Source organism: Prunus mume, linkage group LG8 (genome assembly GCF_029339155.1).
Source record: "Prunus mume cultivar Tortuosa linkage group LG8, ASM2933915v1, whole genome shotgun sequence".
In the NCBI taxonomy this organism is placed as follows: domain Eukaryota; kingdom Viridiplantae; phylum Streptophyta; class Magnoliopsida; order Rosales; family Rosaceae; genus Prunus; species Prunus mume.
The window spans coordinates 21,968,214-22,040,302 of NC_142705.1; the positions used below are offsets into that span (position 1 = coordinate 21,968,214).

Here is a 72,089-nt window from a genome sequence, read left to right on the forward strand (position 1 = left end):
GACCATCCGAGACCCGTAACTTTTTGACCAAAAAATTATATTAAGCAAAAGCACTAATTATTATTTGTCCTTATTGTTCGATTTAGGCTCAAGTGGAAACAGAAGGACTGGAAGGGTCATTCAGTAATCTAACTAGTCCGACGTGAGGTAGGGTTTCCTAATTTCCTGATGATTGGGCTGTCACTTTTAATCTTGGTGCTTATATATAGTACTATAAATATGAATATTATTGTTGCTTTGCTTGGTAAATATTATTTGATGTTATGTGAATATTATTATTGATATTTCTTCGTGGATATTATTTGACATTGGGTCAATATTATTATTCATGTGATTAAATCTAAAATATTATTGTTATTATCTATGTTATTATTTAGCAGAGATAAATGATGTTTGCGTTGCATTACATATGCATCATATATAAATACAGTGGGGTTTGAGGTCTGTGTCGTTTGAGGTATATCTAAGGGGTGGGAGAAGGCTTTAGATATATCTGAGTAAAAAAAATGTGAAATATATTCAGGTGACGGGAACAGGGCTTGAATATATTGAGGTTATGGGAGCAGGGCCTCTAATGAAAAGTGAAAGTTGAGAAATTCGTAAACAAAATAAAACTGGGTTAAGGGACGGATGGGCGCTAGTTTATATTTTAGGGTATTTAGAGCCACAATGGTAAAACACATGGTATGAGACACGCAGGCTTATTGCCCTAAGGTATGAATTAGTGGGATTAGAAGGAAGTGAGTTCATGACATCACCACATATGCAAATTTATTTATCTGGTCTGATTGCATAATTTATATATCTTGTGTTGTTTGATGCATGACACTTTGATTAACTGTGATAGTTGACCTTGAGGGGTTTGACGGTACTCTACTGGGCATTACAATGCTCATCCCCTAATAGATTGTGCAGGATTCAATGCGAAGTTTGAGGGAGCAGGTTTCAACCAAGCTACTAGGCTTTTGTTGTTGATTTGTGTAATTAATATTTGTAAGTTGTCAACCGTTTGATAAATATCTTAGTGTGTATTTAACTACGAGTTATTGCGACTCTAATTTTGTGTTGTTAACTAAATCTGTATTAAATGTGGCACTATTTCTCATCATATCCTGGTTGTAGGATTTTATTCTTTTGACTATGGTATGACTCACACCATGATTCGGGAATATTCCTTATTTTCGAATCGGATCGTGACACATCTCCACTCCTTTCAGTTTGCCTTAAGGTGCAAAGGGTTCAGCGACGAAGGTTAGTTCTGCTATTTCCTATGCGCTTACGGAGCGGCGTTGAACTGTTCTCTAGAGTTGGAACCAGAATGGTAGATTCTTTTCGACGAGCTAAAACAGATCCTTCTCAACCATTTTATGATCCAAACGGGCGTCATGTACTTTGCCAACGACGTATACACCATTCCTAAAAAGAAGATGAGTCCCTACGAGAATACATCGTTGGCTTAGCCATGAATACTCGAGATGCCCAGAAGCAGATGATCGGGCAGCCTTCAGCGCCTTCAAGAGTGATCTTCGGTCCTCGTACTTTCGGTATTTAGTACACAGCAACAACTGGCACACCTATGACGAGTTAATGAAATAGGCTACAATCCATACGAAAGCCAGATACTTCAACTCAAAAACCGGGCCTTCGGCTCGGCAGGAAGAACTAGCACAAAGCAAAAGCTCTAGGCATAAAGGTCAAGGTATGGTTCGATTGACAAGATTTTCAGATACCAAGCTGGCCATTAACAAAAGGATACCGCCGGTTCTCGGCAAAAGCATTCTAGAAGAGCCAAAGGAAAATATAGCCGCGACGACCACCGAGCTCCCTTGTCGAATCATGACCGTGGGCAAAAGGTCTTTGCTCTGCACAACACTTCTTACGAAGCCATTCTAATGAACGAGCATGAGATTATATAGAAGCCGGCCAATCGGAAGCCTAATCGACAAGACAACCGAGACACTGGCAAATTCTACCGATACCACCAACATAACAGCCACAATACAAAAGAGTGCATAAGCTTGAGAAAAATTGTAGAGCGATTAATTCAAGAAGGCAAGTTGGATCAGTACATTGCCACACCACAGCAAGCAGGTGCTGCGAATACCAATCGGCAGATCAACATGATAAGCACCATTAGTGAGGGACCAACCCTGGCATGTATATCTAACCGATGAAGGAAGTAGTACGTTCGAGCAGCCCAATACCCTCAAGTCTTCAACATTGAAAGAAACTGGCATCACAAGCTTCCGAAGATTCGATAGGAACTCATCACCTTCTACGAGGAAGAAGAAGAAGGGATCCTCTACCCCCCATGATGATCCAATGATCATCCGAGCCAAAATTGCCGACTTTGACATAGGACGAGTCTTAATTGATACGGGCAGTTCGGTCAACATCATCTTGGCCAATATATTCGGGAAGTTGGGAATAAACGATAGCCACATCAATCAGCAGCTTACACCCCTCCTTACTTTCTCTGGAGACTTGGTTCATCAATCGACAGCGTACGGCTAACCGTTTCTTTGGAGTGGCCCCACGAAAAACAATGGTGTACGATCAGTTCCTCATTGTTGATTGCCCAAAGGCATACAATGTCATAATACGCCGAACAACACTCACCAGGATCAGCAGCTCTCAAGCCTCCCAGGGAGACCCTCACCGTTGCAGGAACACCAAACTGTAGGAAGCCTATAGATGACCCTAGAGACGAGACACGGATGTCGTAGGCGCAACCCATCGAAGACCTGGAATCAGTCGTCTTGAACGAAGTACCAACCAGACCAATGCATAAAAATCGGCATCGCACTCACTCTAGTCCTCCTATCGGAGTTCATTCAATTTCTACATCACCACTTTGAGGTATTTGCTTGGTCGTACCACGATGAGCCAGGCATTTCCCGAAATCATCAGCTACAAGCTCAACATTTCCTGCTTACTTACAAACATGTGCTTCAAAAGCATCGATCTTACGATGTCGAATAGTATAAAGCCATGAAGGCCCAAGTAGAGAGGCTTCGCACCATCGGCTTTATTCGAGAGGCTACATATTCTGTATGGCTAGCGAACTCTGTAATGGTTTGGAAAGCAAAAGGCGAATGACGAATGTGCCAAGACTATACCAATCTGAACAAAGCTTGTCTAAGGATAGCTTTTCATTACCATGAATCGACTAGCTCGTGGATGCCATTGCTGGTCATGAGTTGCTCAGCTTCATGGATGCATACTTAGGATATAATTAGATTTTTATGCATCTTGCCGATAGCAAACAAACGACATTCATTACAGACAAGGGACTATACTGCTATAATGTCTTATCGTTTGGTTTGAAGAATGCAAGGGCAACATACCAAAGGTTGGTCAACTGAATCTTCACCAAGCACATTAGTAGCACCATGGAGGTCTATGTCAACAATGTGCTGGTAAAAAGCAAAATAGCGGATGAACACCTTCACAACTTATCCCTCATGTTCAGCATCCATAAGGAATATCATATGAGACTTAACCCAACTAAGTGCGTCTTCAGTGTATCTTCTAGGAAGTTTCTCGTCTTCATGATAAGCCAGAGAGGAATCGAGGAGAATCCCAAAAAAATCAAAGCTCTAATTAATATGGAAAGGCCAAAGACACAGAAGGACATTCAAAGCCTTACCAGACGTGTTACAGCCTTAACACGATTCATTTCGAAGGCCACCGATAGATTTCCGCTGTTCTTCAAAGCCTTGAAAGGAGGCAAGCAGAATATCACATGGACGGCCAAATGCGACCGGACATTTCAAGACCTAAAGAACTAAATGAGCAAGGCACCACTATTGTCAAAACCTATTCTTGGAGAGATTCTGTTCCTATATCTCTCGGTATCCCAAAGTGCCGTAAGTTCTATATTGATATGGAAGCCATAGAATGCGGAATTGCCAATCTTTTACTTCAGCAAAGCATTACAGAGCGCAGAGCTTTAGTGCCCTCCCCTTGAGCAATTGGCCCTAGCTCTTATCACCTCGGCATGAAAACTCCGTCCTTATTTTCAATCTCATGCGATCACCATCTTAACTAACCAACCGCTTCGGCAAGTGTTCCAAAAGCCTGAAACATCCGGCCGATTGGTCAAGTGGGCAATCGAGCTAAGGGAGTTTGATGTACAATTCAAGCCCAGACCCGTAGAGAAAGGCCAAGCCGTTCGATTTCATTTTCGAATTAACACCTTCGGTAGCACCGGAAAGTTCGGATACAGGTACGGCTCAACCTAATATATTGAACACCAAGTGTTTCGATCCTTCAATCCCAGTTTGGGTCTTGCACGTTGACGGCTCGGCAAATCGGCAAGGATGCGGAGCCGGCTTAGTATTAACCACGCCAGATGGAGTCAAGATTGAATATGCCCTCCATTTTGGCTTTCGAACTTCCAACAACGAGGCCGAATACGAAACCCTCTTGGTCAGCCTTTAGTTAGCCAAGAGTATGGGCGCTAGACAGATCAGCATCCACAGTGACTCCCAACTCATAGTGAATCAAATAACTGTGATTTTGTTGCCAAAGATGTATTTATGTCAACCTACCTATTGGCAGCACATATGCAACTTCGGAAGTTCTGTGCTTACGAGATTCGCGATACCCGTAAGAGAGCAATCACAATAATGCCCTGGCAAGATTAGTTTCGGCAATCAACCACAAAATCGGCCGACAAGTTCCTGTGGAAATACTGACTCAACCAAGTACAATAGGGGCCAATTTTTGTGATGTACAGTATGAGAACACGTGGTTGTCCCCCATCTACTTGTATTTAACAAACGGTACCATTCTTGACCACAAAACTCAAGCAAGAAAGCTACGATACCGATCGGCAAGATACACGATCACCAATGATGTCCTCAAGTACATCACTGCTGAACAATGGGACTATGTCCTTCTGGAGATCCACGGAGGCGTCTGCGATGACTATTCAGGATCTCGATTACTAGCTCACAAAGCTTTCTAGCAAGGCTACTATTGGCCAACCATGCATCGGGATGCAATCGCGTTCGTAAAGAAGTGCGACAAATGCCAACGATTTGGCAATGTGCCCTAATTTCTTGCCGAACCCGAATTGTGAGTCCATGGCCTTATGCCCAGTAGGGGCTAGATCTAATTGTAGAGGCCGAAGCTCTGGCAACCGTAAGGCAGCATGAATAGAAGATTTTGTCTAGACCTACATCTATTGCCGATTCGGCATTCCCTATGCCATTATCACCAACAACGGCAAGCAATTCGATTCGGACCTATTTAGGTAGTTTTGCACTCGCCTCAAAATCAACCTATTCTTCGCCTCTCCAACTCAGCCCTAGTCGAACTGCCAAGTTAAAGCAATAAACAAAATTATCAAGAATCTGTTGAAATGACAACTGGACAACGCCAAAGGTGCCATTCGAATGTCCTTCCAAAGGTCCACAAGGGAGACCCCCTTCTCTCTTGCCTTCGGATCAGAGGCCATCGTCCCAGTGGAGATTGGTGAGCCATCTTACCGAACGGAAAATTTCGCACCCAAAACCAACGAGACAGCGCTCACACTGAACCTCGATTTGTTCAAAGAACGCCAAGCGCAAGCCAACCTTCGGAATGAGGCATACAAACAACGTGTTGCTCGGTTCTACGACTTAAGACTAAAACCCTGCTCTTTTAGAATCGAAGATTAGGTAATGCGCAAGGTTTCTCTGGCAACCAAAAACCCAAAAAAGGGAACCCTCGGACCTTCCTAGGAAAGACCGTATAAGATCATTGGCATACTTCGATCTGGAATGTACCGACTTCGAGATACAAATGGCAAGACCATGGAATGTCGAACATTTGAAACACTACTTCAAGTAGTCCCCTAGCCAACAGCGTTGTAAAATTGTAAAAAAAGACAAAATACAAATGTACCTCTGCCTTCGGCAATATTAAATGGAAAAGTCCATAAAGACAACTATTACGTTCACTTGCCTTCGGTAAATGTCAAACTTTAGGTGCCAAAGGCAACCAAGCCTGGCTACCGTAAGACTCAATACATTGTCTTTAGTTATCAATTCAACCTTCGGCGATTAAAATGATACGGTGGAGACCATCATCAAACAGTTACCGATGGTCAAATTACTTGGCAAAAAAATTCTTATCGAAAAATCTTATTTACCTTTGGTAAATCAAAAGTAAAATCTGTTAGATTACTGCCTGTTATTATTCTTTCAGCCTTCGGCGATTAAAAGGTCCTTACCGATGGACGGATGACTTGAGATTTTAATTTTTTACTTTAGCCCTCGGAAAATATTAAAAGATATTATCAGCCCTCAGCGATAAGAAACGGTACAAAGGAAAGCCTCGACAAAGTTTGTTAGCCATCGACAACACTTAAATTCCATTCATACATAACAAAGAAATAGAGATGCAAGTAAAAACAGTTAAAACTCAAAATACCGAATAGAATAATTTAAAATATGCCCAAAGGAGTTGCCTTATGGAGATAATAGTTATACATGAACAAAATTACAAACTGAAAATTAAACTGCAGCGTCTTCGGCGTTGTCCCGACCTCCAGCAACAACCTCGACCTCGGCACTCGATAGGGGAGGAGTGTCTTCACCCACGTAGTCTTCTATCATCTCCTCCAGTAAAACCTATGGCGAGGAGGAAGATCGGCAGCAAAATTTAAATTCAGCTTCTGCCGGGTTGAAGCGCTTGAAGCGATAAACCAGATTCGCCATCTCCAAAGCCCACCTCGTTGTCCAAAAGGACGGTGAACTCTTAAGAAGAACGATATTGTTTAATCGTTTCCCGAACAGCAGCCTGGATCTCATTGGCTTTGGATCATTCCATCTCTTCCCTACTTGAATCGCCCCTTTGGCCACCTCGACATCCCTGGCGGCTGTACGCGAGCATCCACGACCACCCTCATCTTAGCAAGTTTGGCTTCGGTAGCTTTGACTTGCCATTCGAGAGCCTCCTTTTCCTTGATGAGGTTGGCATGGTCTTGAAGAACCTTGCCAGCCTCGGCAACCTTGGCACGACCGTCGTCATATGCCCTTTCGCAAGTTCGCAGCCGTAATGGCCCGTTTCATGCAAAGCCACATGTCCATGGATCCCTGTAAAAAAAATACAAGCATTAGCAGGACTTCCGAGTAAAGCAAAAACCAAATCAAGTTAAGAGTGGGGCTTACCGAGGCCTAAAGCCGGAAGGCACAACTAGCTTCCTCTCGAATAAGTTTCTTCGATAGCTCCTTGATTTTTGACAACTCCATCTACAAACTAATTATTATATGGTTCGCAAATTGGACAGTCTTCGAAGGGCAAGCAAGGGTTATAGGACCTTCAGCCTGGTCACCTTCATCCTCACCGCAAAGACTACCTTAGGATTGTCGAAGATGCGAGACTTCTTGAGCGGAGTGCGTCCAGCTCGACAACAAAGCCACTTGTTAGCGGCCCAGCGATAAGCCTCCTCTCACTACAACCCTCAACCTACGGTTCTAGCTATCAAGTTGCCTCAGTCGTTCCGATATAGTTTGGTTTAAATCAGCCTCGGATAGCTGAGGAACATTGGCATTATGGGCCAAAGAGCCCGCCTGCTGCCGTTGCTTCTTCGCCTTCACCCCTATCAAGAGCGCTTCATGGACGACTTTGACATCTTTCTCGCTTTCGTCACTACACGCCGAAGATGATTTGGTGAGTCAAAATACAATACCGAAGGAACAAACGAAAATCATAATCACTTACTCTCTGATAGGCCGACAAGCCAAGCCTTTATGAGATTTGGGTAAAGAGGAAGTCAGGATAAATCCGATCTGCAGCTAGGATTTTTGCCCTTACCCTCTCGACCTTCTAAATATCAGCTCTGGAAGGGGTCGAATGCTTCAACTTGCTTGAAATGTAACAAAAATTGGTCAATGATGAGCAACGAAATACAAGAATAAAAAACCTACCAAACGGCAACCTATCTACCAAACGGGCCTGTCCGAAGGCAACTCCTAGTCACTCGAACAAAAGCACCGTCGATTCCTCCAAGATTTCTAGGAGGTCGGCAAGGCCCGTACAAAATGGCGACACTCGGAGGCTTGGAGGCCGTTAGCCTGGACCCATCCACCATGCCCTGCACATTTGGACTTTGTGACACTATATAAATACGAGAACTGCTCGTATGTCAGTTCACCCTCTTCTTGGGATCAAAGGCGGCGATAACCCCATCGAGCCACCCGGAAGATGGGGTTGTATGGCGGGCGTAGCCTAAGTGGGCTAAAATTCTGAACGGGAGGCTGCAATGCAACCAACCCCAAGCTTAAGGATATCTGTAAAAAGACGACCTCACCGTCCTTAGAATTACTTAAGGACTTGGTAGGCCCAATTCTCCACTGAGCAGTCTAGAATACACATTCGGTGTGGTACTTGATCAGCTCTGCCCCGGTGATCTTGTTTGGCTCCAAATAGTCAACGCTGAACAAAAGTGCCTTGGGTTGGCCTAGAGGTACCCCAAGGTTTCCTTGGCCAACTATAGTAACTATTGGTCGTGAAGATGATTCAGCAGAAACATCCCCACAGCCTGATGTGGACATCTCCAAATGGTAGCTAGCATGTTGATCGACACCGCTTGTCCTTCATTAAGAACTTATCTGGCTCATCTGGAGCATCCGACACCGCACGGCACCACTGCCATGATCGCCTCACCCATTGGCAGAACCTTCCTCCTGCTGAATGAAGGGACGGACCTAACCTTCTTGCCAATGACTTCGACTTCGGTATCTTCCCTACTAGCACTGTCGAAGCTCAGTGCCTCGCTACTTGTATCCCTCCGATTGTCCGATGACTCCCCATCGAATGTGTTAGGTTCACTATCATACCAAGACTCGCTATCGGACATCTACAAACTAAAAGAAAAGAAACTAAATGTTATGCAAGAGATTGAACTACTGATACCTATGGATATCACTACATACGGCAACCAGACTACCGAACGTTCTTCATGTTCATGCAAGTTCATAGTCTAGTTCATGCCAAGGAAGTGCATTTGATTGGAAAAAGAAATGAAAAAGCCAAAATACCTTGTTTCTATGGTGGTGGAAGTTCACCAGAAATCGCTCCGTCGTTTACTTTTTATCGAAAATAGCCTAAACTGCCGAAGACACTAGCTAGAAATCGCCTTTCTTCATAGCTCTCGAATCGCTCTCACAACACAAGTGACTCTTCCATCCGAAGTCACTCCTATTTATAGAGAGGAGAATCAACCGATACACCTTTAAAAACCAACCAATGTCGTAATGGCCCTGCCTCGCTTGCGCACTCAAACACGTGGCACCAATCACATACGAGGGAAGTCGCACGCTGGGCCCAAAAGACTAAGCGTCATCTCGTGCAGTAGATTCCACTTTCCAATGTGCACGCCAATTACAGAAGCTCAAGCAACGATCATACGGTCATAATGGATACACCAACAACCAGTTATGCCATTCGGAAGGAAAAGGCTGCCAAAATGCGCAACTAGACTTTGTGACCCTTGGGAACCCTGGAGGATGCCTCGTACGAAGAGACCATACCTTCCAATAGAGGCGTAGGCTCTTCGGCCCTCACAAGGTCACTGAACGGCACCATACGAACAAACGGAAAATCAATCATTCCTACAGCAACCCACAAGCACTGAAGATAAAAGCAAGTCCCCAACTAAGAAGCTCTCTCAATTGGGAACTTGGAGACTCTTGTTTATACTAGAATCAATAGACCAATAAGAGCACGACACATGGACAAAAGAGAGCATTGGCAAGGTAGCCTTCGGCACCCTAGGCTACCGATGGCAAGGTTAGGACGAATGCATCCCCTGACCATGTGGAGCACCCACAGCAAATGTCTACAGTCCTACATCGAAATTTTACACAACATGCACACCTCCCAAGACTTATAAAGAGGGGTACAAGTCCCAAAATTGACGCAATTGGAACTTTTGGCATACTAGGCCATTGCTATGTCTAGATTATTACTAAATCTGTACTTACTCAAGCATCGGAGAGCCTTCGGCTGATACCACACCGGTGCTCTAGGTCTTACCGAGCCTTTTCTCATTTTGCAGAGCAATCACTCTACTGAGGCCCGAGCATTCAAGGCTCGGACATCACTAAGTTGAGCCAAAAGGTGCCGAACCACTTTTTCGCATCAACAACCTCATTCCCTGTGGGTGACCAAACTGACAACAAGGGCATGTCTTCTTCTTCTTCTTTATGAAATTGAAGTGCCTAATTACCTTGAAGGGGTTGAGCTGTCCAAGTATTCTTGAAAGCTCTAAAGCATGCTTTTGATTCTATTTGCAGGAGTGTAGAGTTGTCAATATCCACTCTCCAGCTTAAGAAGTGAGTATCACTGAGATGGGCTGATTATTTGTTGTTCACACTGAATGGGTGTCTGTTAGGCATTTAGACTATATTACGATTGTCAGCTTAAATTAAGATCTAATTTGCAGAGCTGATTACCAAAGGAATTAATGTCAGAATACTCCTTTCATTTGAGTATGTACTATGCGATGATTTTCTTCCTTTCTAAAGTTTCTTGTTTTCTTTTTTACCTTTTACAACACTTAGCATGTTGTGTTTCCGGACTCCTAACTCATACCAGAAGTTGACAATCATGTGATAATAATTGGAAAGTGGAGTTCACACTGATTATGTTTCTTCCATTTGTGGGAGAGATAATTGCTGCAAATGGTTTACATCGTATGTATGCTACTGAGATGAACTGAGTGTAGTTTAGTTCTAGGTCTCATTTAGTTTTTCCTTCTTAGTTTCTCTTCTAGGTCTCACTCTAATTGGCAGTGTCCCTTGAATTTTTTTTTATGATATTTATGTACCTGTTCATCTTTTGCCTGTTCCATCCCACTCCGAGCCTGACACACGAAAGAGGTGACCCTTCCATGTATGCTTTGATAGAAGTACATATAGAGCCAGGGACGGACCCACAGTGGGGTCAATGGGGTCAAACGACCCTATGGACTCCAAGAAAGTAAGGTAGAAGGCTCCTTTGAAATGCTATGTGACCCCATGAAAATCTGGAGAAAAAGTTGCAGAGGTCTTGAGGAAGAAGAAGATGAACAGAATCATTCTTTTTTTCAAAGGAGCTGGCCAAACAGTCGTTTTGGCCTTCTATTTTTAAAACCGCTTACCAAAACAGCGTCGTTTTGGTAGCGAATTTTTTTAAAGCTACTTGGCCAAAACGCCGTCGTTTTGGGCCAGCTACCGAATTTTTTAAAGACTGCCAAAGCAGCGTCGTTTTGGTCCAGAAAAAAAAAAAGATCACTCTATATTGAGACAGACCTGCCCTCCCGATTTTTCAACTTCAAAACCCCCATTTTCTAAACCCTCAAACCTAAATCCCCAATCTCCACCTCCCACAAACCTTTAACCCTCTCCCCCACCAAGCCTTTAAGCCCCAACTCCTCCATTGCCTTCTAGCAGCGCCGCCGCTTCCAAAAGCTTTGCTTCGCTTCCACCACCTCACAATTCAAGGTAAATTCTAACTCTAAACCTAAATAAATTTGTTGTGGTTAATTAGTATAAATTTGTTGTGGTTAATTAGTATAAATTTGGTGTTCTCTTTAATTGAATTGAAATTGAATGTATGATTATATTATATTGTTTTGATATATTGGATGTTTTATTTATGAATTTGTTGTAGTTAATTGGTATAAATTTGGTGTTCTCTTTAATTGAATTGAAATTGAATTTATGATTATATTATATTGTTTTGATATATTGGATGTTTTATTTATGAATTTGTTGTGGTTAATTGGTATAAATTTGGTGTTCTCTTTAATTGAATTGAAATTGAATGTATGATTATATTATATTGTTTTGATATATTAGATGTTTTATTTATGAATTTGTTGTGGTTAATTGGTATAAATTTGGTGTTCTCTTTAATTGATTTTACTTATTATTTTGATTAATTTATGTAGAATTATGGAAAGATTTTTTAAGAGGAAGTCATCATTGGGTAGTTCGGATAGTGTGGGTAATTCAAGAACTTCAAGTTCAAGACAAAGTGAGTTAGATGGGGTTTTGGCTAATCTTCAGGCAGACCCGGGACTAAGAATTCGTATGATTGAGTATGATACTAATATTAGAGATGAGGTTCGAAGAGCATATCTACAAAAAGGACCTTGTCAACCTAGAGGTCATTCTTTCCCACAAAGTAATATCTCAGGAATTAATCGACGCTTCATTCCCCAATGGTTTGATGAATTTGATTGGTTGGAGTATAGTGTATCTAAAGATGCTGCATTTTGTCTTTATTGCTATCTCTTTAAATCCAATTTTGAGCAAGTGGGTAGTGAAGCCTTCACTGGAGCAGGGTTTAAGAATTGGAAGAAAGGGAGAGAAAGAATGAAGGTGCATGTTGGACCGGTTGGTAGTGTTCATAATAAAGCTAGAGAAGCTGCTACAAACTTGATGAATCAAAATACACATATTGAAACGGCTGTGAGCAAACACTCCGAACAAGCTCGTGTGTCATATCGAAGATGCTTAATTGCTTCAATCAAGTGCATTAAGTTTCTATTGAGACAAGGTCTTTCTTTCCGTGGAAATGATGAAAGTGCCACTTCAAGCAATAGGGGAAATTACTTGGAGCTATTGCAATTCCTTGCAGACAATGATGAGAAAGTTAAAGAAGTTGTGTTGGAAAATGCTCCGGGGAATCTCAAGTTAGTAGCTCCAAAGATTCAAAAAGATATTGTCAATGCATGTGCCGGGGAAACACTTGATGTTATCATGAGTGGTTTAAAAGATAGATTATTTTCTATATTGGTGGATGAAGCACGTGATATTTCTGTGAAGGAGCAAATGGCTATGGTGTTGCGTTATGTGGACGACAAAGGGCATGTAATTGAAAGGTTTGTGGGGGTTCAACATGTTACCGACACCACTTCAAGTTCACTAAAGGATGCCATTGACATATTCTTTTCTTCCAATGGTTTAAGCTTTTCTAAGTTACGAGGACAAGGTTATGATGGAGCTAGCAATATGAGAGGTGAGTTGAATGGCCTCAAAACAAAGATTTTGAGAGAACAACCTTGTGCATACTATGTTCATTGCTTTGCTCATCAACTTCAACTAGCACTTGTTGCCGTAGCAAAGAAGAATATTGATATTGCCTCTTTCTTCACAACCACTAATAGTGTGGTTAACCATGTTGGAGCGTCTTGTAAGCGGCGTGATGCACTTAGAGCACAACTTCAAGAAGAGCTTGTGATAGCTTTTGAAAATGATTGTCTTATAACGGGGCGAGGTTTGCATCAAGAAACAAGTCTCAAACGTGCGGTGACACACGATGGAGCTCACATTACGGTACCATTATTAGCATCATTTTATGTTTTCATCTGTGATTCATGTGCTTCAAATGATTATTGATGATAATCCCAATGATAGTGCCGGTGAAGCAAATAAGATTCAAAGGGAAATGCTTACTTTTCAGTTTGTGTTTCACCTATTCTTAATGAAAGCTATATTGGGACTCACAAATGATGTGTCACAAGCATTGCAAAAAGATCAAGAAATTGTGAATGCAATGGCTTTGGTGAAATCATGCAAGGAAAGGCTACATTGGATGAGGAATAATGGGTTTGATGCATTGGTTGAAGAGGTGTCTTCATTTTGTGACAAACATCATATTGATGTTCCTAACATGGATGATGCCTTCGTACTTCCAGGGAGGTCAAGGCGTAATGCTCCAATAAAGACAAATCGTCATCATTATCGTGTGGAGCTCTTTATTTATGTCATTGATGAGCAACTTACGGAGTTAGATGATCGTTTTAATGAGGTAAATACTGAGTTGCTTATTTGTTTGGCATGTTTGAGTCCGAATGATTCATTTGTAGCTTTTGATAAACAAAAGCTACTTCGTCTTGCTCAATTTTATCCTCAAGACTTTTCGGATGGGGATCTTTTGGCACTTGAAGATCAACTTGAACTTTATATTCACTATGTGTGTTCAAGTAGTGATTTCTTTGACTTGCAAGGGATTGGTGATCTTGCAAAAAAAATGGTGGAGACAAGGATGCATCGAGCATTCAATTATGTGTATTTGCTTATTACATTGGCTCTAGTTTTGCACCGGTTGCTCTGCTTCAGTTGAGAGGGCATTTTCCGTCATGAATATTATCAAAGGTCCACTTCGGAACAAAATGGGAGATCAATGGTTGAGTGATAGCTTACTTGTTTATGTTGAGAAGGATGTTTTTGATTGTATTGAAAATGAAGCTATAATGCTTCGTTTTCAAAATATGAAACCTCGTCGTGGCCAATTGTAATTTGTAATGTTGTTTTTTACATGAATTATGAATGAATGTACTGTAGTTTCATTTTCAATGTTATATTAATCTTAAAAAAAAAATTTGAACTTTTACACTATGACCCTACAACATCAAATTCCTGGGTCCGTCCCTGTATAGAGCTTTATATGCATAATCCTGCATGATTTCTTGTTTATTGGTATTTTTTAAAATTACCCTCAAATATGTCATTCATTATATTCGCTGAGGATTACAGGGACAGAGTCATGTGGACATGGAAGTGTCCTGCTTCAGATGCAGAACTTGTTATTGATGGGATGGATCAGGTTCGTGATATTGTTTGATTGGTACACACTCAAATTTATGGTGCCTAAGTGTATACTAACTTTTAGTTCCAAATGGCCAGATAAAATTCCAAGCTCACAGTGTGAACTATCCTCCAATTCTAATTGAGCAGCCAGAAGACTCAAAACCATTTGCCCCTACGGTGGTTACCGTAAGTTCATGCTTTAAACCTTATGATATGAGTCGTTGCATCTAGCTATAGCATCACTTGATCTCTAGTTCTCTACAATTCTCCAAAAGCAATGAACTATTGAAAAAATGCTGCTTTGTGAAACTTCTGTTCTTTTTAAAATATGCTATTCCTTTGTTCATATATAGTAACTCTAATTCCTTTGTTACATTATGTCAAATCTTTGTTCAAATTAAATGAGGGTTCTCTTTTGACAATGAATTCTATGAGCCTCCAATTAAGTTTCCTATTTCGCAGGGATCAATTGATTTTGATGGTTTGGACCCTGTTTTGTGGTGGGACGATGCAGAAGACAAGGATGAAGAACCTGAAGACCCTTAAGCTTACAGACCTTCAGAAAAGGGAACTACTTTGTTTCTCATGACTATGTTTGAAGTCATGGATACAATTTGGTTTGAGCTTGTAACTTTTTCATTTTTGACTATATATAAATTATTGTCGTTCAAATTAGCTTGATTGGAAGGTGGACAAACTTTAGCGGTCTAGAGCGGGTGATACACTATGAATTCCATGGTGAATCAGCTTAGCTTGAGCCTTGTGGGCTCATTGGTTTTGACTTGCTGTCTCATTTGCAATAATATTCTTGGGGAAACTGCTTCTTGCACATATCTAAATGTAGCATGCCCTTCCCTCATGGGGGGGAAGGGAACATTGTAGGTATTCGTTTTACTACGATTGCCTTGCTTCCATTCATACTCATAGTTACATAAGAATACTGGCCTGAATTTCTATTCTAGATTTTCCATTTGCTTTAGAATTGTGATAGCTCTTGATAGGATAAGTGAAAGTTTAAATTCCTTGGGGTTACCCAATACTGCTTACTTTTGTTGTTGAGGTGTTTTGGGTCAAATCTGTGTCCAGAAAACCTTCTTTTGAAACTGAGGTGTCTAGCTCAAGCTTCTTTGGAAATATGGTTTACTTATTTTGAATCAGTTTGAATAGATGTGATTGGATTATCAATAAGAGGAAGAAGAAAAAAGGATGGATTAGAATTGATGTTGAGGTGGAGAAGAAATTCATAATGATCTGGACAGTACTCAGATAAGACATCACCAATTGTAATTAAAAACATGCAAAACAGGCTAAAGAAAGATTCAGACCCAAAAAAACAAAAATGAAGATTTGATTCTCTTTTATTGCCATAATTTCACTCTCTTACCCTACATATATTAATTTGAGATCTTTTGCTTCATACAATTTTCTCAAAGAGCCATGGGAGCCATTGAAGTCGATGGTATAACATCCCAATCTTCCATCTAATTCAACACCTCTAAAGAACTATGAGGAACTACAAAGAGAGGTTTCTCACACACACCCTATCAATGTCATGTATACGAACTTGAGACCGCTTGATGCGCTTTTCCAGTAGGCTAGATCCCGTACATGGAATGAGTATTGGAACTATTCCCTTCAAATTTCTGACTTCCCCTGTACTTAGTAACATATAATGAATAAAAAATTATGTAGATTATACATTAAAATTCATAATTCAAATACAAAAAAAATTCAAAATTAAAAGTTAGAAAAATAGAAATAAACTAAGCCCAAGCCCATAGTATTTCAGTTGTGCACGCTAAATTCCTTGAGCTTTCGAGGACTTAGACTACATCCTCAACTCATTCGAAGCCCAAAGAACTCGATCAACAGAGCCCAAAGAACTCCATCAAAGTCGTTACACTGTTGACTGAAACTCTTTTTCAAAATTTACAAACACAAGTACTTTTGTTAGGTAAAGTTAGGAGGATACTTGTCGCCTCGCCTATATATATATTCATTCACGTGCAAAACATATAGCTATAGCCCACCACCAAGTGTTGTCGTTTAAATAAGATTTTTTTTATAAAGAAAACAAGAAAATTATATGACGGTGGAAGTTCAATTGAGAGTATTTTCGTGGTGTGCTAAATCCATTCCTTTGTAGAAAGGGCAATAGTCAAAGAAAGCAGTAAATGGTGATGCCCCAAAGCCGCTTTTTTTTCTTCAACAAAGGCTGCGTTTTGTGTCGCTTTTGGATACAGAAAAGTGACAAACCCCAACCAATCTCAAAAGGTGTCACCAACACTCACAAATACCACTGTCTTGTCAGTTGCTCCCTCTTGTTTTTTTTTTTTTTTTTTTTTTTTTTTTTTGAGTTGGGTTTAATTATTACACTTAGTGATTGAGAAGACAACTTGTTAGTTTCACAGAAATACTACTGCTCACTTCATGACTTTTTTCTCTTTTTCTTTTTTTTTTATTGGCACCTTAAAATCCGTTCTTTCTTTTTTGATGGACACTTTGTTTTTTGCACTTTAACATCTTTGTGCACAAGTTCAGTGTAAGGAGCGAGAATTTGGAGTCGGTGTTTTCATTTTTTTAATTTTTAATATAAGTGATAATCTAAATTGCTAAAATATGAAACTTATGAAATATTATAGTTTGTGAGAATTTTCGATGTATTTTTCTCCTCATATGAGGTTATTTTTATAATACAATAAATCCTTATAGGTCAAGAAAAGTAATAACTTCTAATTCTATTCACAGTAGGAAATCAGAAATTAAAGTAAATCAATTACATTGAATATAGGAATCCTTGGCGTATAAGGAAAGTTACGGTGGGTCCACAAGTCACACCAATACTCCCCCTCACATTAGTGCATAGATGTCACCAATGTCAACTAGTCCAGTGAATTGTGGAACGCTCTACTGAAAATTACATTTGTCAAAATATCTGCCAATTGATCCTCAGACTTTACAAACAAAAACTAAATCACTTTAGCTTCAAGATTCTCTTTGATATAGTGTCGATCCACCTCAACATGTTTGGCGCGATCATGTTGAACTGGATTCTGTGCAATAGCTATTGCAGCCTTGCTATCACAAAGAGATTCATTGCAGACATATGTCGATACCCAAGTTCAGTAAGCAACCTCTCTTAACCAAATGAGTTCGCAAATTCCTTTGGTCCTACCTCTAAACTCAACTTCTGCACTGGAGAAGATGGCCACCTTATGTTTCTTGCTCCTCCATGTAACCAAATTACCTCCCATGAATGTGAAGTAACCAGATGTGGATTTCCTATCCGTTATAATTCCTACCCAATCTGCATCTGTGTAACCATCAATATTCAGATGACCATGTTTTGAGAACATAAGTCCTTTTCTAGGTGCAGACTTCAAATATCTAAGTATTCGGAGAACTGCATTCATGTGGTCTTCACTTGGAAAATGCATAAATTGACTAACTATGCTCACCGCATAAGCGATGTCTGGTCGAGTATGTGACAAATAGATTAATCTTCCCACTAACCTTTGGTATTTTTCCTTGTTAGTTCGAACTTTATCCGGATATTCTCCAAGATGATAATTCTAAATAATAGGAGTGTCTACAGGTTTGCAATTTAGCATTCATTTGTCTGTCAACAAGTTAAAGACATATTTCCTTTGATATAGAAATATACTTTTTTTTTTTATCAAGCCACCTCAATCCCCAAGAAATACTTGAGTCCACCTAGATTCTTAATCTCAAATTTAATAGCTAAATAGTCTTGCATTCGAGATATTTCCCATTCATCATTCCTAGTAATAATCATATCATCAACATAGATTATTAAAGTTTATACCTTTCCTTTCTGATGTTTCAAGAACAGAGTATGATTTGAATTGCTCTACTTGAACCAATAATTCCTCATTGCCAAAGTGAATCGTCTGAATCATGCACGTGGTGACTATTTCAAAAAATATAGTGCTTTTCGCAACTTGCACACCATACTAATCTGAGTAGATTTGTATATCCTAGTGGAACGTCCATGTACACGTCTTTTGTGAGTTCACCATGTAAGAAAGCATTTTTTACATCAAATTGATAGAGAGGCCTATCCATGTTAGCTGCAAGAGATAATAGCACTCTGATTGTGTTAAGCTTTGCTACGGAAGCAAAGGTTTCTTCATAATCGATGTCGTAGGTCTGTGTGTACCCTTTTGCCATAAGTCTGGCCTTATATCATTCAACAAACCCATCAACATTGTGCTTGACAATAAACACCCTTTTGAATCCAACTGTCCTTTTTTTTCTAGGGGTAATATCTCTAATGTCCACGTTTGATTTTTCTCCAAAGCCTTCATTTCTTCCTTCATTGCTTGGGTCCACATCAGATCTTTCAATGCTTCAATCACCTTAGTGGGAATGACAATAGCAGATAGTTGATGCACAAATGTCTTCAGTGGTTCAAGCAATCTTTGAGTTGACACATGATTGACAATTGGGTACTTCGACTTCTTCACATATTATGAGAATACTGGTTTGGTGGTTTTCCACTGTTCTGCCAAAAAAGTAATTAGTATCAATAGAATTATCAACTATCTTGTTCAGGGCGATCAGTTGTTTTATCACGAGGCGAGCTATCTGGTTTTATTGTTTGAGGCGACCAGTCGTTAGAATCAAAACGACCAGTCGTTTTGTCCATAGAGCTTACTAGTTGAAGCGACGGGGCGTTATTGTCAGAATGACTGGTCATTTTCATCCATACTTCAAATTTTCCATCTTCTAAGGTGCTCCAAGTCTGTGCTTTACTCCGTGTCTCCCCCTGAAGCAGAGAATTAGATACTGGGTCATGAAAGAATGTCTCGAACTCCAAAAAAGTTACATCCATAGTGACATACGTGTGCTAGGAAGGAGGATGATAACACGGGTAGCCTTTCTGAAGAGTGGCATCCTAGTGATGGTGAGGAACATGAGCACCAATTAGAAGTGCTCTTGCTATTTCAAGATGATATCGATTCTTTCATTCAACAACACTATTTTGTTGTGGTGTCTGAGGGCAGGTTATCTCATGGATAATTTCTTGCTATTGGAAGTAAGTATCAGTCATGATTGACAAATTCTCTACTATTGTTGGAGTGAAGAATCTGAATTTGAGTATTGAACTGAGCTTGCATCTGCTTGTGGAAGAACTAAAACTGTGAAAACACATCGTTTTTACTCTTCATCAAATAAAGTCATGTCATCCATATACAATCATCAACGAATATGACAAACCATCGAACACCAAAAGGAACAATGATAGGCGATGGTCCCCAAACATCATAGTGAATTAATGTAAATGAAATAATACACTTGCTCGTACTCAACGGATAGGGCACACGGTGACTCTTAGCCAAAATAAAAGTGTCACATTTGAAGTAGGAGTCTTTGAAACTTGAGAATAAATCGAGTAGAATATGCTTCATATAGCTAAAGGATGGAAGTCCCAAACGATGGTGCCACAACCAGATTTGTCTTTGTAATGCGTCACACTGTTAGCCATGTCTGTACTGAAGTCATCTACATAACATAGCCCTCATCTTTTAGTACCACAACCAATATTCTCCTTAATGGATAGAGATGGAGTATTAGGCAATGAAAGAGAGGATGAGAGAGCAACAGTGTCAGCCCCTGTCATGGGATAGGTAACGTCATTGGTGTTAGCAATACTAATTCGTTTGAGTTGGGTGGTACTTAGAAAATCATCAAGATCAAACGTCATATGATTGGTTGCACTAGAGTCAATGATCCATCATGTGGAAGCACTCATATTCGAAGTATGGAACACATAACCAGAACAACTCATGGCAGCTTCACGTCGTCTTTGATCTTTGAGTTTATCCCACCAATTGGGGTAGCCATTCAATTTGAAACAAGTCTCATGAATGTGTCTCGAATCGCCACAGTATGTGCAATTTATTCCTTTTGTTTGGAGATCTGTTCGGAAGTCATAATATGTGTAGTGAAAAATTCATATGGTATAGGCTGGGTCGGTATCTAGGTTAGGATCTTGGTCTGAGTTTGATTTAGGGTCGGTGTCGGGATCTGAGTCTTGGTTAGTATATGGGTCTGCAGTATGAGTCGAAGTCTGGGTCTGGGTCTGGGTCTTTCTTGATAGCAATTCTTCTAAGATCGAGGTATGGTCGAGGTCGAGGCTTGGTTCGGTATCTTTAAAAATTGGGTCATCTAGGTCGTCGATTCTTCTAGTTTCTAAGTCTAGGTGGTAGAGAAATCGGTGATGCTATCTCCATGAGGGATGACCGTATTGATCCCCCATGGCAGCATTGGCATGTGGTTGGCTAGAGTTTAGCAGCAATCCTAAGATTACTGCTCTGATACCATGCTAAAATATAAAACTTATGAGAGAATAATGTTTGTGGAAATTTTCTGTGTATTCTTCTCCTCGTAGGAGGTTGTATTTATAATACAATAAACCCTTGTTGGTCAAGGAAAGTGATAACTCCTAATTCTTTTTATAGTAGGAAATCATGAATTAAAGTAAATTAATTACATTGAATATAGGAATCATTAGCTTGTAAGGAAAGTAACAGCGGGTCCACAAGTCACGTCAACATAAACTATAAGAGAAATGGGGATTTCTCACACACACGACCAAGGGATTATGGGGATTCAAACCTGAAACTACTAGTCTATAAGTCAAAACCCTTTTTCACTGAACTACACTCTATTCGCAAAATATTTAGGGGTCTTTCAATATAGGTCAGATTTTGAGTTTGCACTATGAATGCAGTCCACCTTTCTTTTGACGTAGAATTGGGTCCAGTGACTCAATAGGCCAGCCAAGTATGTAAAGACTTGGCCACTGTTTTTAAAACATTTGCACATATTGCCATTGTACAATCAATCCTCTAAATTTTATTAATGACTGCAATCAATAAATTAATATCACATTTCTACAATTAATCTCAATTTATCAAACGCTTTCAACTAGTGAATACCTTATGGTGAGATATATATGTCTTTGGATGGTTTGATTTATCTGCTTTGTAGGTTTGTGTATACCTCTTCATAGGTAATTTCATATCATATATCTCCTCCATAGGTAATTAACATTCATATGTATACCTCCTCCATAGGTAATTTACCTATCCATACTTAATTAACATTCATGCATATTCCTAGTCTATAAATAATTATACCTCCTCCATAGGATTGTAAAAGAAAGAAGAAGATGAACAAGATGAAGAAGAAAGGTTATAGGAATTTTTTTTTTTTTTTTTGTATCAGTGCATGTTTATGGGATATTCAAAATTAAAATGGATAGACAAGAAAATATTTTATAAATTCAAATCATAATTAACTAAAAAGGTCAAATATAAGTAATCATTGGCCTAAAATTAATTTCTTACCCGTTTATGAATTGCAATCAGAATCAATAGTTGTATTAATTAGCTAATTATTATGATAAAAGAAGTATGACATGGTAGATATACCAAAACTGGTTTTTCTGTTCTGTTGTGGGAAGGAGGGATTTTTCCCATATAATTTGAGCAGCTAAATGTTATCAGTTCACTGTGCACAAATAATTAAAACATTGTATGGTAGGATTAATTTAGAGCCCTAGCTAATGAAGGCCGAGCCCTTTGACAAACTATATGAAGCCTGTGTATGTACTCAGCCAGCCTGGTCCAGTACAATATTAACTTTGGTCCCACGGAACCTTGATTTATACGTGATTGCTTTCCTTATTGCAAACTTGCAACCCAATGTTTTGACCAAGAAGCGATATGCAACTTGGTATACATGTTCATTGAACTACGCGGAGATTTTTGTCCCAAAAAATGTCTTCATTCCACATCGATACAAATGCACATCATTCTCTGAAAATTTTCCAAAATATGATTAATTTCTGTAACCATATAGCGTTAACGACTTTTTCTTTTCTTTTTTCGCTTCATACAAACGTAATGGGAGGGCGAATTCGAACATAGGACACCGGTTGCAAATATAACTACTCTTAACCGCTTCAGCTACAAGCCCCTTACATAGTTTAGACAATCATTTATTTGTTGATCACGTAACAAAAATTTCATGTAAAATAAACAATTACATTAATTTTTTTATACAAAACAATAAGGATTAGGAAAATTCTGTTAAATAACGTAACAGAGAAATGAGAATGTTTGTTAATTGATTGATACCACCTCGGCCCCTCTGGGGGTCATCGAATTTGAATTTTTTATGTACTTATTTTGGACACATATCTGTAAGTAACAACCACGAAAACGACTGCAGTTTTGGTATAATGTTATTATATGTGGATGGAATATTAATTTTAGCCGACATTGTTGAGATAGAGGGATTATAAAATTGTATTTTGAAAGTAGATGACAAAGGTATTAGTTTTGTAACCATAAACTTTTGTATAGTAATATAAAATCAGACACTTAGTTTAGCTTTATAGGAATCTACGCAGACCTCGTGCTAAGTGTAGTCATGGCTTGTGGCAAATGTACAAAAATTTTAGCACTTCCTTGTCAACATCTCCTACCTAAATTTGAATTTGCTGTACATATATTGATTCTTTGGAATAATTTTTTTTTATATCAATTTAAAGGCTATATATTAAAGTTATTAGATTCTTGGAAATACAATCAAGGATATGATGTGAAGAACAAGAGTCAAGAAGTTGACACCTTGGTTGTTAGCTTGGCCCACCCATAATGTATGGGTATATAGGATTTTTTGTAATAGACGTCTCTGAATTTATACTTGAATTTTATTTTGGTCTCATTTGTTTTTTAGTTTATGTTGTCGTCCAACTCTTTTTTTTATTTTTGTCTGAAGTTGTCCTTCAACTCTATTTGAGAGGTAAAATTGTCAATTTGGATACAACTATCCTCTAGAACGACCTACCGAACTCTCTGCTACCCATTTTTCTCCGTATAAACAGTTATTTTCCCCCAATTGAAACCCTAATTCACCCAATTAGATGATATTTAACTAGAGATTTTCTATTTAAATCCCACACTTCTCTTAGTTCACCTCATGTTCTAAGTTCACCCCAACTTTTAACTTAAATTTTCAAAATTTCCAAGAAAACTCCACTATCTTCCCAACCTACCCTTAAATACACCCCAAACTGAAAAAATAAGAATTAAAAGAGATTTTCTATTTAAACCCCACAATTTTCTTTGTTCCCAACCAAAAAAAACACAAACAAATGAAACCCTAAATCCAAAATTTAATATCTGGAGGAAGAAAACAGCTTTACCTCTCTTCAAGGATTGTAACTGGAATTCTAACACTTGGATATTGTTGAGTTGAGAACTTGAGAGAGAGAGAGAGAGAGAGAGAGAGAGAGAGGAGAGTTTGTAAACAGGAAGTTGGAAGGAGGTTTCTAAAATTTAATATGAAGAGTGGTGGAGTGTGTGGGGTGTGTGTACTAGGGTTATTATTAAGTTCGATGACCTTTTTTGTCTTTTTACACAATAATAAAACTTACAACTTAATGATTTTAAGTATTGGGGTGAACAAAGAGAAGTACGGGGTTTAAATAGAAAATCTCTTTAACTATACGAGCATATGAGATAAAATAACTATATAAAAGTTTTCGTTATATACATTGATGATGTTTTAACTAAATGGCTTTAACTTTAATATATACGCGACAAAATTCGTTTGGAATGGATCGAATATGGGGCATGTGCCATTGTGAAAGCTTGAGACTATCGATATTTGCTATGCATAATATTTATTTAAATGCCACGGACACCCTATAACTCCAGTGCTTAAATACATGCTATTTGTTTTATCTAGAAAGGCTTACGTACTTATATTAAGTAACCACCTAGGTTTGTTAACCTTTAGACATCTTAGTCTGCTATTGAATCCAAGATTTTATCTGGTATTGTCGGCAAGTATCACACTAGGGATGACAATTTCAAGAAACATGGCCTGCAACTGGAAGCGAGTTTCTGAAAAATAATATTTAACAAAGCAAGGGGTACGTTCATTCATTAATCACCACATAAAGTGTATGCAACTTAGACATGTTAGACATATAGGGGTCATTTGGTACGGTGGACTATTACGGACTGGACTAAATCCTAAAATTGTTTGGCTTGGTCTAAGCTAGATGTACTAACCTACATTTGGGATGTATCGAACTAAGAAGCTGGATAACGAAAATAGTACTATCTTGTGTTTGGTTTATGCTCAGACTGGGACAAAAAAATTTAAAATTTTCTTGAAGTGATAATATTTTAATTATCAACTATTTTTACTATAATTCCAAGGCCGAAAATTGGTATTATGAAAATTTGCCTATATTTTAAGAACATTTCCCGAATGTGAAAGCTCAACTTCCCTAATGCAAATTGTCAAACCGTCACTAAGTAAATTGCAAACACAGCATGCAATTGCAATCACAGTTTGCAAAAACAAAATGTTTGTTTTTCAATTGCCGAACCATTAGCCACACGACCTTTACCTTTTATTCTTCCTTTCTTCGTTCAAACATGGTGGTGAGACAAGCTCCAAACCATCCCAACATCATATAAAGCAAAAGTCATATAATATTTATAGATGCAAAAGTTAGATATTTATATATATATATATGCAGAAGTCATCCACATGGCTTGAAATTACAAATTCAAGTTCACATATTACTTTCTTCAAGCGCACAGACTAACAATAATAATAATTAACCAAAAACCCACTAAATAACATATATAAATAAACATCCACAATTCCAAACTGAGACTAATAAAGCAACAAAAACAAAAGCAACAGCAACTACTTGTGGTGTTTCTAAGGTGGGAGATGCACTTGTTGTGTTTCCGATATATCATATGTTGCCTCCTTCAAGCATTTTCATTGAGCAATTGCTCAACAAAGGATTTTTTGATATCAGCATCAAGTGACTTGAACAGAGATATTGTTTGTGGCTTATCCAAAATGATTTTTAATGCTTTAATTTGATCCATAGCAAAAAAACCCATTTCCTTGACTTCTTTGGCAATATCATATCGATCTTCATTACCTTTTAAGAAAGCGTCAATCACCATTTGCATCCTTTTTCCAGATACTTCAAACAATTTTTCACGTGCAGTCACAATTCTGTCTTCATCACTTGAGCCTCTTTTCCTCTTGTTTTGACTAACCACAGATTGGTTGCCCTCCTTGATTATTGACATGGGAGATGTATCATTGTCATCACTAGCATCAACTTCATTATTCCCTTGCTTTTCCATCATCTCACTAGGGACTTTAGCCCCTTTTCCATTAGCATGATCCTTTCCAAAAAAATTAGCAAGTCTATCAAATAATAGGAATGATTTGTTCCTCCATTCAACTGCATTCTTGTGGTGCTACAATATAATAAGACACCACTTAGTTTATGTTAACTATATGTAACAAAAACAAATCTTTGTAATGAAATATAGGCAAGTAGTACCTGCACACAAGTCTCCCAAGCTTCATTACTGTCAACTTCAATGCATTTTTTCACATCATTCCATGCAAATCCACTTGTATTTATGATGTCATAAATTATACTATATTGTATTTTCCACCACTTTAACTTTGATTCAATATGTGGACTTGCCTTTAGCTCATCACAAGGACATAGAATATTCAAAACTTTCTCCATTTGGAGCAAAGTACCGTATTTGAAATTACCAGTCTCACATCGATGGCCTCTAGCCACAAAATCTTCAAGCACTGTCAGCAATTGCTCTTCCTCAAATTTAGACCATGACTGCCTAGTTTGTTTCCTCCTTGCTCAAAGTCTTGATTGGCATCAATACTTTCAATTCCTATTATGACTCCACACATATAAAGCAAAGTATATATCATCATTGAACTAAAGAAAAACCAACAACAAACGAAATATATAACATTGACAAACAATAGATAACAACAACAAGGTTATCAAAATTACAACACAATTGGTCAAGTTAATATAACAATCATAATCGTTATTCAAATTGCAAAGTGCTTAATCCTCAAGTAAATTAATACATGCTTAAGTTTGAATGGTGATGTCTCAAATACAAATTGAAACAGAATTCACAAATTGGCTAGCTATTCATAAACCACAAATTGGCTAATTATTCCTAGTTGCCCTCCACTCATTATATAGTTGCAAGGCCAAGTCATCCCTTCATGCAGTCCATTGATTGGATGCTTCAACAATGCCAATTGTATCACCTTCTACCATATTTTCTGCCTCATTAATTTCATTCACTTCATGCTCCATTGGATCCATGGACATCTCTCTCCTAACGAGATTATGCAAAAGACAACAAGCTGTAATTATCCGACATTGCGTCTTTATAAGGTAAACAGATGGACTCTTAGTATGCCCCACCTAGCTTTCAACAACCCAAAACATTGTTCTATTACATTTCTTGCTTTTGAATGCCTCATATTAAAATATTCTTGATGATTTGCAGCTGTATATCCATCTCTCCATTCGGCTATATGATACCTTGTTCCTTTATATGGTGCAAGAAATCCTTCACCATTTGTGTAACCACCATCTACCAAGTAATAAACACCTAATAACCAAAATTGACAATCCCTATTAGTGTTGGTGTATAAATTTAATTCAAAATTGCACATAAAGTGAATACTTACTAATGGCCTTATCTGTGGGAACTTTTAGCCCATTCAGCCTAGTTATGGCATCACGAATGACTCGAGTTAGATGCAGATCCCTCCCAACCAAGCAATACAAATATAAACTGCATGTTGCGTGAGTAAACAGCCAACACATTTGTTGCAATTTCACCATTCCTAGTTTGATATCTTGATTTATCAATTTTAGGCACACGAACTTTAATGTAAGTTCCATTTAGAGCTCCCAAGCAATTCTATTAAAAGAAATATTACATTTAATGAAGTTCTAAAAATTTCAAAAGAAGACAAAACAACTTACTACAATTTCTCCAAATTTTCAATGCATAATAAACATTTAAAACATCATCTATACTCTGTGCCTTGCAGTCTTAAAATTCCTTGCACACACAGTTGATGTAACACCCCGAACTCCGAATTTAATTCCTTATTTAATTTATTTATGTGAATTTACGAAATTACCCTTAGGGTGGGGGTATTTCGATCATTTTCTTAACCGAGAAGAGTTTGGGGCTGTGATTGGTGTTTTTGGGTAGATCGTACTGAGATAAATCCGTAGACATGTAGTGGCTCGATTCGGAGTTGTAACGAAGGAGTTACGATCAAAACAAGTTCAGTGGCATAATCGTAATTTTCTCGAAGTTGATTTTTAATAAATCTGAAACTCCCTCTCACTCTCACTCTCTCTCCCCGTTGCGAATAGTTCCTCCCTCTCAAAACAGCTGATCGGTTTTCCCCTCAACACCGTCGCGTCCGGCTGCCATTTTCGTCGGCACGGTCCTAAAAGAGCCAGCTCGTCATCCTCTACAAGTCCCAGCCCTTTGCGCTTTGATCTGCAGTGGTATTGCCGAAAAATGTCGAAAGAATTTTTGTAAACTTTCAACCGCTCGTTTTCACACTTCCGGCAACCAAATTCTTCGAACTTGGTATGCATTTTTATCCTTTCAACATGCTCTAGCGGCTGGTTGTGGTATTTAGATCAATTTTTGAGTTTTGAAACGTTTCCAATCGATGGAAGTTTTGGCCAGTTTCGGCCTCCAATTCCGGCCACTTCCGTTGACTTTTTGGAGTAGGTCCAAGAACAAAAGTTGCTCCATTGCATGTGATTTACCTAATCTGGAAGTCTTGGCCGACGATTGCCAGCTCTTGGGGTGGCGCGTGGGAACAATGCCGGTCTGCCATTTTGTTCTAAAATGATCCTTGTGTTGTTCCGAGTATAACGGTATTCTCGGATTTCAATTTGGTAATCGTTTGATCGTCGATCGGATATCGCATATTGTGCGTTATCCGGGTTCGATATGTTCGGACCATTGGATCGACTCCATTCCAATATATGTTACTCTAGACCTTTCTAGGATCGTGTAGGAATTCGCGGATCGTGAATCGGAGCCCCGGATGTTCCGATTCAATAACTTAAAGTTTGCGTTTCGCGATAACCGTCTGATCGTGAGCGATCTAACCGTCCGTTTCAAACCAAACTTACAGGACGTGTATCCTAAACCTTGTGGAACCTTTAGGAACTTTCATTTTGTCTCGTTCCTCGTACACTCTTTAGAAACCCGAAAACTAGGATTTTAATTTAAAGTTCTCTTTCAAAACGCTTTGTGTTAATCTCGTTTTCGTAATCTGAAATAGGTACTCTGACCACGCACACAGCAGGCGGGACCTTCTCATGGTCAAGCAGTGTGGGACTACTTGTGAGTGGACTTTGTTTTCAAATCTTAAGCATGGTTTTATTGATGGAAAAACATTGCATATTGTTTTAAATGGTATATTGGATATATTATACATGTGATTGTCAAATTTGATGTTCTTATAAAGCTTTGGCATTATATTTTGGGTTTTGACATATTTGAGTATCTTGAGAATGTATATATGGATTTTGAGAATTTCTATCTATATTGTCTATGTGTGGGGTACTTGCGTTGTTGAGTTGAGATTGTGGAAAGGTTTGAGCATAGAATGTCAGTTTGGAGTTCTTTAAGCACTACCCTATGTACCTCCCCCGATTTTGGAACATGGATACGGAAACTTGATATACTTGGAATTGTCGGAACCCGGGGCATCCTTGACGGGATGTTGTTGTAGACCCTTGATTGGGTAGTCGCGCGTAGGACTAGTCACAGACATACGAGTTTTGAGTGTCTCAGCTGCGTGCTAGCTAGAGTTAGTCCCCGTTGGAAGGCTCGTTCCCTAGCCACATGGTGAATTGAGGAATTTTTGGTTATGTGGACTCTGCCATGTGGACTAGTCAAACAATCCCCCGGTTGGATTGTTTCCCCGGTACAACTAGGTGTGGTTATATTATATTATATTATATTATATATATCTTCTATTATATAATTATATATATATGTATAACTATTCATTCATTCTTGTTTCTCGGGGAGGATACTTCCTCGCCGGTCGTGCCAATGGGTACGCTTTTGAGAGTTTAGTTTTTCGGGACTTATAAGTTTTGATTGGTGGTTTGTGAAGTATTATTATTGGATTTCAGGACTTGGCATCTATTACTTGATTTGTTTTGTTATATATATACTTGATTATGATGGTTTTGGGATGCATTTGGATTTTCTAGCATGTTTTCCTAAACGGTGGGGCTATATTATGTTGGTTTACACTGAACTGAAACTTTATTTTTGTCCACTCACAATTTTCTATTTTGCCCCCCCAGTGAGCTCCGCAGCTGAGCCGGATCGTGTGCTTCCGAATATTGAGCCTTCGTAGGAACTCTTTCATCATTTCATTCCTGTTGAACTTTGTTCTTGTTGTAACTGAAATTCTTAGACATGCTCTGTTATCGCCCGCGTAGGGTTTGATTTGTGAGGCCGGAGGCCTTTGTTGTAAAATGTTTATTTGCTTTAAAGCATGCTGCTGGTTGGGATTGTTAAACTGTGAATTTTGAGCAAGTTGAAGTTTGGGAAATGTTCAATTTACAGAGGAGACTCTGCCAAATTTTTGGTAGAAAGTCTCGACTCTTAGTAAATGGGCCCGGCATTGGGGTGATGTCGGTATTAAGGCGGGATCTGTCCCGATTTTCGAGGAAATTCGAGGCGGGTCCTGTCATTTAAGATAGTGCTTCCACATGCTCAGGTCAAGAGGCATGCTAAATTATCTTAAATAAACTTTGAAAATAGGGAGACTTGGTTTTCTTAACGAAATTTCTAATAGGAATCAGTAGAGTTGATGTGCCCAGTTTGCTTGCTATTCTCATCTCCTAATGGTTTTTAATTGCTCAAGGATGTTCCATAATTTCTCCATGGGTCACTTGGCATAATTGTTTGTTAGGTGCTGGTTTTTCTTTTTCATGGTGATTGGCACTGGTCAAGTGGAAAGTGTAATTTGTATCAAGTGAAAAAAAGGAAAAAAAGAAACAGGTACTCTGAGCAATGCAGAAACTTTGTTGGTTTGTATATATATCATCTAGACATTTACTTTGTTGGTTTGTAAAAATATATATGCTTCATTTTTGTTGGTTTCTATGGTTTATTAGATATGGATCGAATAAAGCTTTTGTTGATATTACTGATGGAGATGTGGCATTTAGAGACAACGTGTGGTTGCACAATCCTTGTGCTTATGATGTTCAAAATGAGGAGAAATCAACGAACTTATAGAAAGATGTGACCTTAATAATCATTCTTTTGTTAGACATGAGACGCGGTTGCGTTATCTAAATAGTATATTGGAGAATGATGTAGTGTGTGTGAGAGAATTAAGAATGGATTTAAGGATGTTTTGTATATTATGTGGGTTGCCTTCACGTTAATGGAAGGGTTAAAAATGATGGTTTGGTGACTTTGGAGGAACAAGTGTGTATATTGTTACATGTACTTGCACATCATGTTAAGAATCATACTATTAGAAGTAGATTTATTCGATTGGGTGAGACCATTAGTAGGTACTTCAACTATCACATCCCAGGATCGGCTCCGTCATAACACGATATTGTCCGCTTTGGGCCCGCCTTCTCTGCCCTCACGGTTTTGTTTTTTGGGAGTTCACGAGCAACTTCCTAGTAGGTCACCCATCTTGAGATTGCTCTAACCCCAACTCGCTTAACTTTGGACTTCTCATGACTCCAAAGCTAGTGAGCTCCCAAAAAGCCTCGTGCTAGATGGAAGGCGGGCATGTATATATAAGGCATATCACCCCCTCTCCATTGGTCGATGTGGGATGTTACACAATCCGCCCCCCTTAAGGGCTCGACGTCATCGTCGGCACACTCGCACCATACTACAAAGTGGCTCTACTACCAAATTGTCACATTCCGGGATTGGCTCTGCCATAGGACGATATTGTCCGCTTTGGGCCTCCTCTCTTGCCTCATAGTTTTGTTTTTTGGGAGCTCACGAACAACTTCCTAGTGGGTCACCCATCCCGAGATTGCTCTAGCCCCAACTCGCTTAACCGAAGTTCCCATGATTCCGAAGCCGGTGAGCTCCCAAAAGGCCTTGTGCTAGATGGAGGCAAGCATGTACATATAAGGCACATCACCCCCTCTCCGTTGGTCGATGTGGGATGTTACAATCTACCCCCTTAAGGGCCCGACGTTCTCGGCACACTCGCACCACACGGCAGAGTGGCTCGATATCAAATTATCACATCCCGAGATCGACTCCGTAGCATGATATTGTCCGCTTTGGGCCTCCTCTCTGCCTCATAGTTTTGTTTTTTGGGAGCTCACGAGCAACTTCCCACTAGGATCACCCATCCTGAGATTGTTCTAGCCCCAACTCGCTTAACTTCGGAGTTCTCATGACTCGAAGCAGTGAGCTCCCAAAAGGCCTAGTGCTAGATGGAGGCGGGCATGTACATATAAGGCACATCACCCCCTCTTCCGTTGGTCGATGTGGGATGTTACATTAAATGACTACCTAATTCCTCTCATTCCCAAATTGATCTCCTGTAAACATCAAGTTAGCTTTATAGGTTGAAGTTCTCTCCATACTTAAAATGTCACAACCATGGATTGGCTTCGCCGTAACACGATATTGTCCGCTTTGGGCCCCCTTTCGCCCTCACGGTTTTGTTTTTTAGAACTCACGAGCAACTTTCCAATGGGTCATCATGGGATTGCTCTAGGCCCAACTCACATTAACTTCGGAATTCCCATGACTCAAGTCGTGAGCTCCCAAAAGGCCTCGTGCTAAATGGAGGTGGCATGTACATATAAAGCACATTTCACCTCCTATCCGTTGGTCGAATGTGGGATGTTACATTAAATGACTACCAAATTCCTCTCATTCCTAAATTGATCTCCTGTAAACATCAAGTTAGCTTTATAGGTTGAAGTTCTCCCATACTTAAATTGTCACATCCCCGGATCGGCTCCGCCGTAACATGATATTGTCCATTTTGGGCCCCCTCTCTGCCATCACGGTTTTGTTTCTGAGAACTCTTGAGCAACTTCCCAGTGGGTCACCCATCTAAGATTGCTCTAGTCCAAACTCGCTTAACTTCAAAGTTCTCATGACCCGAAGTCAGTGAACTCCCAAAAGGCCTCATGCTAGATGGAGGTGAGCATGTACATATAAGGCACATCACCCTCTCTCTGTTGGTCGATGTAGGATGTTACATAAAATGTTTGGCAAACATAATTTCACAATTGAGCCAACTATTTATATATATTCTGGGTTGATACAGAAACCTCACAACCCGCACCCAACAAAGTACAAGGTAAATTTGTTCAATATTTTTATGCAGTCTATGATATATTGAGAAGATTGTTGGTTGGTTGGTTGGTTGGTATGGAAAAGCTCCAATTCCACCCATCAATTTGTTCATATCTTCTTATAAATAAAAACCCCATAATCAAAACAATTCAAAACCCTAGAAAAATACCCAATTATAATCCAACGAAAATTAACCAATACAAATTTTAATTTTCATCAAATTAAGCTAACTACAAACAACCCATAATCAAAACTTAAAAATCAAACTAAGAAATAGCATATGTATCACCAAGGAGAGAGACAAGCAGAGCAAAAGTGGTAGAAAGAGAGGAAGAGAGTTGAACAACTAACCTCGAGTGAGTGAGAGTAGAGCACAACAGAAGAGGAAAACAAAGGAACACTGAAGAGGAGAGTCATAGCAATGTTGAAGAGAAAGAGGCATAGCAGAGCAACGTTGGATAATGGCAGACTCAATAGCGACTTTGTTATTTAGCGACACCTTCTTCAGAGTTCTCTATTTTGTGCCAACGAGCGAAGCATTTTTTGTAGGCCCAGATTCTATAGTCTCATTTAACTTAAAGATGGGCTGCACCAAACATGGGTTAGGGGTGTTATTTAAGTTAGTCTAATTCAAGCCAATCCAAGGAGGTGTACCAAACAAGGCCATAGATGTCTATCTCATTAAAGTATGGTCTTATAATCATCAAAGGATTCTAAGATTTGATATCAATTAGGGGATCCCAAGCCTCTGCATTTAGGCTCCGTGCATTTATCCGCATTTCGGTAAATCTAAGCCACTCAAACAATCTAACCACTTAACACACGACATGGCATCAAACTTTTAAATGATATTTTTTAATGATCTATTTTTATTTCCAAAACTCATGTAAACTCTTCCCTTAACGGCGTTAAGGTTTAGTGCAGATCTTGGATGAAGCAATAGATAATATTGTTGAAAGTTGGGTTTCAATTGTCGGCCATAGGATCACATTGGAAAGGAGCACATGTTATATATTCAACAACACTAGTATGATTTCCTTGGTTTGGATTTAGTTTTAGCCATATTTGTATGTATGGAAGTACGTTTTCTGTCCATAGCATCCAAATTACTACCATTTAGAGCATCTCCAACCGATATGTCAAACGTGCCACATAGACATTTAACAGTTAGAAATAACATCTCACATCACTCCAACCGATGTGTCAAAGCTAATGTGGAATGAAGGTTGGAGGTTGAGATGTTATTTTTGACATATGAAAAGCAAGATGTCAAATGAATATTTTATTCTTTTTTTTTCTTTTCTTTTTAATTAAAAATGTTTCAACACTAAAATGTAATAAAATAATAATTTAATTTGACATATCGGGTGGAGTATAAAGCTGTGTAAAATGTCAAATTGCCACATCAGCCATCAAATTTAAATTTGATGTTTGGTATTTGACATCTCCTTTGGAGATGCTCTTAGAATCCAACTAACACTTGCCAAATTCTCATTGAACCCAATCCTACTCTGGCTTGCGGCCTCCTTCTTCTTTTCCCTCACTTCCTGACCTTAAACTCCCATCGCCAACAGTGCCCGATCTTGACAAATTACTCGAACCTAGAGATGATCCTTTGTCGCCCCTAAACCCAAAAAGCTCCCCTGTGTCAACAGCCCGATCTCTTCTATTATCCTATTCAACCCGAGAGACGACACCATAATGGGAGAATAGTAAAACAAAAATCTATGCATTACGTGGAGTAGTAGATCGATGGGTGTTGAAATTTATGAAGCATGAGATGAAGAAGCATAAGACCAAAAAAAAAAAGTAGTATGCCCTCGAGACGAAGCAAAAAAAAAAACACGTAAACCTAAATGCAGAGGCTCGAGATCCTCAATTAGGAGTTCAAATATTACTAAACCTACAGCTCTATTAAAGTTAGTGTTTTAAGGTTAATATAAGAGCTAGAAGGATTCCTATCTTAATTGAGGAAACTTGAATCTTATAGTTTCAATCCAAAGCCGTGACTTTTTCTCTTATTAATTTGGTACTTTGCCTTTTGCCATGATTGAAGTTATTGTTAATTGGATATCATCATGTTTTGCTGATAGTTTTCCAGCAACATAAAGAATACATGTGTACATATTCAAAGCTTAAGGCAATTATCTTCTCCAAGCATGACAAATAATTAAATGTCGCAACACAATATATATTAAAACTAGAATAATTGCATGTTCAAGAATTGGCTCATAAGGCTATGTGCCAGCAAATTTTGTTGTATGAAGATTAATGTCTCTAGTTTGTTTCCATGAAATTTGATGCTAATCCGACTTATAAATTAATTGTAATAAATTCTCAATAGTCTTGATGGAAGTCTCATGTGATCTTGAGAGCTTGTATGTATAATTATAAAGACCTTGAAATATTGAAATGTTCAATAAGTCTTGATAGTAACATGCTTGTTCTTTTGAATGACAGTGACTTGATTAGTAATTATGGTTAAGTTGAATTCTATAGGCCTTACAGTAATTAATATTGAGTTATTGATGATCATTTGACCAAGTGGGAGACTATTAGACATATAGATGTCTATCTCATTAAAGTGTGGTCTTATAATCATCAAAGGATTCTAATACTTATTATCAATTAGGAGTTCAAATATGACTAAACCTGCTGCTCTATTAAAGTTAGTTTTTTAAGGCTAATATATGAGCTAGAAAGATTCCTCTCTTAATTGTGGATTAGAAGTTATAAACCTAATGCAATAAGGACTTCTTAAGAGTTTCTTGATGGGCAAGACTCTTAGGTAGATGCATATAAATACAAGTGCCCCTACTCAACCGATCAAGCCAACCCACACAAAAAACTTCACCCCATCTAGAATGAGTGTATGAAGGGATCAGATTGAAGAGATGTGCTCTTGTATATTCTTGATATTTAACAACTCTAATGGAAGACCAAAGATGTGTATCATGTGCAGTCATTATAGTTTACAAGACACAATTACAACATACAATCAAAAACCAATATATAATACAATAATAGGGTTTAACTTCTCAATTTCTTGAGTTTACTGTGCAACAAAAACACAATTAGAACATACAAATATAAAATGCACTGATAGGTCTTCTCAACATATCTTCTCATGTACGACATGAATTGAACCAAATATGTGAAGAACATATAGTAAGTAATGTGGGAGTTAACGTGTGGTTGTGAGCTTGAAAGATGAATAGCTTGGCTAGTCGTGAGATTTTAGAGATTGTGGTAGGAAAAACTTAAGGCTTTTTAGTTAACATATAATCCCTTAACTTAGACCTGACTTTTGTTAGCAATGTTAGTCCTACCGTCATATCTGCTACTTTTTTGTGTGGTTAAATTTAAGGGTAAACTGGTCATTTCAAATCCATCCCTCATCATTCACACCAGCTTTACCACTCCAACCACCACTTTGTACCCACCATTCCCACCACCCCACAACTCAACTACAACAAAGAACCAACCTCCCTAACTTTGACAGGAAACCCATCCATCACTCTCTTTATGTCACATCCCGGGATTGGCTCCACCGTAGCACGATATTGTCCGCTTTGGGCCCCCCTCTCTGCCCTCATGGTTTTGTTCCTAGAAACTCACGAGCAACTTCCAAGTGGGTCACCCATCCTAGGATTGCACTAGACCAAACTCGCTTAACTTCGGAGTTCCCATGACTTCTAAGCCAGTGAGCTCCCAAAAGGCCTCGTACTAGATGGAGGTGGGCATGCACATATAAGGCACATCACCACCTCTCCGTTGGTCAATGTGGGATGTTACACTTTAGTCAAACTAAAAACCCACATCAAATCTCACATCAACTTCAATAAATTCCAAAAAATCTCTTTGGTTGGTGAAGGGGATGGGTGTCGTGTTTGTGTATGGGTTTGATTCCGTGGGGAGATCAATTTTTGGGTGGATTGGGGTGGTGCAATGGTGTTTTAAGGTAGCTTGGGTACGTGTGTCGGTGGTCAATGGCTGTGGTTGGGTGGGAAAGGGGATGGAAGGTTGTTATCCCTAAATTAGGAATGGGGATAGGTCTACTGGGAAGAGGGTGGGGTTGCTAGTGTTTCACCAATTAGAAATGTAAGGTTTTGTCCCTAAATTTAACATAAAATGTAACATGAGGACCAATGGTGCTAACAAAAGTGAAGTTTAGGGATTACAATGATCATTTTGCGAATTCAAGGACCAAAATGCAAATGGGGTACAAATTCAGGGACCATTGCTACAATTAAACTAAAAAATAAGGGCCCGTTGGTAATGTTTTTAGAGCCTGTTTTTGTTTCTACAAAAACACGTTCTGCCCTCAAAATATAAAAATTTGATTTGTGAACAAAAGTTGAAAATGAAAAAGTTGTGTTTTTTCTTTTCAAGACACAAGAATGCATCCCATCAACAACTCTAGCTCTCTCTCTTGACAACCAATAAACCCACCAACAGGAACAACACCCATCTTCTCCGATTTGATTAAGAAAAAAAAAATACAGAGGAAGAAGAAGAAAAAACAGAGACAAGAAGAAGAACCACCACAAACCCAACTAACACCATCATCACCCAATCAAACCATCACAACCATTAATTAGTGGATCAAGAGAGAGAGAGAGAGAGAGATGGGTGGGTGTATGGGATTCATGCCATGGAAGGAAGGAGGAGTGGGTGTGGCTGGGAAGGAAAGGAAGAAGAAAAGAGGAAGAAAATGAGAAAAAAGAAATGGCCTAGGGAAGAAGAAAAGGGGAAGAAAGTAGGAAAGAGGAAGAAAAAGAGAAAAAAGAAGCAGCCATGTTAAGGTAGTTTTTGAGCTGCAATAATTTTAGTTTGGGTACTACTGTTTTCTAAAGAAAGATATTTTCTAATTAATCTACCAGACGCATTTTCATTTCTTGAAAATGCAAATTTGTTTTCTTGTTTTCTTTGATTTCTTGTTTGACCCTAATTTTGCAAAATATAAAAATATTTTTGGTTTGTTTTTTCTTTTCAATGGTTAGGTATTTGATATATACCTCAAAGAACTTTTAGGGTTTTAACTGCAAGTTTGGGGGTTCTTTGATTTCTTGTTTGACTATAAAGTTGAAGTATTAGATACTCAATAAAGTCTTGATAGTTCCTCCTTTTTCTTCATAATTGACAATTGCTTAGTGGGAATTAGTTTGAGTTTTATTTTACACGGCCTTAAAGTGAACAATACAAAATGTCTTGTGATTAATCAACCAAGTGGGAAAATGTAAGACAATTATTGTCTTAATCCACTAAGTGTGGTCTTCTAATTGTATAAGGGCCCTAGTATTTTGCTTGATCAAGAAGTAAAGTTCAAGCTTATTGGATTATCTCTTGTGCAAACACAAGAGCTAAGAGGATTCTTAATTCTATATATAGATTGAAACAACCTAATCTAATGCAAACAAAACACTTGTATGTTTCTTGATGGGCAAGGCATGCGGGTGATGCATAAAAATAGAGGTCCTTCTCTTGTAATTAAATACATATTCAAATAAATCTCACCCCATCTAGAAAAAGAGTCTTAAGGAACTACATAGGCGAAGAAGATCCTCTATTTGCTATCATGTTAGATCAAGGTTAGTGTTAGAGTTTAAAAACTTAGTTAGAAGTTACATTATCCTTGTCAACAATCCTACCTAAATTCACATTTTAAAAAAAAATCGTACCTAAATTTGAATTTCTTGTGATTAATTTTTATTTTTCTATTAATATATTATAATGTTATTAGATTAATCGGTGATATGATGTGAAGAACAAGAGTCAAGAAAACTGACATCTTAGTCGTTAGGTTAGCCCATAGTATATGCACATCTGAGATATAATTTTTCACTAAAAAATACTTACATACATTAATGATAATGTCTTAACGAAATGATTTTATCTTTTATATATGTAGGCGACAATTTCGGTAGGAATGGATCGATTTCAGGGCGATGTGAAAGGTTGAGACCATCGGTATTTTCTATGTACAATGTTGATTCGTATAAGTACACTTGACCATGTTGTTTTACCAACAAAAATAAAAAGTGTACGTTCTTGTTAAGTAACCACCTAGATCTGTTAACCTTTAGACATCTTACTTTGTATGTTGAATCCAAAGTTTTTCTGGTATTGACGGCAAGTGTCACCCCACTAGTGACAATTTCAAGAAACATGGCACATATTCCAAGTGAGTTTCTAAGGTATATGGAAAAAAAAAACATAAATAATAATTAAAAAATAAGCGAAGGGTGCGTGTGCATGCATCAACCACCATTAATTTTCTGATGACAAGAGCTTCTCTCAACAAGTCTCCTTGGAGGATCCGTGGCTCTTTCAGTTTCTTTTTTTCTTTTATTTTTTAATATTTTGCTCGTGATATGATTTAAGTCAAATACGTAAATAACATATATTCGGTAACATAGGAATGTATTCAGTCGGTGACATAGGATAGGAATGTATGTGACTGAACATAGCCTATTCAGAGACCCATGAAATTCTTTCCCAACAACTTCCACTTTTCACTCCATATTGTTCTTCATGGGTGGGGTCCGCGTATACCGACATTGTCCTTAATTTCACCATTTAGGTCCAGTAGGATGGATCAAGTTCATGGATACACCAAGATGTAGGGTTTTATTTCAGAAGATCCAAGTACAATTACGAAGAATTTCGTTTCGATTTGAGGACAATCGTATTTTATCCAAAATTCCTAACATTGGCACATGGTTAAACAGTAGCATTGATGTATACTCGTTGCAGTGCAGCTGGGCAAGGTTTCGATTTAGTCGGCAGAAGGTGACACCCTAAAAACCTGTAGTTTAAAACATGTCTTTTGTGTCCACCTACCAGAATAAGGAGACTCAGCGATTGAGAATAACGACCTGTCTTTGTGATGGTGACCCAAGATGTGATATAAGACATTATAGACTGACTATATGATTTCATAATTTTCGTCGCCTTCTTAGCGTTTCTTAATTTAGGGTTAGGTTGGTGACTTTGTTGGTTAATCGTACTGATTCCAGCAATTATTATTCCAAGTGAAACAAAAAGGCTTTTGCAGCTCATGGTCTCTTTCGAGTCAAAAATATAGTAGGGTTCATGCATGCAACAAACTAAGGGTCAGCTGTCATCAAGAAAAAAGGGGAAAAGGAACAGACAAAAGAACATTGGGTGGGACACACACATGCGCTAGGATGGTGACCAAAGAAAACTTTGGCTAACGGCATGATATATGTGAGAAGTATACCATATTCCTTAATCTATATAGTTAAATAACAAATCATCATTTTCCTTAATCTATAGTTTCTCATATTCCCCTTGTTCTCGTCGATATAAGTCGTAACCAACATTAGCAACGAACATGGTGCGTCACGAAGTGGTTAACGAGATGTCGTTTTCGTATTAAGAGACGGAAATTATGCGCAATTGTTGATGCGATCCTCTTCTTTGGACTTCATAATTTCTATTAGAATTTAATTATGTGCATGGTCAAATAACAAGAAGCATACATGTATTTGTATTTGGAAATAGTATCAACAATGATTCTTTCTATGCTACGTCTGTTCTTTTCGTTTGATATGTTTGTTTTAATAGCAAAGTTTCTTTGTTATATATATGCCACCGAAATTACAAAGAAGTTTTTGTTGTTGTTAGGAAAAGTCATTTTATAAGAGGCTACCAGTCAAATAAAGTTGTAAATGGGGCATATTGTTATTTCTTTTTCAACAATGGCTGCTCTTTATGTCCTTTTGTTTCTGTAGGAACAGACCTAACTAATCCTCATATGTTTTATCTTTGTCATCGTATTTTAAATGATTTTGTGAACAATGTAGGCAATAACAAACTGAAGTCAAAACGAGATTTTGGAGGAATTCAATTCTTGGGTGGGATGTGGTATTTTAATTCATGAAAAACTAACCCATTAGGAAATCATATTTGTTACCCATGATATCCTCACACAATTTTCAAATTTTTAAATTTGTCATTTACTTTAACCCAACAATGAGGACATTTTAGTAATTAGCACTACTCCTATCCCAATTCCATATGGGTTAATAAACAATTTCGATAGGAATCTAGAATCTAACTCTCCTCAATTAAACTCCTCATCAATTCAATTCATCCTCAATTTAATTTTTCATATTACGGATTAGTAAACATGTCATTATTCTCAAACAGAATGGTAACGTGACTTTATCTTTATTGGTTTGGTGTCAGGTTTACCAGGACTACAGTTGATGTGTCATTTGTTAATTCTCTCAAATAATAAAGAAATACGACACCATTAAATTTTTTGAACTACGTATATACTTGTCTCGGTCTGCTCTACTTAGAACAAATAAGACCAAATAAATACGAATGTGTGAGCTGGTGGTAGCCTGATGACACATGGGCAAAACCAGACACCTTTAGACACAATTTTCCTCAACCCCATGAGGAAGGAATCCATACCTAATCAGACATGCTTAGGAACAGAAGACATCGTTTCAAGCACGGTTATAGAGAATTCTGGCCACACATCGGCCTAATACGTACCTCTGGAGCCCAAGCAGGGCCCTGTAAGGAAAGATCGAGCATTGTCAATGTTGGGATTAAAGACATTCAACCAATGAGACATGGGTGTAGGTCACTATAGCCATTATGTGAGTAATGACCCAAACAATACGAGCATTGGACACATTAACTATCTCAAGTTTGAAGTCAAAAGACTAGTTGACATGATGAGCGCAATAATGAGTCTCCACTACATGATGACAAAAAACTAGTCACCCAAAGACTATATAAAAGTCTACCTTCATCAAACGAAACTATTAAATTTAGGATTAATTGGAGCTTTATCACAAAGACATTGGTCATCCAATCAAGTAATATCGATGTTTGAATTCTTAAGTCCAATCCAATTCAATGAAAAAAATCATAAAAATAAGTATTAAAAATGCTTAAATGTCAAAATGGTCCTTATATTTTAATTCCCGTACTTTCAATCTGATCAATTTCTTAGGCCGTGTAATCCATTTACCACCTATTTACCACCTCCCCTCGATCTCCCCCTTCTCTCCACCACAACGTCAATCTCCTGCCTTTCGACCCCCACCGAGCTGCACCCTTACACTGGTCCCTTCTTCCCAATGCATCTTTGATTAGTCAATTATATGTGTTTTTTTATTTTCAAAGTAGCTTTGAGAGAAGTACCTCCTCTCCCTTTGTAATCTATAAAACTATAAGGAAGGGAGAGAGAGAGATAGATGAAGACTCTGTTTCTAACTAGTCAATAATTTTTGTTATTAAATTGAAATTTTATGTTTTATTAATAATTAGAGATTTTTAATTAGTTTAAATAATATTTATGAATTTTTTTAACAGTAATTTAACGGAACTAACAAAATTGACTAACAAAGTAAAACACAAGGACCAAATCAACTAAATTGGTCAAATTAGTAAAATAGCGGAATTGTTTTAACATTTTAAAGCCTATTAAAAATGAAAAGACTGTAGGTTTGGAACACAATTTTCTAGGGCGAGCAGTGTAGGAGGTGAAGAAGGGACCCTCACCCAATGGGCACTTTCGTCCATCCAATTCTCATAAAACTTTCTCAAAGCGTGGGACCCACTCCATATCCTCATAGATTTCGTTGCCCCGTTCACGTTCACGACAAGGATCCACCCGCACGTGTAACCTAAGCCAGAACAGAAAAGCAAAACGGTTTCGGGAAAGAGACAAAACGCCAATGCATGAGAAAAAGCAAGTAACAATAATACCGATGCCAAAGATGTAAATAAATCAAAGACACGAGCCGATGAAACCGTTGTCTGTCGCAGAGGCTTTAAAAATGAATCTCATGGCTCACACGTGTGCGTATCAGAAAATGCAGTCGTAGCGTACGGTAGTGATTGTTTTGCTTTATTTTAGGGGTTTCTTGTTGTTGGCATTGTGGGCTTTGGTGCTTTCCCTACTCTCTTTCTTCTGTTGCTCAGATTCGGAGCAATAAAAACGAGATCTTTCACTCACTCTTTTCTGATATGATCTTTCTTTGTGCATGAGATGGACTTAACTTTGGCTTCTTTTACTTTTACTTTCTTTTCTTTTTATTGTTTTTAATGTGAAGTGTAATGATATGTGTTTTTGGGGTAAATAAAATGTAATGATGAGTTGTTTTGTTGGGTGGCTACGTTCATTGTTTTGTCAATTTCTATTTAAATCCTACATTTTCATCAAATGACATATTAGTGTTTGTAATAACTTTTTAAAATTATACAAAGGACAAAGACCGTAAATGAACGAATCATCTCATTAGCAGTATGGCGGATATTAGTAAAACGGACATTAGCTGAAATGATGCGGAGAGAATTACTCTAAAAAATTACTTTTCTATAACTCCTTTCTACCATCACAATTACCCGAATCTAGTACAATTACATCAAGGATAAAACTGGATGTTAATCGACATGACTTTCCTAAAGAGACTAGGAACATCCATCAAACTCAACTAAGTTTCTAGAATGAAGAGACAAAACAACATAGAAAACTCATGGAGTTTCTAGAATTTTATTCAACAAAACCGAAAAAACTAAAACAATGCGCTAGCAAACCTAATGCAGGCCGTTAGCAGGTATGTGCTCTACACCGAATGTGCACGGGTAACTCAATAACTTTTGCAACCAAGTAACGTCTCTCGGTTCCATAGGACTAACTGCTATTACCACAAAACAGATCATAATCCAACTCACGTGGTAAGATCACGAGAGTGTCTTCAATAGTCATACACGATAGCCTAGCCTTACCAGTTGTGGGGTTTGGGCTAGTTGGTCTGTATAATCCTTCTAGAGGTGTAATGTATCGAATCCTCAAATGCACCGAATGTGACCCCTTTCCTTATCACATTACACAACAATATCGTAAACTAGGTAAGATTTCAATCGATCAAAGCCAAGCAAGATATGTCATACAAAACAATGCACATTTCTCTTGCAACTGATAGATACTACATAATACACACATGAAGTCTAATGCTTAGCTTGCTCCACACACCTTTTCCTAAGTACACCACGTCGTTAGCTCTCTTTATTGAGGAACATGAGTTCCTAGTTCGACAAAAATTCACGAGTTAACACGTGTTGTAAAAATGTATATTACTAATTAGGGTTAGAACCAGTTACGTCTTACTAACCCCAGGTTGAAATAGAAATACTAATTGGAGAGCTCTAAGTCGGTCTTATTTGTATTCAAGCTCAAATTGTTCTTATTTGCCTTAAAATTTGGATATTATTTAAGTATTTTATATATTACATTGAAGATTTAATATTTATTTATTAATTTAAGCATAAATTAAGCTAAAATATTGGACTAGGCTAGAACTCTATTCTAATTAAGATAGCTTTCTTAACCAAGGAGGCTATAATGAGGGGTAAAAGTGAGGGCTTATAATGAGTGGTTCCTTAATAGTCGTTGCTCTAGTGCATAGTTATTAATAGACTGCTTGATTGAATCCCGTCATTATAACCCCTTAATTTTACCCCTCATTATAGAAGCTCCCCTCTCTTAATTATCTAATATTCTAATATGAGACAATAATCCTAAACCCACTAGATCCTAGCCAAAAATTAATTCGGGAGGATGACATAAAATTTAGGATAAAATGGATTGAACAATAACTCCTGAGCATTAACGAAAAGGTTTGTGAACAAAGAGAGATCACATAGAGAGCGATAATGGCAGATGAGAAAAGAGGAGATGTTAGGTCAGAGTTTCTTTGTGGTGAAGATTAAATGTGTAAAAGACAAGTTAGAGATGACGAATAGTGAGTTGTCATGTCAAAAGATATGTTTTATTTAAAAATCAGTCGATTTGGTTAAACTTGATGATTGAATAATTTTTTAATCGAATTAAACAAAAATCAAACCTTAAATTCCCAAGCAAATCGGTTAGTCTGGTTTGGGTGATTTTTCAGTGAGATTGCGCAGCTCTAGTTTCACATATCATGTGCCATCATCCATCTATTCCACTATGCTATGCTATTTAACAACGTAAAATCAACTGATAGACCAGAATGGGAGTAGAAAAAGTGGAAAAAGAAAGTCACAAAGCAATCAATCATTTCAGTGGTAAAAAAGATTCATGACAGAGAATAGAACTTGTAAAATTAGCAAAGGGTGGCATAGTAGTAAACTATCCAAAATCAAAAGTGACTCAAAATGACCAATCAAAAGTAGGCTAGAAGAGGAGACTAGATCGAGTCATCACAGAAAGGAAAAAAGGCTTATGATCGTTGAAACCACTCAAGCACTTAGTTTTCTCCATAGAGTTCTAAGAATAAATTTCTTAGTGTTCCGCATATTTAATTCTCTATGAACTTCGCATAAATTGATGAAAATAACAAAGGTAATGATAAAATAATAATAAGCATATATGAGTGACTTCCCCTAAGCCTATTTAACTTTCTCGGCTCGTTTCATATATTATCATCAGAAAAGTTTGTCGGCAAGCCAATTGGAGATACTTCTCGAGAAGGCATTGTTCATATTAGGGAGAAGCATGTATTAAAAGAAGGAAAGAGAGTGTGCAACCAATTAAGTAAAGATAATACATATTTATGTTGAATGTAACTTCAAATTATTCATAATTGATTGCATTGTTGGCCATCATGTTATACTTGCTTTTAGTCAAATTATAGAAATATCATTGATAAAAGTCGGAAGGCTCGATTACAATAGTCACATAGGTAACCAATCATTCGAACCCATAAGTTGCTGAATATATTAAAAAATGCTCTTAAAAAAGACTGAACCATATTTATGTGGGGCAAATTAATGTGTACATCTTGTTTGTTGCCTTGTAATAGAGCATAAAACAGAATGTACACACTGTAGATACTTGGTCCTAAATCAACTTAATGTATACGAGATTAACAAAAAAAATGTTAATAGTTGCAGAGTTTGACCATTTAGGTAGATTGTAATTCTGATTTTGCATTTTGAATACATTTTAGTATTAAGAAAAGTATTCATTTAGTTATGAGATTAATTGAATGATAATATATACATAGTTATTTACGCTCGCACCTCTTAAGCTCTTTCATGTTTTTACGAAACTTTCAAAATTTTGGAAATTTCACTAAAACCTTATAAGGTTTCGAATTGTTTTTCACACAACCCGTTGTCCTTCCATTAATTTTCCTTCCAATTTTTTTTGCAAATTACAAAATTAACGTCAAAGATTAGAGCTCGGGGGTGTATGTACACAAGGGATCCCCTTATATACTTGTAAAACCCGTTTTGCTTTGTATTTCAGTAATATGAATGGTGTATTTTTAAGGAAGTCCCTCAAAGATCATCGCTGTAACAAATCACTTGAATTCGCAACTATATAACTGCTCAATTAAATTGTTGTTATTTTAGCGTTTTCTTAAAATACAATGTTCGTATATTTTACTCGTCAAATTAAATACGTTAACAGCTTCCAAATTGTCTACAAAAACGAGTGCCGTCCAGAACAAATTCCTTAAATAAATTTATTTGTGGAATGCCTAAATAGAAATGAACTCTATACATAAGTTGGTCAAATTTCCTTGTAAAGAAAAAGAAAGGCATAAGTTCACTAATTTACAATATGAGTTTGCATTTAGGTTATAAGTGACATATTAAAATTATCCTTTTATTGTACATCTAAGCTGTCAAAGTTTCTCGATTCTCAGTCAAAAGCAGTACGTTTGGCCATTCGTCCCAAAAAAAAAGCAGTACGTTTGGCTTGCAGAAGCTCGTGAAGGAAAGCAATTTTTTTAGCTCAGGCTGGTTACTGGTAATTTGCTGAGCTGGATCAAGTACATGCATGCACCATTGGAAAATTTGGAATAATAATAAATGAAAAAAAATCTATCTCCGCCAGCCAAGTAGGTAACAAAGAGGCTCAACATGGGAGCATAATAAATAAAACAATATAAAAAGAAATTAAATAGAATTAAATATTGGGAAAATAAAAAAAAAAAAATAATGATGGGTATTCAGTTATGGGAAGTGAGAGAGCACAGAAGGACATTGACAGGTGGTGGGGGTGATGCTTAAGACTCTGGTCCTTGAAAATTTCCGTTCTTTGAAAAAAGCAAAAAACGTTTTGCAAACAGACAAACAGATTCTGGTTTTCCCCAAAGCCCGAGGCCACAACACAAGAGGAGGAGGATGAGACAAAGCACAGGCAACAGTGGAAATATTACTACATATTTAACGCCAACACCAAGACTCTTCTCCCAAGCATAAGTTTAGAGAAAAACCTCCCCACCCCCACCACCACCACCCACACGAGCGGTTCTCGAAGTGCATGCACAACAGCACAGACTTTCTGCCTTTTCAAATAAACAAGCCCATTTTCCTATATATAAGAGAGAGAAACAGAGAGAGAGAGAGAGAGAGAGAGAGAAGAAAAGATCATATCAGTCTCAAAATATGCACCCCACCTGACTCTCTGTGAGTTTGTGTGAGAGAGAATCAAATTTCAACCGTGTGGTTGGTTTCTTCTCTTCTTTTTGTGTTATTGATACAAACCAACCCAATTCTCTGTTTTCACCTGTTCCCTTTCTTGTTTAATTTTCTCTCCCTTTCTTTTCTGCCGAACAGACCCTTCTTTTGAGTGAGTGATCTCACAGGTGGAGAGAGGTTTAGATCACTAGATAGGTAGCCCTCCTGTTCCTCTGATCATCACTTCTTTTCTTCGTTCTCACAAGTCTAGAAGAAAAACCAAGTGTTGCTTTTGTTCTCTGCCTTGTGGCATTGCCTTATTTCTGTTTGATAAAAAACCCATCTTGATTAGCAGCTCAAGTTTTTTACTTTTAATCTTCATTCTCATTGGAAATGGCTCCTCAACATCTGAAGAGTGATTGTGTTGGTTTCACTAGATATGAAGATTTGAACTTTTTGCCACCTCCTCCTGTTTCTCATCAACTTTCTCTGTCAAACACCTTTGGGGCAATGGTTCATCCTCATTTTTATTCTGGAGGGCAAGATCACTCAGGTACTTCTTCTGAGATGGGATTTGAGCCTTTCAGCCCCTCATCATCCCCGCAAAGCAAGAAACCATGGGGTTTTCAGCCTCTGGAAAATGGGGGAACAAGAATAACTGATCGTCGTGATCAGTACCCTGTGCTTCTTGGGATTGATCAGAAAAAGGGCATGCCTTTAATTCTTGCTGGAGTGGAAGCTGATGAAGGTAGAAGCCTTGCTGCTGCTGGGAGAACTGGTACTGCTGGGCATACAAAGAGTTGTGCCAGAGGCCATTGGAGACCTGCTGAAGATTCAAAGCTCAAAGAACTTGTGGCCCAATATGGTCCTCAAAACTGGAACTTAATTGCTGAGCATCTTGATGGCAGATCAGGTAACTCTTTTCTCCCTCTTTGGATTTGGTATTTTGTAATTTTATATGATAATTTGTTAAATTTGCAACCTTTTTCTTTTTATTTATTCACTTTTTAAATTTTGGGAATGTATGCTAATTGATCGAACATTGTTCGTCAACTGCTGTGTTCTGTTTTTTGTTTGTAGGAAAGAGTTGCAGATTGAGGTGGTTTAACCAGCTAGATCCAAGGATCAACAGAAGGGCTTTCAGTGAGGAAGAAGAAGAAAGGCTCCTGGCTGCCCATAGACTTTATGGCAACAAATGGGCCATGATTGCTAGGCTCTTCCCTGGAAGGACTGATAATGCTGTGAAGAACCATTGGCATGTGATCATGGCTAGAAAACACAGAGAGCAATCCAATGTTTACAAGAGAAGAAAGCCTTCTTCACCTCAGGCCACCCAGCTTCCTAAGGAATTTGATCACCCTCCCATGACCAATTTTCAAAAGAATACCTCCAGCACTGAATCAACTGTCTCAATAAGCACCATTGACGACACTCAATCTGCTTCAACATGCACTGAACTCTCCCTCACTCCCTCCACTAGGCTACCTCTTAGCTTTTTTAGCAAGCTCCATCCGTTTCAGCAACACCAGAACTTTGGATTTCAGATGGGTATGTGTCCTTAATTTGCCCCCACTTTTACTCTAAACATAAATCATAAAAAAATGCATGAGCATTTTGTTCTTGGGGTTTAAAATTTGTTTTTTTTTTCTCTGGTGTTGGTTTGATTTATATTTGATTACTTATTCTTCTTGTTGTTGCAGGCTCATCAAGTGATGGGGGTTCTGGCAAGATCATTGGCAATGGGAATGGCTTGTGCAAAACTGGACCTCTGGGAGGAGCTATGATGGGTGTGGACCAATCTGGTCATCAATCAGATTCAAACTCAGAAATTTCAGGAGATGAATCAGTCACCACCACTAGGACCAATGTGTCATTGTCTGGGGAAAATCAAAACCAAAATCAGAATAATAATGAGAAGCTCATCATGCCCTTCATTGATTTTCTTGGAGTGGGCATGGGTTAAAAAAAAAATGTGGGTTTTGGGCAGGAACAAAAGAGAAAGGCTGGAACTTTAGCTAAAGTGCAAGAGCTTAACCATTACAAACACCCATGTATCTGTGATGTGGTTAAAGTGCGTCTGCAAGGGGCATCTCTACAGTCTTTTGATGTGTATAGTTAGTTCTATAAAAGGGAAATACAGAGCTACAGTAAACTAGGTAAAAGCAGCAGAGAGAGAGAGTTTAAAAAAAAAAAAATGATATGAGAGTGGTTCAACTTCAAAATAGTTGTGAAAACGTCTTTTGAAGGAAGCAAGAAGGAAGCAAGCAAGCAGCAGTGGGGTTTGGTTTTGTTATTTTATTCTCTATGTGATGTTGTTTGTTTTGTGGCATTTTGCACACGAGGCAGAGCCAAAGCTACTTGTTGCAGACTGCTGACTCAATGAATGAACCTGCCCATGTTTCATGACTAGTTTTTAATGCTCTCTCCATCTCAAAGTGTCAATGTCATTGGTTTTTTTGGTATTACTTGTTTGACCGTGTTTTCCACGCCCTTGCTATTAATACCCTCCTCTTTCTGCCTATGGTTTGGTTGGTTGCTCTGCTACTAAAACCCCTGCCTTTATTACAACGTCCACTTAGTGCTAGCATAGTCAATAATGCCAATGCCTTCATGATGGATAAAAAAAACTAGTGGTAGAACGACTTTGTACTTGCGGTTACATTATTAATTAATGTATTAATGTACAAGTGTTAGGATTTAGTTAGCAAGCAAGCATGATAGTTGAGGGGGTAAACGACACTTTAACTCCCCCCACCTACCCAATTATAATCTGGGTAGATTAGCAACAACATGTTTATATACGGCTACACTCAAGAAACTTCTTGATCTTCATGACGGCAAAATATTACTAATTCAGTCAAATAATAACATAATGAAGAATGACTTTATACATATAGAGTTATGTACCCGTCTTACGATTTAGTTAGATTGATAACACTACGTAGGACATGTTACATGGTGTTATGATCACACAGTAATTTGTCTACATTCAGTGGGGGTCTTGAGAAGCAAGGGAAAATAAAAGTTGGAGTGGGGTAGCTTTTATCAAATGCATATAACATAACAGTGAATCTTGTAGGAGAGAAAATAGGCCCGTTTGATTACCATTTTAATTTTAAGTTTTAGTTTTTAATTTTTGTGAGCTAGAGTATAGAGGAAAAAGAAGGGAGAATGGAAGTGAGAATGAAGATGGGATTGAGAGGGAAGAAGAGAAGGGAGGATGTGGGGAATGAGTAACAAAAGTAAAAGCTGAAATCTATTTGAAATTGTTTTCATTTTCAAGTTTTTGTTTTCACTTTTGTTACTCATCCCTCTCATCCTCTCTTTCATCCTCTCTCTCACTTTTCTCTATACTATAGCAAAAAAAAAAAAAATGAAAAATGAAAAATGAAAACTAAAAATTAAAATTGAAATGGTTATTAAATGGGTCCTAAGCTTATTATCTGTTTGTGCACAGAGAGAGAAAGAGAGAGAGAGAGAGAGAGAGTGGTCATGTCACTTGCGATTGCTTTTAATTGGCATTTCTTTTCAAGGAAAAAGTGGCACACTCATGTCTCATTTTCGTAGTTGAAATTTGTTTCTTTTTAGATCAACTGATCTGTAATGAGGGCCACAATTATGAACACGTTCTTTTCGTTTTGGTTTTATTTTTATTGGTTGGCATTTCGTGGTCACTGTAATGTGATTGAACCTAATTGAAGCAAGGGATAAAAATCGAATGGCCAGCATTCATGAATCGCGTGGAGAGGTTGACCCCAAAAATGCATGACAAAATAGGATGACAACCGTGTACTCTTGCAACTATGAATAATGAACCTGGTTTTCATTCCGTTTTGGTTATGGACATTGTTGATGTGTTTTTTTTTTGGGCCTTTCTTCCAGCCTAAAAAGGAAATGAGGCTTATTTAATGTGGACATGAACTAGGTTGTTTTTCATGTCTTGGGCTTTGGCTTTTGATTTTACTTCCTTTCAGTACAAAGTGGTGAACCGTGTAAGTTCTAGAAAGGAATTGCCAATTATATTTACATATAGGCATTCGAGAGATTTTTTATTTGCTAATACTCAATAATGTAGGGACATGTCATACTTTTATAATGTAGGCACTACCATGTAATATTAGTTCTTATTAGGAGTGGATACAGTCATAATTGAATTGGTTTCATCTTAAAATCGCAGTCGAATTAATTGCAACGGTTTGGTTTGGTTTTATTTTGACAAAAATCTCAAAAGAAACTAAACCACACTAATTTAAGACAGTTTAGTTCAGTTTGGTTTGGCCGGTTTGAACCTAAGCCAAATTCTCTTTCAGTTTGTATTTTTTCAACATTGTTAGCCCATTTGTAGCCAAAAAGTGCACAACTTGCTACATACTCTTTCCATTTGTTAGAGTAGCAAACTATCCTAAATCTAGACATGCCACAAAATTTCAAATTTCAATAATTAATATAGCTACGATTCAAATATCATTAACTCAAAAGGTTCATCAAACTTGAAATTCAACATCCATATACAGTTATCATCTAATTAGAGTACTGCACATGTAAAATAAAATAAAATAAATAAATATACAAGTAGACAGTTTGATTCAGTTTAGGCCAATTTACAAAAGCTCAAAATTGACCCAAATCAAACCATATACGGTCTGGTTTGGTTTTAACCTTTTGAGTTTTTCTTGGTAAAAGTCAAACCAAACCGATAATGACTGTTTGGATCGGCTGGATTGATTGTCTAAAGACAATATGAATATTTTTTTGGGGTCCATTTTAGTGCTCTGTAGTGGCGTTTTTCGAGAGTTTCTCACAGATATTGCACTTAGGGTTTCACCTCTTAGATTGAGGGTCTTTCGATGGATCCAACTATCGATGTTGAGTTGAGTTCAATTCTACAATGATGCTTGTTGTATGATTTTGAGGAGAAGATTATATTTGTGGGAAATGAGGTTTGAAATTGGGTGGTTTGTGAAAAGGGTTGAGTTTGATAGGAGGGCTACTTAATACTCGAGGGTTTAATGGTACACCACTGTCAGACTATGACCCAAAATTGGAAGATGGAGCAATGAGTACATATAATCGAGGTTGGGTGTCACTAAAATGAATTTCAAAGAAGAGAGATTGAATTCACTTTGTACATCAGGACTCAAAATAACACTTAAATCCCTATTGTCTCTCTTCATGTTGATGATTTGATAATGGAGTTTCCTTTGTGGAAGAAAAGAATAATTGAGAACTCATGAGACCACTCATCCAGAACCATTGAACCAGGGCTTCGGAACCTGCAAAGGTGTATGACTGGCTACGAGCCTACGAAGACCTAATCATACTAGCTAGGAATCCACATACCCAAGACCTAGGGCTAAGGTGATAACTTTTGGAAGTGTTTAGGGATAAAACATACTAATTTTTATGAGATAGATGAAGCACAAGTTTCACACTTTCTCTGATGAGTGGTGTGTCACAAGTGCCCTTAAGCTCCTCTATTTCCTATATCCACTTAATTAGGAAATTGGAGGTAATTTGGCTAATTGTATCCTATTCCCACTAATCTTTTCAATTAAGGTGATATCATCCAAATCCTATTCAATCAAGAATTTATGATTCAATCAAATGACCTTTATATCCCTCAATTCAAATATGGTTTTAGTTGATATAAATTTCATTTGTTGATGCGTAAAAATCTCTTAACCAATAAGAGTGAGTCAAACTAAGTCAATCATTTCCTAAGGACGGACTTGGTTAGGAACATGCACTTATGTATAGTTCTCTCTTATTCGGAGTGGCCAAATAAGGCAAATGCTAGCTTTTTTTTTTTTGGTTTGTTTTTGTTTTTGTTTTTCCTTGAAAGAGAGATTGAAAAAGATCACTGAAGAGGTGGTAAGGGGTCCACCAACTACCCTTTTATGTTTAAGTTAGTCTTGTTTTCCTCAAAGGAGGTTCAAAAGGTATGGAGGAGATTGTGATTACCTTTTTTAGGTGAAAAGTACTCCTTTTTATATACGGAAAGTTGAACCTTTCTATTGCCCTTTTTTTTAAATATATATATATATTTTTTATGTGGGATTGAGGAGTCGCTGATGACGTGGTATCCTTTGAGTGGGTGATTGGTGGTAGCCTAAAGCAAGGATTGAAATATCGGCCGATACTATATCGATCATATCTTCCCGATATTGACGATGATAAGTGCGATATCCGATATTTTGCCGATATTCATATTTTCGATACCATAACAAAACCCAAAATAATTCAAAGTTTTGAAGAATATCAGTGATTAGATATATGTGTGAAGGCTTTTGGCAATATTCAATTCAAAAGATGTTTTGGAGTATGCATGTTTTAGAGTATGCATCAAAAGAATATAGACTATGCATCAAAGAATATAGACCTAGTACTAACTTAAATGAATCTTATGATGGCTATGGTTATGTCATGTCTGATTATAGTGGAACTAGATATGGAGCTCAAGATGATGAAACAGATTATGGACCTACTAGTTGGGTTAATCCTAACTATCCCATATATGGGATGACAGTAGGGAGCTCAAGAGAGACATATGTGCACCATGTTCAAACATGACTTACAAACTACTGGGTTACATGACTTGGTATGATTATTATGCGAATCTAGATGGTTGTTCCACATTGTTTGAACCTCATAGGAGCTCTTCATTTATGTAGTTGGACACTCATCTAAATTGTAATCCAATGTTCAAATAAACTATGGATTTATGCATGGTTTATTCATTCTAATCAACTTTTTATTTTCAAATTTTTTATTAACGTATTACATACGACTTATATTTCATCATATATATATATATATATATATCTTATTATTAGTAAATTTTGAGTTTTATTTGTTCAATACATTCATTGACAATGTACATAACATCTATGAAAGTTTTACACCAAAATTATGTGTTTCAATGCCTATATCTGTCATTTTTGTTGATTTTTTCCCGATACCCAAAACGATAATGATATATCCCTCGAAATATCTGTAAATTGGAGGCTCGATATTATCTGCACGCCGATATTTTAATCCTTGGCCTAAAGTGTGTCTCTCCTTTTCGTGAAAAATGTACATCAGGAGAATATCTCATGAGCCTTTACTTGGGACTTGTGGGCCTCGAAAAGGCACGAGGGCCATGCGCATTGGGCCGTAAACCTTGGTTTGGCATGTTCGGGCTCCTTTAAGCCTCCTTAGGTGGGGATAAGGCATCCTTTGTTGATTCTAGTCGTTGGGAGAAACTACCTCCTCATGTAATTTGGGCTCTTTTTGGCAAGCTTTATGGACATTTTCCACTGACATCTATTTTATTTTTAGTACAAGGGATAGTCTAAATTATAGGGGAGAGGTGGTTTCTTACACACACACACACAAACACTAAGATTCCATGGAGGTTTGAACTTGAGACCTATGATCTGCACGTCAAGACCCTTTTTCCACTAGGCTTGACCCCGTTGGCTCAATATTTTAATTGGATGTAAACCTAATGTCCATTCTCAATCTACCACACAATCATCCCCACATACCTGAAATGAGATGTGTGACCTTTGTGAGGAAATGTATAGGTACATGAGCGCAAGTACTAAGTCAATCACTAGACTAACAAAAGCGTATAACTCAAAAAGCATATGTAGTACATATCAAAGCCCAATCTAGTACACCAGCGGGGTTTAGCTGCGATGGTTTGGCAGAATTTTCCCCCATGGACCCCATATTGGCACCCAGGTTCGACGCTTGATATTGGCAAAAATTTGTACATAACCAATTTAACTGATATCTCTCCTCACCCCCCATCCCCCCCTTTCAATGATTGGCAAAAAAAAAAAAAAAGAACAATAAAAAAAAGAAGCCTAATCTAGTAGATTCATAAGCTAAAGCTTAGAAGGAGAATGATTCAAATGCTTGCATCCTACAAAGTCAATGACAAACATGTGAGCAAAGGAAGCCTTGACGTGGATCTAATATGACCTATGATAACTAAGAGCTAGGAGTGCAAAACAAAGATAAAAATTGTGAGATAAACTTACTGAGTTGACAACAATAAGGATTTAAAAATACTTATTCTTAACACACAACCCCAAGTTTCTGAAAACTTTTATAAGAAAAACTTTGAAAAACTTTTTATAACGCATGTAATAGAGTTCATTTCAAAGATCAATAAACTTATAATAAGGACACAATTGAGAATTCACCCTATAAATCCACCACCATGAGCTCAGAAAAGGGCTTTCCGCCACCACCACTCAACCATCCAAAACCACCTAATTCTCTCAGCTCTCCCATTTTTTCCCCCTCCCCCACCTCTCAAAGACTAACCTAGCCAAGCACCCATCTAACATCTGTTAAGATTTGTTTTTAATTTTTAACAATAGTTGTTGCCTATGGTTAGGAGATTAGTGATACCTAGACTATAGGAGAATCCCTAATTTGTAGGAGTCACGGTTAGTGTGGGTAACCATGTTTATTTTTATGCTTTGAATTGTGGATTGTGGCTCTACAAAATATGCTAAGTAATGATCATGTTACTTGCAGCAGTAGCTTTGTTTTTCCTATTTAAGGTGTTCTCTTTCATTGAGTTCAATTTATCAAGTTTGAAACTTTCAGTCATAGCTTTTGTGTTCAACGTTTAAGCAAGCAAATACTCTTAGAGTTTTAGTTTTATCCAACATCTGGTATCAAAGCTCCCACTGGGCATGACTAAAAAAATCCCAAATTGCAACAGTTTTTTTGTGTATTGCAGCAGCAAGAATCCATGGAGACTGACAGGCCAAAAGAGAACTTTGTCCAGCCAGCCATACCTTGCTTTGATGGTCATTATGACCATTGGAGCATGTTAATGGAGAACTTTCTAAGTTCTAAAGAATATTGAGATCTTGTGGAGACGAGATACAAAGAGCCAGAAGAAGGAACACAACTGACACAACAACAACAAAAGAAACTTGATGATCAAAGGCTAAAAGATTTGAAGGTGAAGAATTATTTATTTCAGGCTATTGACGTGCTATTTTGGAGACTATTTGATGCAACGCGTGATAGCAAGCATGATGAAGAACACAAAAGAAAACTATAAACCTTCAATCCTTGTTTATTCTCTAGATGAGAATAACCAAGAACAAAAAGGTTCTATTGTTGTGCCTATTCTTAACAACTAAAAAGAGTTATTAAAAATAGTAACTTCAATTCTCGCAAGTGCACGAATCGTTTATAGTAATTTCAATTCCCACAGAGAATGGTAACGGGGTTCCAAGTTAAACTATTTAGAATGCTAGAAAAACAGAAAACAAAGAAACTGACTAACTAAGGCAAAGTTGAATTCAACAATGCCCCTTGCTAATTAGTCAATGTCTAGGACAGAATCCTAGCACCACACACACACTTGAAATGGGGGGGTTTTGTTGTTAAAATGAAAATACGAAAATGAAATGAAAGTGTTGGAAAGAAAACACTGGCAGCAATTAACAAGTTCTAAAAGAATGATTGAAAGGTGTTAGAGCCTTGGAATCCACCACTAGTCTTCCCATTCAAGTTATGAATGCATAGAAATTGACTCAAGCTTCATTAACAATAGATTTTCTCATACAACCTATGGTATCTAGGTCAGGACGCATGATTCTCCTAAGGCATGTAATTGGGCATGGTATCTACACAACATGTGATCTCTAATAACCTAAGCATGATATCTACTTAGAATACAGCATACAAAAGACATTAAGCTCTCCTGAGAATATGATAATCACACAAGTCCTAGAACATGATGTCTGTCCTAGTTTACCTATGATTATTAACTCATTGAATGATTCTTAGGCCATTCATGTGTTGATTGTGAAAGGAAAGTAGAATTGGTGAATCTAAACCCCTTCCCAACCTATGCTAGATGAATAAAATCCTAGTTAGCTACTCCAAGAAAATATACATCAAGTACATAATAAATTGGAGGTTAACAACTTGATAAAGAAAGCAGGGAAATCAATTAACTATGAAATCATCCATAACATTGAATATTCATGACTAGGGCTTCATCCTAAGCCCTAACTAAATGGATTAGTTAGACATAACTATGAATACAGAAAATAAGAAATATATAGATAGAATAAAGAGAAGAGAAGAACTAGCTAGTGATAGCAAGGTAGTTCCCAGGATAGCTCCAAGCTCTCCTTCCTTTGTAACTAGCTCTCTTCTCTCTTTGTGGTGAATGATGGAATCTGAATGTGTGTATAAGTAATGGATGAAATGAATGTATGTGTCCCCTTGAATGAGTGTACATCTCTCTATTTATAGAGTGCCAAAATCGTCCTCCCTTTGGCTGGTGAAGCACACCTCTCTCAGCTGTTGCCCAATTGCCTCAGCTGTCCAATAAATGTTAACTGCTCCAGCTGCCCAATAAATGCTTTTGGTAGACTATTCTTGGTCTCTTCATGGTAAGCTTGACTTTTTTTTCCATCTTTCTAAGTTCCTAAGCCAATTCATCTCCCATGTGTGGCTGCTTTTATGTGTAGTACATGGCTACAGGGATATGGCCACATTAAATGTGATGGCAGCTAACTATGACTTTTCTATGAACTTGGTTAAGTGTTTGACGTGTTGAGGGCTCCAGATTTATCCAATGGGGCTGAAATTTGCATATGTTATAATAGACACCTATTGGAACAACTTCTATTAAGGATGTCTTCTCATCCGAGCTGTGTAGGTTCCTAAAATGAGGTCTGTAAGATGACCTATGAAACTGGACTGACAAGGGAGTGTGGCCCAAATTAGGTTTGTCTTTAAGCTCATATTCCACTCATCCCAATCAGCCCTTAACATGCATGGATTGTATCAAATGTGATTTCTTGTTGTCTTAACCTACAAAACACACAAACAGATGTAAGTGACTCAAAATAAAGAGAAACTAAGCAAAAACACTAAGTAAAGAAGGCATGTAAATGTATGAAATTATGAACTTATTATCTATGCCTTGTTGATTCCAGCGGAATACCAAGTTGATAGGAAAATAGAGAGAATTTTCTAAGTTTAATATTTAACGTCAAAATTGTCTTACAATTAGCTATAAAATAGCTTTTATACTTAGGGAAGACAAAACAAACTCCGACTAACTGAAGTAGGAAAACAAACTTACTTCCTAAACCAAACTCCCAATTCTAATTGAAATAGGAAAACAAAAATATTTACTTAAAATAGATTCCTAGAACATTAATTACGCATCTTAGATTATGAAACTATTCTTCATTCTTCAAAGATTATGAATCCATGACGAAAAAGTACCAGGGCTCGGCAAGAGTGAAGCGTGCACAACTTCAAGCTTTGAGAAAAGACTTCGAGACTTTTAGATGAAAAAATTAGAGTCTGTTACTGATTACTTTGGAAAAGCAATGGGAACTGCAAACAAGATGAGAATCCATGGTGACAAACTTGATGATGTGACCATTATTAAGAAGATCTTGAGATCTATGGCCCTCAAGTTTGATTATGTTGTGTGTTCTATTGAAGAGTCCAATAATATTGATGAGATGTTAATAGATGAGTTGCAAAGCTCCTTGCTGGTCCATGAGCAAAGGCTCAACTGAGGCACCTTAGATGAGCAATATTTGAAAGCTTCTACCCTTGCTAAATCCTCAATTTCAATCGAGCACAGGTTGATAAATCCAAGATTGAGTGCTACATGTGTGGAAATTATGGGCATTATCCCAATGATTGCTACACAAGGATGTCTAAAAACAAAGAATAGGGACAGAAGTCGAACTTTGCTGAGAAAAAGGGAAGAAGAGACGTTGTTGATGGCCTATCATATTAAGGAGGAGCTTGAGTCAGAAGTCTAGTATGTTGACACTGGCTGTAGCAACCATATGAGTGGTAGTAAGTCTTCTCTCTCTTTTTTAAATGAAGGCTTTAGTACTACTGTGAGTTTTGGTGATAGGTATACTGTGAAAGTGATGGGAAAGGGTGATATTTAGATTAAAACTAAAAATAACTTTGTAGAGACAATCTCTAATGTTTTTATGTTCCTGACGTAAAGATAAATTTGTTGAGTGCTGGTCAATTGCAAGACCAAGGTCATACTATAACCATTCAGAAAGGTGCATGTGAGATTTATGATCCAGTAAGAGGTGCCATTGCCGTTGTTCAAATGACATCAAACAGATTGTTTCTACTAAAGATAAAGACAATAGAAGCTTGCTTAATGGCTAAGGAAGATGACCCATCATGGCTGTGGCACTTTAGATATGGTCATTTGAATTTCAATGGATTGAAGACACTTCATAAAAAAACAAATGGTGACTGGGCTTCCCATGATTACACCACCATCTAAAGTTTGTGAAGATTTTATTATTAGCAAACAACACCTTGATGAGTTCCCAAAAAGAAAGGCATGGAGAGCTCATAATCAGCTAGAGTTGGTGCATTCAGACATTTGCGGTCCCATTATACCAATATCAAATGGTAAAAGAAATACTTTGTTTCTTTTATCGATGATTTTAGCTGGAAGGCATGGGTGTATTTTTTGCAGGAAAAATTAGAGGCTTTTAATGCATTTAAGAGCTTCAAAGCACTAGTTGAGAATGAAGCTGGAAGAACCATTAAGACTCTTTGAACTAATTGTGGTGGAGAATATTGTTCAAAGGAATTTGAAATTTTTTGTGATGAGCAAGGCATTAGAAGAAAATTCACAATTGCATATACACCTAAGCAAAAAGGTGTATTCGAAAGAAAGAATAAACTATCTTCAACATGGTTAGAAGCTTGGTAGTAAATGGGAGAGTTCTAAAGAAATTCTGGCCAGAGGCAATGTTGTGGTCTATTCATGTTTTGAACAGAAGTCTCACCTTTTTTGTTCAAAACATGACGCCTGAGGAAGCTTGGAGTGGAAGGAAAGCAACAACATCATATGCACATATTCCAGATGTGAAGAGGAAGAAGCTTGATGAAAATGGTGAGAAATGCATCTTTCTTAGAGTGAATGAACACTCCAAAGCATACAAATTGTTCAACCCTATTACTAAAAAGGTGGTTACCAGCCGAGATGTGGTCTTTGATGAAGCTAAGATGTGGGATTGGAATAGAAAAGTCAAAGAACAACAACTAATTCTAATCGATTTTGAAGATGCAGAAAATAGGACTGAACAACAGATGCAATCCTCAGATGAACACTTGTCCATTTCTTCCACAATTCCACTGGAAAATGAGCAACCACCCTTTTGAATCTCACCTTTTTTGTTCAAAACATGACGCCTGAGGAAGCTTGGAGTGGAAGGAAAGCAACAACATCATATGCACATATTCCAGATGTGAAGAGGAAGAAGCTTGATGAAAATGGTGAGAAATGCATCTTTCTTAGAGTGAATGAACACTCCAAAGCATACAAATTGTTCAACCCTATTACTAAAAAGGTGGTTACCAGCCGAGATGTGGTCTTTGATGAAGCTAAGATGTGGGATTGGAATAGAAAAGTCAAAGAACAACAACTAATTCTAATCGATTTTGAAGATGCAGAAAATAGGACTGAACAACAGATGCAATCCTCAGATGAACACTTGTCCATTTCTTCCACAATTCCACTGGAAAATGAGCAACCACCCGAAAACCAACGTCCAAGGAAGAGACCAACTTGGATGATTGATTATTTAAGTAGAGATGAACTCTCAGATGATGACACTACTGCTCATTTTGCTTTGTTTGTAGATTTGGATCCTATCTCCTTTGAAGAGGCAGTCAAAGACACAAAATGGCAAAAGGCAATGGAGGTTGAAATCAATTCTATTGAGAAGAATCATACATGGGAGCTGACTGATTTGTCTAAGGGTCATAAAACTATTGGAGTGAAGTGGGTGTTTAAAACCAAATTAAATGAGAAAGGTGAAATAGGCAAGCACAAAGCTCATTTAGTGGCTAAGGGATAGAAGCAAGAATATGGGGTATAAAGAGGTGTTTGCCACTGTTGCACGGTAAGATACAATTCGTTTGGTAATCTCTTTAGCTGCTCAAAACTCTTGTCCTTTTTTTCAATTAGATGTAAAGCCTACCTTTTTACATGGTGAATTGCAAGAACAAGTATTTGTAGATCAACCTCCAGGCCATGTACAGCAAGGAAAAGAGGAGAAAGTTTTGAGATTGAAGAAGGAACTCTATAGGTTGAAACAAGCACCACGAGTTTGGTACAGCCGTGTAGTGCATATTTTGTCAAACAAGGCTTCCAAAAGTGTCCATATGAACATACATTTGTATGTTAAGGTTGATGATGAAATGACTTGATTTACATTGGAAATGATTGTGATATGTTTGATGAGTTTAAGAAGTCTATGAGTTCAATATGACTGATTTAGGACTGATGCACTACTTTCTTGGTATAGAAGTAGTACAATCAGCTGCTGGAAATTTTATTTGTCAAAAGAAATATGTTCTTAAAGTGCTTGAAAGGTTTTACATGATGAGTTGCTATCCAGTTGGAATACCAACTGAAATTGGTTTAAAGTTGACAAGAGATCTCAATGGTGAGAGAATTGATAATACTTACTTCAAGCAAATAGTTGGAAGTCTGATGTACTTGACCTCAACAAGGATTGACATCATGCATGCTATTAGTATGATAAGTCGTTACATGGACAATCCTACTGAGATGCATCTCAAGGCAGCCAAGAGAATCTTTCGATACTTAAAGGGAACATTTAATTTTGGCGTTCTTTACAAAAAGGGTGAAAAACCAAGTTTTTTCGGCTTTAATGACAATGATTATGCAGGTGATATTGATGATTGAAAAAGCACTTTTGGGCATGTGTTCTTGATGAGTTCAGGTACTATTTCGTGGTCCTCAAAGAAGCAACATCTCGTGACACTATCCACTACTGAAGTTGAATTTTTGTAGCTGCTTCGTGTTCCTGTCAAGCCATTCGGCTGAGAAGAATGCTCGAAGTTCTTGTTCATCACCAGCAAGGTCCAACAACAATGTTTTGTGACAATGTTTCTGCCATAAAGCTTTCAAGGAATCTAGTTATGCATGGGAGGCAAACATATAGATGTTCGTTATCACTTCTTGCGTGATCTTTGTAAAGATGATGTGATTGAGTTAGAGGTTTGCAAGGGTGAAGATCAAACTGCTAATATCTTGACCAAACCTCTCAAACAACTAGTGTTTGAGAAGCTCATAAGCATACTTGAAGTTTGCTATTCACAGGTCGTTGTTCAAGGTAGGGTATCAACATTGGACTAGAGTTGAAGTTTAAATCCAAAGCTGTTTTCTGCAAAAATCAGTTTAAGGGAGGGTGTTAGGATTTGTTTTTAATTTTTAATAATAGTTGTTGCCTATGGTTAGGAGATTAGTGATACCTAGACTATAAGAGAATCTCTAGTTTGTAGGAGCCATGGTTAGTGTGAATAACCATGTTTATTTTCATGTTTTTAATCATGGATTGTGGCTCCACAAAATCTACTGAGTAACGATCATGTTACTTGCAGTAGTAGCTTTGTTTTTCCTATTTAAGGAGTACTCTTTTATTCTGTTCAATTTATCAAGTTTGAAGCTTTCTATCATAACTTTTGTGTTCAACGTTTAAGTAAGCAAATACTATTAGAGTTTTAGTTTTATCCAACAACATCACCCAACCAAGCATCCCTCCTTTCAACCAACTAATTCCATATAGTTGACCAAACAATTCAGATTTGTTCCATGTAATAGAGAGAGACAAAAAAAGAGAAAGAGAGGGTGAGATGTGAGGGGTTTGAGGTGTACATGGAAGTGAGAGGTGGTTTGTGGAGTTGGCTAATGACAAGGAATGGTTGAGGTTAGACCTGGGATTCGAGGTTTTGAGAAGATTGATGCGGAAGAAGGATGGTCGGGTTTGGCTTATTCATCGAAATTCAAAAGTAAAAAAGAGAATTTAAAATTGATTGGTCTTGTTTGGCTGATTTATTCTATGTTTTTGTTAAGAATGCCCAACCTTAAAGCTAACGAGTATAGCTAGTACAACTAATGATCCGAACACAGGGCCGACCCTAGGGTTGTGGAGGTTGTGCCATCACACAAGGCCCCCAATTTTTTGGGGGCTTGTTTTTGTGTGTACACAACATACTTAAATAATTGTATGCCCAACTGAGTTGGTTTGTTGAGTTTCTATTCTCATTGGAGGCATGTGTTCGATTCCCACTTATATGCTCTAATAAAAAATTGGACAACATTAACACATCAAAACCACTAGCCAAAGCTTGTCTTCATAAAAGATAGTTGTTGTAATTTCTTTTATAGTTGTAAATCTGTAACAACAATATAAATAAAATAAAATTTTGTTATGAACATATTGGTATTTAACTTTCTCAAAATGGTTAAAATTTGGATTAATTACTTAACACCCCCCGAACTATGGGGATTGATACAAACTCATACCTAAGTTTTGAAGGCCCTACAATCATGTACCCAAACTTATGGAAATCCTACAAATGAGACCCTCCATTACCCAGACCATTAGTAGGTTTGTTATTATGATGTGGTAAACGTGGGTTCTATTTTCTTTTGCTCATATAGCCTTTATGTAGACCAAAACAATTAGTAAAATATTATTTTCTTTTAAAATAATTTAAAAAGTATAAAAATAAAATATATTAAATAACATAAATATAAAAAAAGCGGACAAAAAGAAAAGAAAACTTACGCAACCCTTGATCTCCGCCCAACCCCACAAACTCAGCCACTAAATGCCTCCCTCAGCCACCCACAGCTCCCACAACTCCCCCACCACCCATCCTCGACCCTCTCTCTCTCTCTCTAAAAAATTTATCAAGACATGTCATGCGCCAGATGCACTGGAGCTTCACCGACCCAACTCATCCAATGACCCAACTCCACTGATATCCCTACCATCACTTTGGTTTATATATATATATATATACAGTCCCCTTCTATTGAGGGATCCCTCAAATAATTTTATTTGAGGGATGACCTACAATTTTTTTTCCAATGATCCAAACCATCTATTTTTTAGGTCTTCATTCATAGATCATCCTTACAAAAAATTAGACAAATCGGAAACCGTTTCGACATCCAATTGTGTCCTATAAAATCAATGAACACGGTGCTTCAAGAAAGTACTAAAATTTCAATAACTCAATTTAATGATCAAATGATATCGGATTCAAGTGATTTTTTGTAAAGATGACTTTTGAATGTGTATCTACAAAATAGGTGGTTTGGATTAATGAAATACAATCCGGAGTGGGCCCTACAAGGGGTGTCCCTCAAATAACTTATTTGAGGGATCCCTCAACGGAAGCTCTCTGTATATATATATATATATATATATATATATATCTCTCTCTCTCTCTCTCTCTCTCTCTTTTTCCCTTCTCCTTGTCGCCTCCTAGATCCAGGCACCATCAAACTCATCCCATCTCGCAGAATTCATTTTGAGTTCTTAGGTTTGGTATGGGTGTGCTAGGGACACTGGTGGAGCCATTAAGCGATCAGTGTTGTCCTAGGCCCCACTCCATTTTTACCAATTTTATTTATATACTATATATGATATATGATATTGTAATATATTAGATTAGTTGTAGGATATTTAATACCAAAATAGGTTCTTATTGTGTATAAATTAACCATAAAAGTTCTTAATCTCTCATATACTTATCTCCCTTAAAGTTTTTAGGTTAGTTTATAATATTTGCACTATAAAAAACCCCTAAATTTACGGCCTTTCTTTCTTTTTCTCTTTTGTTTAACTTAAGCTTTGTGAATTTTTTATTTCAGTCCTTTTTTCCACGTATGAGTTGGGAGTGTTGGGATTTATGATTTATGAACCATATTTTTTTTCCTTCTCTCTATTGGGATATAAATGATTAATTTGAGTATTTAATACTGTAGATGATGAGATTACTATTAAACCAGTTTAAAATATGAAATTTACTTTTCTAAAAAAATAAAAAATTTCATGAAAATTATGATTATAACGGATGTATATTATTAATATCAAATGATATTATGAAGTGAGCCAAAAAGAGTAGTTAGTATTGTATTAACTCATTAACCGATTAGCGCTTTAGTGCTCCTATTCAAATTATTTTTTAAAATTTTGGCGGATTAGGGCTGGGGTACGGGGGAATGGATTGGATTATTTTTATTTTTATTTTTTGTATTTTTTAAAATTTAATTGTTTATAAGATAAAACAAAGATTTAATTATTTTATTCCTATCTGGAGTCAAAAAATAAACTTTAAAAATTGGTTTTACAATGGCCACGTCATCATTTATCATAATTGTTTATGGTATGGGTAATGGAGGGTCTCATTTGTAAGATTTTTATAAGTTTGAGTACCTGATTGTAGGGTGTTCAAATCTTATGTATGAGTTTGTAATGCCCCATAGTTCTGGGGTTTTATGTAGTTGATCCTTAAAATTTTTTTGAATTTGATTTGTAATTGCCTTTGCAAATTGCATGTCATGATGAAGAATTTTATTTAACAAACAATGGTTTTATTATGGCATCAATTCACGGTAAAATTTTATTTTAGTAGTTTCATATTAAAGCATGTTACAATCATGCTCTTTATTTTTTAGTTAAAATTTAGCTAAAAATAGACAAAAGCTATTTTAGGAGCTCTCTTTAAAAAAATATATATAAAAATAATTAGCATTAATTAAAAGTTTAAAATATGCATAAAACAAAGCAACATTAAATTATAGGGAGCTACTATGAATCATTTATCTCTCCTCAGATTTAGGAGGTCCTAGAGGTCTCCATATTTTGGGAGGTGGATAGGGAGCATGCATGGTTGGAATTGTAATCTGTTTCTTCGTCCCTAAAATTTGTCTAAATAAGTGACTTGGGGAGTTCATTATGGATACTTAAAAACCCTAATTTAAATTTTGCAAAATACCTTCAAAATCTGAAGATCGGTCACGTCCGAACATATATACAAATATAAGGAGTCCTAAGAGTTAATTTACCTAATCTTCACGTTAACCTAGAAAAACCTTGCTGTATTTGTGAGGAATTTGACCGTTTTGTGCGTTTCAATTAATCATGAGCATCTCAAGCCATACATAATAATCATTTCGCAGGAGCATGATTAAAATTTCGCACATTGGATTCACAACTAGGTTGACTGGGGTGTTTCGTAGTCAAGTACAGATCAATCGTGTTGCTAACAAAGTATTTTATTATGGCATCTAGAACCATAGAATCTGACGCAAATTAAAAAAAGCAATTTTGAAGGGAGGTGCCAGCCAATAAAAGTGGATATCACACGGTGTTTTTCTCAGTAACCCTGCCCTAATGTTTCTGCAATTAAATAAAGAAATCCGTAACAAACATCCGTCTGTTTTGGATTGGTTATATTGGTCGGTGTGGAGGCCAAGTTGCATATTCTTTCCTCTGATTTTCAAGGGTTATATTGGTCGGTGTGGAGGCCATGAAGGCATCAACTTCTAAGTTCGACTTTTTCTCCATTTCTTTTCATTTATTGCTGCTATCGAGAAGGAAAATGGACACATTCTATAAGATTTGAATAACTTGACTGACCTAAGAATAATGACCTCATTCTCCTTCAAGTTATTCGATTTTAGTCGGCAAGTTCGTCATTATATACTTGTTACTGTTTGGTTGGTTGAATAGTGTTTAAACATCGTTATGCATGAAACCAAAACAACAACTTAATCTTAGGGAGGTGGTAGTCTTTAATCTCTTGGTTTGGTTATGACTTAGATTTGCCACACATCTTATATTTTCTTTCTGCTAATACGGGTTACTTCAGTTGATAAGGTTCCTAAATTCCACCGGTATTTTCTTTCTGTAAAATTCCTCTGTAAAAAGCAAATTGTTACAAAATTCGACCCAACGTCCTCATTTAGTGGATTGAGGTAGTGAGTTCAAGTAGGAAAGATAGTAATAAGATTTATAATAAAACACACATAACATTTCATAAGTTGATATCCATGTTGTAAATGATTATATAGCTAATACGCTACCGTCTCATTTCTAAATACATTGTGCAACTCAGAGGTAAATTTGCAATCATTACAATGAAGAAAGAAGGAAAAGAGAAAGGATATATAGTTTGACCGACCGTAAGCTATTTGAAACATGCATGGTAGCTAATAAACATATATATTTTTCTAATAATCACATACTGCTGTAGGGAAGTAAATGTAAGATGATGAACGAAACCAGAACAAGAGGCAAGATTATGAAGAAACATTTGTAGGAAGCTCCATTTTTGTAGTTGCAGGCAGCTTTAATCTACTTAAGTTGTCCTTGAAACCTGCATTCACAAAAAAATTTGTGACTGAATCAGCAGCTTCAGTGGACTCCAATTTGTAATACAGTTATGTTTACAATAGCATCAATACGATAATAACGTGCGGACATCAACATAAGAGAATAATTATATATATAAATGATTTGTTCATTATAACTTCCTTTTTATAGTTTGATAGGGTACATTATTTTGAATATATACAAAAACAGAACTGTGTATACAAATATACAAAATTGTAGGTACAATTTACTTATATTCATAATAATTTACTTATTGAACTAATTAAAATATAAATTATTGTATTTAACACTCGGTTTTAATGGAAATAAATATAATCCAAGCTTTGAAATCTAAAGATGAGCAAAAAAATTGGAAAAGAGATCTAAATCAACCGGAAAAACATGATTGAGAAAGAGATTCTAAAAAAAGAAGAAGAAATTAATGGAATAAAAGATTGAGATCAAATAGGTTATTAGAAAAAGGAGTTAGTGGAATCCTTAAATGTTACCAATGCAACGCAACCTCCATTTCGAATCTTGAAATGATAAAACTAGAAGGCTTGATTCTTAAAATATTGGAGAGGGCGTATGAAATCCAACTAGAGAAAGAGAAGAGGTTCCTTTCTTGGACTTGGAAGATGCTGTTGATACAAGTTTATATATAAACTAGATTTGGAAATAAGAAGTACAGTTTAATCTTTAAAGAACAAAAACAGGAGAGAGAGAGAGAGAGAGAGAGAGAGAGAGTTTACCAGGAAATAGCTTTCACCAGGCTGCAAGCCGTGAGCTAAGAAACCGAATTCATTGAGTGGCAGAGGTAGACCAGAGGAATGGACCAACAGCACATCTTGACCAAACATGGATTTCATGTCAAGTGGTCCTTTGGGAACTTCTGCTGGAACCCCATTAATAAACACTGTGATGAGACCTGGACATAAATGAATGAACCAAAGCATATATTTCAGGCGTTGATATGAAAATCCAAAGCAGGAGCAGAAAGCCAGGCTTTCATATTAAAGAAGAAAAGGATGTCAGAATCTTATTACCGAAAGCAGAAAATCATAAGCTTTGCATAAATTAAGCTATTGTTATGATCAAATTACAACCAGCGAAGAGGGAAAAAGTGAGTGAGTGTGGTATGTTGATGTGAAATCAACACTATTGTGAAACAGTAGTTGATTTCAATTACCTAGATATGTTGTCTTTTCGTTTGAAAAGACTGCCAGAAAAAGGAATTTACATGGTTTTAGGGAAAGCTGCAACTTTCGTACCATTGATTCAAACACAAGAGCTGTCACATCAGCAAAAAGTCGCTGCTAATTTATATACCTCCGTGGCTCTCAGAGTAATCATGAATCTATGGGAATCTAGCTACTTATTATTAAAACTATAATTAAAATTACAATTAAAGAAAATGAAGCTTAAGAAAAGCATGATAAAGTCAATAATAACAAATAAAACTTGCTCAAGACATGGAAAATAATTAAAGAATATATATAAATATAAAAACATAGATGTGAAAGTGAAACGGTCGAGCAGAAGAGCAGATTAGCCATGCACCTACCAGATTGGACAAAGTTGAGGTATCTGAAGGGCCTCCTCCTAAGACAGACGTTACACCAGAGCCTTGCTCGATTTCCGGAAACCCCATTTGACCAGAAACTGAAAAGAACTGGTCAACAGAAGAAGACGTTTGCTGATCATGATCTGCCATAAGATGATGACCACTAGACGAAGAAGAAGAAGAACCCACAAGATAATTACAAGAGCCAAAAGAAGTAGGAGAAGCTCCAAAAGCTATGGCAGGAGCTGGAGCTGGAGGACTGCAGCTTATTTCATACTGAATTGCACCACTACTTATACCCATTTGATGATCACCAACTTGATTACTATTAGTATTATTGTTTCTTTGTTCAAGGCTGGCCTGCAGCTGCCGTTGTCGGCGGCGAGATCTCGACCGTCGGTTTTGGAACCAGTAAAAGACGTTTGCATCCCCGATGGTGCCGAATTTCTCTAAAAGTTTCCTTATTCTCACAGTTTCTTCTTTGGGGGGATTCACCATTCCACTGTTGAAAATTGACTCTAGGATTAGGATTTGCTCTGGCTTTGGTATCCATCTCGACCTTACTGGCTCACTGCTTCTTTCCGATCCATTTCCTGGACTATTAGGGTCTTGCCCTTTATCTTCCATATATTACTGTGCAGAGGAAGAAAAAAAGAAAAAGAAATGTTGTTTTGAAGCTGAAACCTAGATTCAATGGGGAAAATAAAAATAAAGAGAGATACAGACTGCTTAAGGATACATACATAGGAAACCGCTTAAAAAAGGTGAGGTTATATATAGGGCAAGCTCAAGGAAGATTATTACTATACAGTTAATTACATAACTGCCCTTCATATTTTTATATATTTACTTTCACCTACGATTTTATATAATGAGTAACGCTAGAGAGATAACATATGTACTTCTTACCACATTAATTACTTGACATCATGTTGTCAATGACGACTATTTGGCCTTGTGACTTTGTTGGAGGTCCTGAATTTTAATTTTATAGACGACAAGTGATGAAGAAAAAAAATTAGTTGACGGTAGTTGATCAATGTGTTAATTAAGAACATGACATATATGAACATTAATGTAATAAGTACATATCACACCATCACGGCTATATAGCTAAATTTGAATTAAAGTGGCTAGAATGAAATTTTAGCTAATCACTTTTATGTTACTCGAGCAATACTCTCTGTCTAGCTAATTATGATTTCTCTTATTGTTTTTTCAACTGAAATTATGTTAATTTAATATTTTTATTTTTCTATACTAATGGTATTGGAGGAATGAGAAATTCGAACACAGAATCTCAAATGTATGAATAAATGCTCTTAATCATTTAAACTATAAACTGCTTACAATTATATATTGTACTAAAATTTGCATCCGTCACCCATCTTTCTTGAAAATAGGTTCTCTAGTTGTGCACACAAGTAGAGGGAATATTTGGAAAGGAAATTATTTTCTAGATTTTAGTTCGAGACCAAGTTGGCTTGGGCCAATAGTGCCCTAGGTCAAAACTCCTACAAATATGAAGGGCCAATGATGCATACTGAACTCCCCCGATTCCTCTTGAAAGATGACAATTAATTTCAAAACATGAGAGATTTCAACCAATTGAAGATTGCTCTGCTACACCCTCACGTTGCTATGATTTCTAGTTGACATACCATCTCAATTTGTTATTCCTTAAGTTCTGCTATAACCATTTAGCCCAAACGACTTTTTCTTGGCACAATTTGATTCAAATTGCTTTCAAATTGCTTAGTTTCGTTTACTTTCCTGTTATTTATCTTTTCCATATGGAGATCTATTACTAGATGTTCTCTATTTTTTTATTCGAGCTGGTTTTCTACACTGTTTGTAGTTCATCTTGTTATTTTCAAATTTAATAAGTTTCAATTCAATTTCCTCGTTGTTTTATTCCACAAGACACATTGTTTAAGTTCTTTATTCATTAAAGACATATAAAATAACCTATATTGAGTCAATTTCCCACTCGATTTACAGTGGCTTGATACAAAATTTTAATTATGTGGTGTGCAAGTTGCACAATCCCATTCAATTTTTTACAGTTTCTTCAGCGCTAATAATTGTACGTTCGCAATTAAGGACTAGTTTGAGAGTGATTTTGGATAGGCCAATAATCACTTCTCCATATAATCATTTTTAATGATTTTATAGACAATCACATGGGAAGTGCATCTCCCCATAATCGCTTAGGGCTCGTTTTGGTACTGCTTCTCTAGGAATTTTTCATAAGAAAACCCAAGTGCTTCATGGAAAAGTACTTGGGACTGGTTGCCAAAGAAGCATATAGCATGTGCTTCCCTAAAAAGCGTTTGTATGATTTAGAAGCACTTTTGGTTATTAGAAAATGTTTTTAGCCCTTTAAGAAGCACTTAAAGTGATCATATGGCGAAGCAGGTGCTTCTCCCCTTAAGCACTTAAAGCTTAACATAAATGAAACTAGGGTAGAATTATTCACTTAAACGCCTTTTTAGCGCTTGTGAGGTAGCAAAAGGTCAAAATGGTAAAACAGGAAAATAAGGTAAGGTAACTGGAAGGGTGTGAACAATGTAAGGTGGACAAGGAAACTATGGTTTGGGAAAGAAAGAGCAAGTGCATGTGAACTGAGAAGGAAAGCTGGGACTTTGTAGAGGAACAAGCCATTAAAAAAATAGCAACAATCCAAATGGATGGTCAAGAAACCGTGCACTAATTTAGTTTCTGTGACGTTAGGCAAAGTTGGCAACACACAGCAGAATCTGAAGTTTATTTTTATATTAAAGGAGAGGAGGAGGGCAAGAGGCCGTAAAGAGTTGGCATAAAACTCGAGCACTTTTGCTTCTCTTTTGTTGAAATATAATATTTATAAGCTTTGAGAGCAAAACATGAACCGACTCTGTTTTCAGACGCTGTTTTCTGTCTGTCTGTCTCTGTCTTTGCCTTTGCCTTTTTTGCGTTTTTTTCTTTGTTTTCAGGGATTGCA

General features: G+C 37.3%; 2 protein-coding genes and 2 pseudogenes across 2 annotated transcripts; 2 read left to right on the plus strand and 2 right to left on the minus strand.

Annotated features, from left to right (window-relative positions):
• The first annotated feature begins 11,875 nt into the window (after positions 1 to 11,875).
• Positions 11,876 to 14,339, plus strand: LOC103331829 (uncharacterized; annotated as a pseudogene).
• Positions 14,340 to 25,383: 11,044 nt separating this feature from the next.
• Positions 25,384 to 28,116, minus strand: LOC107881672 (uncharacterized; annotated as a pseudogene).
• An 18,909-nt stretch (positions 28,117 to 47,025) lies between these two features.
• LOC103339081 (uncharacterized) lies at positions 47,026 to 49,711 on the plus strand. Its single transcript, XM_008242356.3, has 3 exons — positions 47,026 to 48,215; positions 48,383 to 48,850; positions 49,003 to 49,711. Exons 1-3 carry the CDS (start codon positions 47,696 to 47,698, stop codon positions 49,263 to 49,265), a joined length of 1,251 nt encoding a protein of 416 aa, XP_008240578.2. The 5' UTR covers positions 47,026 to 47,695; the 3' UTR covers positions 49,266 to 49,711.
• A 17,513-nt stretch (positions 49,712 to 67,224) lies between these two features.
• Positions 67,225 to 69,816, minus strand: WOX11 (WUSCHEL related homeobox 11). Its single transcript, XM_089043015.1, has 3 exons — positions 69,103 to 69,816; positions 68,295 to 68,470; positions 67,225 to 67,546 (listed from the first exon to the last, which is right to left on the minus strand). The coding sequence occupies exons 1-3, from the start codon at positions 69,731 to 69,733 to the stop codon at positions 67,529 to 67,531; spliced, it is 825 nt and encodes a 274-aa protein (XP_088899141.1). The 5' UTR covers positions 69,734 to 69,816; the 3' UTR covers positions 67,225 to 67,528.
• Positions 69,817 to 72,089: the final 2,273 nt, after the last annotated feature.

Bases quoted from the DNA above. Each gene is read 5' to 3' on its own strand.
- LOC103339081 (XM_008242356.3), top strand. From the start codon at position 47,696: ATGGCTCCTCAACATCTGAAGAGTGATTGTGTTGGTTTCACTAGATAT. The intron at 48,216-48,382 runs GTAACTCTTTTC...TTTTGTTTGTAG, and splicing joins GCATCTTGATGGCAGATCAG to GAAAGAGTTGCAGATTGAGG. The intron at 48,851-49,002 runs GTATGTGTCCTT...TTGTTGTTGCAG, and splicing joins GAACTTTGGATTTCAGATGG to GCTCATCAAGTGATGGGGGT.
- WOX11 (XM_089043015.1), bottom strand. From the start codon at position 69,733: ATGGAAGATAAAGGGCAAGACCCTAATAGTCCAGGAAATGGATCGGAA. The intron at 68,471-69,102 runs GTGCATGGCTAA...ATTTATGTCCAG, and splicing joins AACTTTGTCCAATCTGGTAG to GTCTCATCACAGTGTTTATT.